Source organism: Cupressus sempervirens, chromosome 11, assembly GCF_028749045.1.
Source record: "Cupressus sempervirens isolate cs-2001-9-10 chromosome 11, ASM2874904v1, whole genome shotgun sequence".
Taxonomy (NCBI): domain Eukaryota; kingdom Viridiplantae; phylum Streptophyta; class Pinopsida; order Cupressales; family Cupressaceae; genus Cupressus; species Cupressus sempervirens.
In genome coordinates this window covers 107413905-107485993 of record NC_143128.1, presented here as the reverse complement: position 1 = coordinate 107485993, position 72089 = coordinate 107413905, and the positions used below count along the sequence as shown (strand labels likewise).

Below are 72089 nucleotides of genomic sequence, written 5' to 3'. Positions count from 1 at the left end.
TTAAGGCTGATGTTTTGTAGTATGTGCATGAGTGTCATGTTTGCCAACAGAATAAACAAGAGCACACTTATCCAACATGGCTCCTACACGCACTTCCTATTCTTGATAAGAAGTGGGAGTGCATCTCTATGTATTTTATCATGGGCTTGCCCAGGGCCTAGGGGCACAATTGTATTTATGTGGTGGTGGTAACTCAACAACTCAAGTGGTAAAGGTCTTCTTCAAGGAGGTTTTTAGATTACATGGTTTGCCTCAGAGCATTGTGAGTGACAGGGACAGCCACTTCATGAGTCACTTTTGACAGGAGATATTTTGGTTGTGTGGCACTGAGCTTACACCTAGTACCAATTATCACCCACAGACTGATGGTCAAACAGAGATTGTAAACAAATGGGTGGAAGGGTATTTGAGGAATTATGTGGTAGATCAACAACAGACTTGGGTTTGATGGATATATCTTTGTGAGTATTGTTACAATACTACATATCATATGACTATACAAATGACACCCTTCATGGCACTTTATGGTTATGAGGCTCCTAGTTTCTTAGATTTGTTTTTGGGAGATAGTAGAGTACCCTGTGCAAGTGAACTATTACAAGAAAGTAAGGATATAGTTGCTACTCTCAGAGACAACATTGCTAGAGCTCAGAACCAGCAAAAGCAGTATGCAGAAAAGAAGAGGACTAAGCATAGTTATGAGGTAAATGATATGGTTTACCTCATGTTGCAGCCATATAAGCAGTCCACTCTCAAGAAGAGTGGTGCAGAGAAACTCAAGCCACTCTATTATGGACCATTCAGGATCATCAGGCGAGTGGGTGAGGTGGCTTATGAGTTGGAGCTTCCCAAAGATAGTAGAGTGCATAATGTGTTTCATGTATCATGCCTCAAAAAGGTGTTGGGTCAAAATGTGATGCCTTATGCATTATTACCTCCCTTGGATGATGAAGGGAAATAGATCTTAGTGCCATAATCCATTCTGGATAGTAGAGAGAAGTAGCTTTGCAGGTGAGTAATCAGAGAGTATCTAGTTAAGTGGAAAGATTTACCTGTTGAAGATGCTACTTGGGAGGGAGAAGTGATTTTGTAGCATCTAGCATTAAGATTGCTTGAGGCCAAGAAATTTTAGGAGGGGCGGACTTGCAATGTCCCTATTTTTGGAGAAGTTAATTATTAACTTAATAAAGTGATATTCTTTATAAAGTCATTAAATAAAACAATCTTCTAGAGGTTGCTAGAAGAAGTAGAGAAAAGAATAAAAAGGAGGCCAACCTATCAAGAAAAAAAGAATAAATATGCATTGAGGGCTCATTGCCTATCATCGAGATTTATTATTGATTTTTTTTTATGTGTATTGTGGAGCCTAGGGTTTTTGCAAGTAGTCACAATTGGCCATTGAGAACAAAAACTCTCAATTGGTATGCAATTTTGAGGGTGTGAAAGATCACTTGAATTATTGCAGCTGTGGGAAGGATATTTTAGTCCTTTCACTTGTGCTTAATTACTGGTTTGGAGTTTCAAGTGGAGTTGCACTTTTACCATATCATCTTCAACAGTCAGTCTCCAATATTTGATCAATCTAGGTTCTTCATTTCAATTTGTAGTTGTAATAAGTTCTCAATTGTATACAACCAATTAGGGTTGTCTGTAATGTGCCATGTCATAATGTTTCAGTGCTGAAAATTGCCATATGATTTGCAAAAATATTTGGTTTTCATTGAATAAATATATTGGCACTATTATTTCTTTTATTCAGCAATACAATTTCAATAGTGTATTAAATTTAGGGTTTTTTTAGTGGCTTATTGGAAAGGGTTATTACAAATAGTTGGTGGGTTTTGGAAATTTGCATGTAATTGTTCATTCACGTTGACTAGTGTTCATGCCTTTCTATTTCCAACTAGGATTTCTTTTGTGCTCCCAAAAAAGGGTGGTAGTGTCTTAGATATATTGATAATCCATGTTTGTTGGTAGCAATGCCTTTATTAATTTTTTTGTGGCATCATGCCGAATGATGAATGTTTCATCATTCTCCCTCCTTGCACCCCCTCCTTCCTTCCACACAATTGATAATTACAAATTTTCATATTGATAAATGCAAAAACATCTAGGCAAACTATTCATTGATTGCACATAGTCAAATATAAATACATAGGTATTGATAAGTAGGAGATATTTTCCACAATTCAATTGTGACTTTGTTATGAGGGTTTAATAGTGTGGTTTTTTTGAGTCAAACTAATAGACCCATGTTTCATAAATATTGGTTCAGATGATTCATCTCTCATGAGGATGAATGGAACACTTAGCATTAATTACATCTAGGTGATGCTCACAGAGATGAAGCACGAAAAACCCTAGATGCAATGAGTACTATGTGTTTTGTGGTTCACCTTAGCATCACCTAGATGCAATGAGTACAGTCATATCAGCCCATAAAACCAACATAAAAAAATCTTGGTAAAAATGTAGGAAAAAAAAATGGCATCACAAACTACACAATTCGTTTCAAAAGTTCAATGTAATCACTTTGACAAGAAAAAAAAATCTCCATTCTTGATTATTCATTAATAATTTGATACCTATAATATAATATATATTGCTATGAGCATAACCATTGCACCTCATTTAAATGCAAGTGTAACAAGAGCTCTAGGAGAGCTTGAGTTGCTACCTTGCATGCATGAGGTTGTTGCATTGTCATTTTGTTAGATTATGAATTTTTTAATATATGTTCAAATTATATAGAAAATGAATTAGACAATTAGATTAAACAATTAAAATGAATAGTTTCATTTGAAAAACACTATAATTATTCTCCAAACTTATAGAATGAAACAAGCAACTATTATTATTATTATTTTGATGAATAGTCCTTTTCAATTAATAAAATTCAGTAAGATTACAATCCACAAAAAAGGGGCCAGGGGATACAGGATTACCCCGCGAATGAGTTCAGACGGCCGAAGCCGAAAAAAACAACATGGCCTCATCCAGAAACTATTAACTATTCATAAAAAAAAAAAACTTTTAAGCTGCCAAGGCAGTGCTAGCAGAGGGAGGATCATCTTTATCATGAAATCCCCATGCATCAGTGAGATTGTGGGGCGGATTGGGAACAGTCCAGCCGTCAGCAACATCAGCAGGATCTGGGGTAGTCGCAGTCTCCACATCCTTCGTGTCTGGCCACAGAGGAGAAATTGCCAAAGTCAGCCGAGGAAACTTGCCAGAGTGCTTCTGTCCAGGGGGAGGAGTCGGGAACGACCAGAAGCCTGCCCAAGGGGAGGAGCCGGGGACCAGCCAGAACCACCACGCAGTGGGGAAGCGGAGTGGTGCCTCCAGCCGCCATGTCCACCACTGGGAGAGCGATGGCGGGGACCCTGGGGGCGCGGCGCGTGTGAATGGCGGCCAGAGGACTAGCGTTAGGAACAATGACCGTGGGATGAAGAGGCATCGACCGAGACATCTGGAGGCACTCTGGCAATGGTGCATGGAGCATTGCCCCAATGATTTAACAATTCCTATAAGTGCGCAACTTCCAGGGAAACTTTATTAGGTTGCACCTATATCTGCATAATGAAATTGTTACAAATGCATGCCTTAGTGTACATTGCAATGTTAACATCCAAAAAACTATGAGTGAATAAAATTGCATTCCTATCTTTACATAGAGAAAACAAAATTTCCATCCTGAAGGTATGCCAAATTTGGGAGAACTTTCGAGGAATTCTGGGGGAATCACCCAGCAGGATCATGTGCCATGAAAAAGGTTCAGGCTTGAAAGGCTTGAAAAAATCATGAATCTACTGCCAATTATTTTGAGCACGCTTGCAAAACCAAAAAATATGCAAAAAGGACTCAGGTTGACCACAGAAGGGGCATTTGGGATTAGGAACCCAAATGTGCTTGAGTCGAGGCCCTAGGCGAAGACCTTGGAAGGCAAAGCCCCAAGCAAAGTGGGCAATCTTAGGTTCAGTAATGGCACTCCAAATGGTGTCGAAACATTTTCTCCATTGAGAAAGCGAAGATTGCAAATGCCACCGTTGATTAAGCGTGTCCACCATTGGAAGGTGGGGTGAAAGCCATCTATACCCCATGTTGGGCTTATAATTGGTAAATGGAGTGCCAGGATACCACTTCCAATCATGCCACCAAGGACGAACAGACTGAATCCCCACTTTATGAACTAAGTGCATAGGGATGGAAGACAACAAAAGGTCAAAAGTCTGGCGATCGGAACTAACAAGGCAGTACTAAATTTGCATATCCTCCCATGACCTAAAATTCATGGTGACTCTTGAAAAAATATCCTTAGTAGTGCAGATGCCACGTTTAAAGAAACGCAGAGCACTGACACCTTGAGTCTTGGCAAGAGGAGTGCCCTAGATGGCAAACGGGGGAGACCACCAAATGTTCTATTGATTTAAGGATAGCCCATTGTGAAACTCATCACCAGCCCAACGAAGCCAAGCTTTAATAGCTTTCCAGGCTTTCCAGATGCTCTTTATAACAAAAGAGCCTTGTATGACCACTGGTTCACGCATAGTGAGAAGGGTCTGAAAACCAATCCCCTTCCACGTCGGTCTGTTAACAGGGAAGCTGGAAGAAATGCAATGCCTTACTAGTATCTTCCAGGTTTTATCTCCAAAAATAGCTCTAATAATCCATTTCGCACAGAGGGAAAGGCCTTACTTTCGAGTGGAAAGTAGGTTGAGACCTCCAGATTCCTTTGGGAGACAACAGAAATCCCAAGAAACTCTGTGAAAACCATGATGGTCAGAACCAGAGGCCCAAAGAAAATCTCTGAGCGAACGTTCTAGCTTGAGATAGGAAGCTTTGGAGGGAGCCCAACAGGAAGAATAGTACACATGAGTGGCAGCTAGAATCTTAGAACAAATCTGGAATTTACTAGCAAGAGAAAGCACCTTAGTGATCCAATAATCAAGCTTTTTGTTAATCTTAGCAAGCACAACATTCCAAAGTTCCACAAGGGAAGCCTAGAAAGCAAAGGGAATGCCAAGAAAGTGGAAGATTTCTCCATGAGTAACCCATTTTCGTTGAAACTGGCTGAGTCAAGGTGGAGCTGGCAAGAAAGACTGGCGGTAACAGAGCGTTTTATGCCATTGAATGGCAGAGCAAGAGGCTTGACAAAAAGTGTCTAGACAATTTAAAGCATTTTTAATGTTTTCTTCATCTTCAAGAAGAGTAAGAAAAGAATCATCAGCAAAATGACCATTGACTAACTGGGAGGAAGAATCAGGCAAGGAAATTCCACAGACCAGTCCTGAAGACACAGAGTGAGCAAGTAAATAACCAAAACCTTCAGCAGCAAGGACATAAAGCGTTGGAGCTAGCAGACAACCTTGCCTGATGGAGCGAAAAAGACCAAAAGCTTCAGATTGCAAATTATTGATGGTGATGCAAGCATTAGCGTCACCAAAGAGCATCTCCACAGACTGAAGAAAATTGGGACCAAAATCCAGAGCCTGAAGCATAGCCAAAATGAAAGGCCATTCAATGCAATCATAGGCTTTAACAAAATCTATCTTTAAAAAGATAGCCTACTACTTGGACTTACAGGCCCATTCCATACCTTCCCAGATAGCAATGATGTTGTCAAGAATATATTTGGATTTGATGAAGCTAGTTTATTCAGGCCGCACAATTAAAGGTAGCATATGGCAGATTTTGAGAGAGAGCGCCTTGACAATGATCTTATAAGACACATTCAAGAGGGTGATGGGCCTCTAGTTGCATATGTCCTCAGGATCACTAGCTTTAGGTATGAATTTAATATTGCCTTTATTTATGACCACTCCTAGGCTTTTAGAATGATATGCTTCAAGATAGACTTTGTACAGATCAGGACTAATTTGCTCCCAAAGATGTTTGTAAAATTCGCAGAAAAATCCATCACACCCAAGGGATTTGTCATCCGCCATGGAGTAAACTACCTCTTTAAGGTCTCGGAGGGAAAGAAGTTGCTCACAAAAAGTGCGTTGCTCAACCGCGAGGTGGTTTGGAGTAACAACAATACACTTTCTGAGAGCCTCCTCCTGAGCAACCGAATTGCCCTGCGAAGCAAAGACGTTCTCATAGTGAAGAAAAAATGCTTGCAAGATGTCGGGCAGACTGGAAAGAACATCAGTTCCCTATTTTATCTTTTTAATCCCAACATTGGTATGATGGGCTCGGAGAGCCTAGAAGAATTCCTTCGAGGCTTTGTTGCCAACCTCCAACCAGTGGAGACAGGCTTTGATTTGGGCTCCTCGGGCAGCATAGTTATCAGCAATTTGATTATCATGGCGAAGCTTGGCAAGTTGAATTTGTAACTCCACATCAAAGGGGTTGAAGGTGAGAGCTTCAGAGGCTTTTTTGAGGGCAAGGGTGTTGGCTTCATAAGACCGTTTTTTGAAGATAGCCAGCTGACACCTGTAGATGCGCAAAAATCGAACAATTCTGGTAATGGCGTCATTCCACCATTGAATCCAACCTCAATGGGAATGCGGATGTGGCTCCAAGTTCCATACACGTTGGATGTGGGAGATGGTGGAAGCATGCAATAAAACAGACGTGTTAAGGAAGAATTGAGAGTTGGCCACCTTGGGGACAGCTGTTTGCTAAGAAATACCAAAATAAATGGGATAGTGGTCTGACAGCGTCACATCTATCAGGGGAATGATAGGCAAATCACGATCTTCAGAAAAGGAGAAAAAAGATTGCACTGAGATCATAGCACGATCAAGACATTTCAAAATGTGATCAGGACTGGCTCGAAAATTGGACCAAGTGTACCAGGCCCCACTACCATGGCTGTGGTTTGTATTGGGATATAAAAGGCCCAATTTATGTCGCATGTAAAACCAGACTTCTCTTTCCCCAGCTGTGCAATGGAAAGGCGGAATGCCATCTTTGTCAGAGGCCACTTCAACCATATTGAAGTCCCCACACAGGACCCAAGTACCTGGCGGCAAGTTGTCAGCAAGCCAAACCCACATTTGTGCCCTTTCCACAGCATCATTGGAGGCATAAACATTAATGATTCCAAAAGAATGATTGTTAATGGAGAGCAAAAGCCAAATAATACGATGTGTGGGGTCAGAACCATACAAGATGATAGCAGAATGAAGGCGAGGTGACAGGAGAGTAACTCAGGACCTCGGCCAGCTTCATGCTGAGAAGAAAACATAACGCTATCCTACCAAATGACGCAGCATGTAGCAGAAAGCATGAAACCAAAAATCTTAACTTCTTGCAGGCAAAAAAATCTAAATTCCCAAGTCTATGACGGGTATCTCGGACATAGAACTTTCTGGGGACGTCTGTAAGACCTCGAACATTCCATGAAAGGAAGTTCATGAGAACTCTTCCATATCATCCTCGTCCTCCAGAGAGGAGTAGCTATTCTGCAAAAAGGTAGAAACTGGGTGGAAGTCAGACGGGAAATCCTCTGGACTTACAGCTTGCCGTTTTACCCCTGATATCTCTACATGTCCAGGAGGACTACGAAAATGCCTTGTTGCTGGTGGTACTATGGAAGAAACTGCAAGAGGAGTACGAGCCCCAGCCAAGGGCGAGGCCCTGGCGGCCGCCTTGATCCCCTGCGAACTAGCAGGGTTTGAAACCTGCGAAACCCCCGGAACAAGTGCAATGGAAGCCACTGGCGGCTCCATGCTAGCAGGCGTTGATACTTATGTGGATGTAGGGGGAATCGCGGTAACTGCCGCATAGGATGGGTTAGGGGCCAAGTGATTCAAGGCAAGCTTGCCCTTGCGCCCAACAGTAACCCATTCTTCTTTTTTTCCTTGCGCCCAACAGTAACTATTATTTTTTATTGTATATGAATGTTAAATATTATTTTATTAATTTTATAATGATTAATTTTAAAAATTACTATATTTTAAAAAGTTATATAAGAAATAAATATTGAATAGAAAATTTTACAATAATTTTTTTTTTCTAATTAATATTTTACAATTAATTATTTTGTCCAAAAATTGATTTTCCCCATTTCTGAGACTGAAATCGTAATCAATTTTTGAAAATTTAAGTTATCCAAATAATAATAATAATAATAAATGCAGCTGAACACCATCTTCCGTCATGTAAACATTGACAACAAAAAACGTGAAATTGAATTAATAGTTGATAATTTTCCACTGAGCGGGCATTAAAATGACTTACACTTTGTTATGAAGCAAGAGTAATTCTGGTTCCTGTAAGGTCCGATATTGTAAAAAAGCAGCGATAAATTGAAACATCCAAAACTTATCTTTTACTTTTGTCCAAAAAATAACAAACACGGTAATTTTTTTATTGGATCTTAAAATTATCAGCGCAAATTACTGTAAAACGATAACGACATACCTGTTGTGTTCTCATGATTAGAAAAACAGTGGATGGGCCAATATCCAATACAGTCAATCTCATTTAGCCTGAAACCACCATAATTTATTAGTTTGTGTGAAACGGGCATGCGTTTTCTATTCCAAATCTAATCCAAAACTATGAAATTTACTTAGGCATTTGCGTCCAAATCAATACAATTCAGCTTATATAGTGTAATTTATTCGAAAATGGATCATTATTGCTTGGAGGATATGCTAACATTTTCTCTATTTCTGCGTACCCCAAACTCCGAGCTCTCAGCAGATGAGCACAAAACAATTTGAGTTAGACTTCTAGGGTTTGTTTGGCTGCGGAAATATAAAAATGGAAATAGGAATACTTATTCTTGAATAGAAAATGGGGTTATGTATTCCTATTCTTGTTTGTTTCACTCAAAATTTGATGAGGAATTCATGGACTGGAAAATTTATGTTTTCTAAAATAAAAAAAATTGGAATAGGAATACGTATTCTAATTTCACCTATTTAGGTGGAATAGCAAATGCTCATTTTGGGCCAAAATTGAAATACGTATTTCAATTTTATTTCTATTCCAATTCCGATTTGGTGCATCCAAACAGAGAATTCAAAATTTTAAGAATACACATATGCCTTTTACACTTGTATTCCCATTGCTAAACAAGTTCAATTCATCTTTTATCTTTTAGCATCTATTATTATTATTGAAATAAGATAAGCAAATATCAAATTTCTGTAAATTAGAACAGTCAATCAACAAGAAGACCAAATACCATGATATTGGACAAATCAAACAATGTATTGAATATTAATAAGACCTACAAATGTGTTGATTGTAAGTGTAGTGCATCCATCATGTGTGTTTGGAATTTATTATCTATAGGCTAATAATTTCTTTCTTTCTTTGGATTTCATGATGTTTTTAAAATCTAATTTCAAATAAATTCCAAGGTACTTAGCCATCACATTGTTGCACCAATTATCCTGAGAATTCACCAATTTCCAACCGATTTTGGTTAGGACGGCCTTATTCATATGCCCTATTCTTCTTATATTTAAGCCTCAGACTTTCTCCCAGCTCACCAAGCTCATCCTAGACTTCTCTTCGGTGTCAAACCATAAAAAATTACATTGGATTTTCTCAAGAATGTCTCTAAATCGGCCAAGGATTTTAGAGATGGAAAGGAAATAGACCGAGATGCCTTGCAAGGAGGCTGAGAGAAGATGAAGTTTCCCTACATTACTCAGGATTTTTCCTTTCCATCCCGTCAACTTTCTTTGGAAGCATTCAACTAGGACATTCTAATACTGATTGGGGACTTCTTTAATTGTGAGCAAGAGACCAAGATAAGTGTTAGAGATAGATGACTCCTAGCAACCAAGAATTTTGGACACCTTTTCTCTCAAACTGGCAATAGTGTTAAAGAAATACACTTTGTTGTTTTGCTAATTTATTCATTCTCCAAAGACCAACACATACTGATTCAGGTTGTCTTTCCACTCTCTAGCTTCATGGATAGAGGAGATACCAAAGGTGAAGGTATCATCCACAAACTATTGGATAATTTGCGGGGGGCACTAGGAAGCAGGTTTAATACCTTTAATTCTACTAGAGTTGGTCAAATAAACTAAATTTCTACTTAGAATCTCCGTCACAATGATGAATAGGTAAGGAGATAGGGGGTCACCTTGACACAAACATTGGGAAGAAGAGAAGAATTTACCAGGAGCCCCATTAATAAGCATCGAAAATGTAACCAAGGTCATCGCATTTTTGATAATTCTAGTAACATTCTCATTAAAGCCAAGCTTAGAAAGAATAGAAAAAAGAAATTCCCTCCTAACCTTATCATAAGCTTTGGAAATATCTAGTTTAAGGGCCATACTTGGGTTCTTTCTCCTTTCCATAGAATGGATTACCTCATGAATGGTTATTGACGTGTCAAGAATCTTTCTCCCTCACACAAAACCATTCTGGTAGGGGCCTATGAACTTGTCATTTTATGTCATGTTCATTGGTAAATAGATCGTCCTTTTGATTTAACTCTCAAATACCTAAATTTGTGAACAACATCTGGTTACAACAGTTGGAAATTTGTTTTGAAATGACTAACTTCCCTCTGAATTCCTAGGTATAGCTCCCTATTGCATTGTGATTTGCAATGAATTGTGTTTACTTCTAAATCTAAAATGAGGTGTGTTCTTAACCTGAGAATAGGAGAGGTAAACCAAGCTAGGCCTAAATAGGAACTTAGGCAAGAGTTGATATTTTGAGATTGGTTAAGTTTATGAATTCACACATCTTATGAACCTGTAAGGCTTAATGATTCAACAATGCATGCTAACTAAAACTAAACTAATATCAGTAGGAAACTAACCATAGAGATTGAAAGAATGACTTGAAAGAAAACATAAAAGGGACTTCTCTTGAACCTATGATAAAAATACTATTATCTTTGGCTTGTTGCTTTGAAACAAGGGGGTGAAACTCTGTTCATTCCTTGATTAAATTTAGATGAAAGAGAAAACATAAAACTAACATAAAGTAGAATGGAATAGAAAATAATTGACACAAAATACTATTCAATTGTCTCTGTAATATCTAGTATTTCACACCAAAAATTAGCCGACCCTTTATTAATCTTTCAATCATGGACATATAGGATTTTGAGATGACCGTTACAAAAGGAACTTAAATTGGTTCATCTTTGTAGAAATGACAAATGAAAAGGAGCCAATTTGTCCATTACAATCATTACATCAAAATATGAAAGGGGCAAAATATGAATCACTTTGCCTTCTTTTCCTTTTCTGACTTTGCCTTAAATAGGCCTTGGCGATGACAAAGATTGGAATTAATTCTTCATGCCTATGAACATGTACATTAGTGTATCTTAAGAGCCATTTAGAATGATCTCTAGCTAAATCTTTGACAAAATTTAACCAATCTTGTATCTCCTCCATGGCTATGTGTACACACCCGCCAAGTCTTTGGAGATTGAAAATTTGATTTCGATGATTAGAAGATATCCCTGTCAAAAAATCTATGTAATTGGAGAAGTTCTTTTGCATGACAGCTACTCCAATGATTCCCTTTCCTTGTCCACTAGTCTGGGAATTTGTATGTAGACCTCTTAAGAGTTCATAGTTTCTGTCTTGATCCTTTTTCATTTTGGCTTTTTTTTCTTTATGTCCTTCCTCTGCTGCCAAGGTCATCTTAGTCTTGAATGGCATGCTCTGAAGCCACTTAAATAAAGGCTCATCTCCCTTAGGAAAGATCTTTTCTTCCACAACTTCCTTAGCCTTCATTTGGATAATCATCTTTAGTAAGGAGACACAATCTTCACTCCTAACTTTCTCTACTGCCAAGGTTCTATAATGGTGAGTCTCTCTAACTTGAGTTTCCCATTCCAATCTCTACCAATTTTCTCGAAATTTTTATCTTCTTGGAGCTGAGAGATTCATCTAGTGCTTAGACATCTATAGTAGTAGGATCACTAGTGATTGACATTTCAGAGATGCTTGCCAACAGGTTGACCAACTACCTGATGAAGCTATTAAGTTCATGGATTACCACCTTCATTCTAATTTTTGATAATTTAAGGCTTTCAAGCTGTCCCTCTATTACATCATTTCTTGACTTCCATAAGCCAACCTTGGTGTCATGTCTGACCTCCCTGAGATCCACAGAATGTAGGGAAAAATTATCCATAGACATCTTTAATTCTTCCTTCTTTAGTGGGCTTGGCAATTTCCATTGTCAGATGTCTTGTTTCAGGATCTTGTCCGAGAATGGACAAGGTGTTCTATTTTTTGACTTTTCTCAGTGCTGATCTAGAGCCGATAGGTAGAGATAAAGTATCTTTGTTAGGAGCTCCTTCATCTATCCTCTTTTTTTTTTTGTGCAAGGTGTCCTCTAGTCATGAATCTATGTTGATCATCTTGGAAGTAGTCCCAGGAGCGTCTATACTAAACATCTTTCTCTTGACTGGGGTGAGTGTTTTCATGGCCAAAGAGAAAGGATTCTTTGGGGCCTATGAGATGAGCTTTGAAGAATCCAGGCCCTTTGCTACCTTTAAAGTCTTCACCTCATTAGATTCAATTGACTCACTCTCACTACTTCCACCATCTCCAAGATCTACTACTTGCACTTGGGGACTACTCAAAAGGAGTAGTGCAATACTTATAGATGAGATTGGACTGCTATGAGGTGAGAGGTCAAGAGTGACTACACCATCTTTTAATTCCTTTGCCTTCTTCTTCTCATCCTCTGCTAGAGTTTTGATTACCATAAGGGAGCTGTCCTGACAAGTTCTAGCTAGGGGAATGCTTTTGTCAGGAGGTTGATCACCTCCATCTTATGGTTGAGTTGGACTTTGGGTAATAGGAAAGGTTGCACCTGATGTGCCACCCTAGGAGGAAGAAGCCACTGCAACCTTTGGGGAAGCTTGTGCGAATGTGCTTTTGCTCCAACTCCTTCTAGTTGTGGTCCATTTGACCCATTTTCTAGTCCTTTTAAAGATTTGAGCCATCATTATATCTAGCTCTTCCTTTGAATCTTCATAAGGTTTTGAGCTTAATTTTGTGCCTCTTAGCTTGGTCAGGTAAGTATTGCTAGACATGTTCTAGCTATCATCCACTACTCCTTCCACATCAATATTGACTTTGTATATTTTCAACTGATCGACTGTTAGTCTAGTGAAGGTATGATCACCACTCAAACCCATTCTTGCAATTGGCCCAATAGTCCTCAATGGTGGTAATGTGTTTGATTACACTTACAATTTTGAAAACATCCCTTGTGTACCCATTCAGGTCAAACATGGACCTCAAGACTTCATACATCTCTAATTTATACTTCATCACCCTCAACATGTTCTTGGCATCCAAATGGGTTTCACAACTGAAAGACCCCACCTTCATGGGGAATTCATACCCTTTGTTCTTCAGACTCCCACTCAACACGTTCACATGAATGGCTTGCCACACGATCTTGATCAAAATGATCATGTCACTGGGATATCTTGGTAGCTTCAAGGGGAAACCACCGTAAGATACAGGACACAAATAAGAAAAGGATGAAATAACTCCCAAATTGGCTGATGGCTTCAGGGATAAATCTCCTTTATGGACATCCTTGTAGCTCCTTGCAAATCCTCATAGTGAATGCATTATTAACTTTTACATATTCTACATAGCTATTTTCCAACTATAAGCATGAACAAAACTCATAAGATTTAACATCATCAGGAAAATTTTCCACTCTTGGGAGGCTTGGCCATAGTTGTAATGAGGCCAACATATAGATGAGGAACGAGGACATATAGAATGTATTGTAAAAGTTTGCAACATAGAGAGCATTCGATAGAATTTCACTTATCTCATGAACCCAATCAATATATTGGGTGTCAGAGAAAATAACTTGCACTAAAAAAGAAATATTGCTCAACAAAATTCAAAGCTTCTACCTCACCTTTCAATTTGTGTAGGAGGACCAAGATATCAATAATCTCAGGTTTAAGATTAGTCCCAAACAAGGTCTTAGGAAACTTACTCTTAGCACTTTGTGGTTTCTAGAACCATGTTTTCATGATTTCTTTTCTCCAGATCATTTTCTTTGCACAAAACTCAGAAATGGCTCCTCTGAAGGTCAAGTCTGAGAATTCCTCTCATTCTAGTACTAGAAGGCAATTCATCATAGTTTGCCTATCGATTGAAATCAACATTGTGTTATCCATTAGTACAATCTGCCTTGTCTTTAGGTTGTAATGATGTATACATTTGTAGATCAACTCCGAAGCCTGAACTGCAACCGAAAAACCAACGACCTCAATCAACACACATCCTTGGAGCTTCTCAATAATGGGATGAATCTGTTCAAACTTCACTCTCTTTTGAAAATCCTCCATGTTGTAGAAATGAAGAGAGGTATCTGTGAAATTTTGCAATTGGGATTTTATTTTGTTCAACCCATCAAAACCCACAAATTTGGTTGCCATGGTTTTGAGAATGAGACTTGAATTAAGAAAACAAAGGGAATGGCTAACACAACAAATACTAGTTTTTTGAAAAAGTTATGCACATTAACATAATAGCATTTCAAATAAAAAGTAGTAGTTATTCAACTATTTATGTTTCCATACATATAGGAGCCTTGATTCATCCATTGATCTTCATAATTCACCACCACACGAATGAATTGAAGGAGACATCCATTGAAACAATAAATGCAAGGGTTTAACATATTTCTAGGGGTCTTTTCACTACTTTGTTGGCTCAATGGTAACTTTCTATCTCCCCATAACTTACTTTCCCATTTTCCTTTAATTTTTGGGAAGTTACTAATAGAGTACTTCATGAGAAAATGTCTGCTAAGTTGAATTCTGATCATTAACTCTTTTCCATAATGGTTAGATTCTTTCTATTATCATTATGAGACATTTTATGCACAAATTGTGGATCTAACTTGATCATCGACTTGATTTTCTTTGGAATTCAAGAAATTGTCTTCATGGGTTGAAAACCCGTTGAGGAGAAGACAATTTCCAGTTCTCTACCAATGTTTCCTTTCTTAATTAAACTTTAGATCATTGTCATTTTTGGGATAAAAAATGTCTAAGTGAGGTGCGAAGATTATGTAGGAGCCCACTTATCATTTCTTTTCACTCTAAACTACCTTTTGGAAAAACTAACTTCATGGGTTGAAAACTTGTTGAGGAGAAGTTTGTTCCAAGTTTTCCATTGGGGATGATTATGAGAGCCATGATGAATCTTAACATTTTCTGAAGTCATAGTCACAAAGTAAGATTTGATTCAACACATGATACCTTGTTATTTTCATATTTTTGATCCATGTGTGTCATTTAGTGCCTTTTGTAGGAAATCATCTTCATGGGTTGGAAACCCACTTACGAGAAGTTGATTTCCAAATTTTTGTAAGCTTCTGTTTGTATTGAAAAAGTGATAGACCAAAAGTAGATATAACTTGTAATTAATCACTAAATGAGTAAGATGAATCTCCATTAGACCAAACACTAACCTACTTGCAAGATCACTTGACAAAATGAAGAACCACCTAGCTAGGATTAAGGAGAAGGAGAAAAGGGAAAATTTGATGGAGACTCATCCAACCTAAGGGGGCTTAGACCTAGACTCAATCACAACTAGGAACTCACTCTTCTCACTATAACACAAGTATTCACTTTTGCTAATTGGTTAAAGGATGAAAAGTGGGGCAACATTTTGCCATCTGGATATGCCAACTTAAATGAGTTGTTTTTAAAGGCATGATGAATAGTGGATGGATCTTTCCACAGAGTATCAAATTTCTTGTGCATGCCCTTTGGTGCCCTTCGCTTATCCCATAGTAGTACACTATCTCCTGCCATGAACTTCTGTGGTCTCACCTTTTTATCGAATAAGCTCTTCACATGAATTTGATGTCATGTAATGTGATCTATGATCTCTTCTCTTTCTTCTTTGATTTTACTCAAGTACAAGATCCTCTTCTCTAGTCTATCTTTATAGATATCATCTTCAATTATCGTCCCTAGTTTTCTTGTAGCCAATTCGAGAGGTAGAAGAAGACTAGGTTCAGTCTCGTAGACCAATTCAAAAGGAGAGATGCCAATTGCCCTCTTAGGGGACACACTATCTACCCAAAGTGCCTCATGAATCTTTTTGTGCCAATTTTTTTGATTGTCTAACACTAATTTCTTAACAATATTCATTAAATTATTGTTACTAGATTTAGCTTGGCCATTTCCTTGTGGAAAATAGTCAGATGAGTGACTGATTGTGATGCCACACTAGAAACAAAACTCGATGATTTCAACTGAAGAAAAGTATGCCACATTATCCATTACCAGTTTGATGGGTACACCAAATCTAACTAGTATGTTCTCCTTGATGAATTTGCAAACTACTTCAGAAGTAGTTTTCTTGGTTGCTTTGGCCTGTACCCACTTGGTGAAGTAGTCGGTCGCAGTTACAACATACTGGTGACCAACACTAGATGTTGGATTGATAGGACCAATGAGAGACCGTATTGTTGGAAAGGACCTTCAATGATGACAAGTCTTAGAGGCAAAGCGATTAACTGAGGTCTACCTACGAACATATTACATTTTGCACATTTTGACACCTAGGAGTAGGCATCCTTAAACATGTCGAGCCAATAGTAACACTGTCATAGTATTTTGAAAGCCATGAATGAGGATGAGAAATGTCCACCGCATGCTTCATAATGGAATGTTCTCAACAAAATTTCCTATTGTTGTTCATCTACGCATTTGAGAAAAGTACCATCTACAACTTTCTTGAACAATTTGTCATCCCAAATCATGTATTTGGAAACTTTTAGCTTGAGATTTCTCCTTTGTTTTGTTGTCATGCCTTCAAGACATTCTCAATATGTCAATAGATAAGTAATGTTCTTGAACCAAGAGTCTTGTAGGCCTATTGCTAAAACTAACTGCTTGTCTCCCAACTCTTTTGATTCTTTAGTGATTCCATTTTTTGTAATTGCTTTGCATAAGGCATTACTTGTTACTAGCTTATTAGGCTTTATTTTTATGTCATACTCTTGCATTTTTTCTATCCATGTTCCTTTGGTATTGCACCCTACATCTTGTTGAGTTAACACACTTTTCACTGACACACATAAACCACAGAATGTGAGTGCAAGATATAAAACCTAAAATTCTTTAGTGCTTTGATCACCACAAAGGCATGCTTTTCAATTTGAGAATATTTCAACTCATAATATTTTAGAGATATACTCATAAAGGAAATAGGGGATTGTATTCCTTCTTTTTTATCTTGCATAAGGATGACTGATAAGGTGTGTTTAGATGCATAATAGTAGATCATGAAATCCAACTTGTAGTCTAGATGGCATAATACTAGAGCATTAGTGATAGTAGTTTTAATATTTTGGAAAGCCTATTTTACAACTTCATTCCATTTAAAACCTAAATTTCCCTTCATCATATCCAGTATACACTTAGTAGTTTCTACAAAGTTTGGTATGAACCTTTTGAGAAAATTCACTTGTCCAAAGAATGACTTAACTACTATGTTGTTTACCGGTAGGCTTAACCTTCAAATGGATTCAACTCACTTAGGGTTGATTGTAATACCTTCTTGAGATACCATATGACCAAGCAACTTTCCCTCTATCACATAGAAAATGGATTTCTTAGGATTTAGTGAGATTCTGTGTTCTTGACACCTCTATAACACCTTCAAATCTTCCATGTGATGTTTTCTCTTCTTTGAAAACATGGTGAGATCATCTAAGTATATAATAGTAATTTTCTCCTTTAGATCAGCAAAATATTTACTCATACAACTCTAAAACATGGCATCGACATTGATAAGATCAAAGGGCATTCTATGATATGCGAACATACCCTAAGGAGTGGTGAAGGTAATCTTATGTTGATCTTTCTCTTCCACTTCTATGTGATTGTATCTCGAGAATCTGTCGAGCATGGACATCATTTTAGCTATAGCCATGGTTTGTAGTAGGTAATCCATGTTAGGGAGAGTGAAATTATCTTTTAAAGGTGCCTGGTTCAAATTCCTTAAATCTACACAAATCCTTATTTCTCCATTCTTCTTCCTAACCGACACTATATTTTCTACCTAGGTGGAGTGATGAATGGGATAAATGATTCTTGCCTTCAACATCTTGTCAACTTCCTAGAATATAGCGTATGCTACCTTTAGATTATAATTCCTCTGCTTCTGCCAGAAAGGAATTGCATCAAGTTTTAAGGGGATCTGATGTTTCATTTTCCCACCTCTATAGCCTTTCAAATCCTCATAACTCTAGGCAAAAACATCTTGATATTCTATGAAAAGTTGTTTAGTGGCTTCCTTCTCTTCAGGTTAGCAACATTCTCTAATATTGATCATCTTAGGACTTTGTGTGTCTCTAATATTCACCCCTTCATATTCATCGGTAGTAGGACCCTTTTCTATCCTCTTTTTCTTTATGTAGGCATCATGCCAATTAAACAATTTTTCTAAAGATAGAAAGTATGGGGGAATGATATTACCTCACAGTTAGACTTCATTAGTTTGATCTTCATTTCGCTTCTAGTCAGGGCATTCTTGATTGCCTTTATTGGGTTGGTCTTTGCAGGTAGCTTTGTCATTTTCTATGAATAGCTGCAGACTCTTGTTGTCTTCAAAAACTTGCCAGAATTCTACATTGTTAGGAATAGAGGCTCGATACATAATTTCCACTTGATACTTCTTATCTTTGAATTCTGGGCTAGGGAGAAATAAGGAGGCAAAAACAACCAATGAATCTGATTTAGCATTCATCTCTCTTGGCACTGATTCAATTGTGAACACATCAAGCCCCTCTATTTCATCCAAAACCCTATTTCTGTAATTTTTTAACTTATGGTTCTTCACTGAGTACTATCCCTTAATTTGTCTCACAATGAGCTCTACATCACCTTGAGCTTTCAAGATCTTTATTCCCTTTTCCGTAGAGGCTATTATCTTGAGTAACAAAGCTTTGTATTTTGATGTGTTTTTCGTATTACCAAATTCTAGTTTGAAAGCCATGGGTTTGAATTCTCCTTTAGGAGGTATCAACACTATGCTCGCACCAGATCCTGATGAGGAGAAACTTCCATTGAACTCCAATGTCCATATAGATGATGACTCTTCTTCTTCACTAAGAATTTTCTTTCTTGGGTTTTTGATTTCTTTCTGATTTAGAGCATCTTCAGTAAACAACATGTAGTTGCCGAACTCCTAGAGAATCTGGGCTTTAGGACCATCTAACTTTAAACTAATAAATTTTTCTTTCTCTTCATGTTCCAACTTAACCTTCTTGCTTCCTATGGGCATGACTACTTGAAACCAATCTAATTTTATTTCTCCCCCTAGATCTCTATAAAAAATTCTACTTAAGAGCATGCCATCGCTTGCCAAGATATCAACAACTAGGATAGTTAACAATAGTTTATTTTTTGGATGAAAGACTAGGGCTACCCGAGCATCTTTTATTTGTCTAAGTAGTGGGACTTTTTTAGCATCCATGGAATAACACCTTCCATGAACTTTGGTGAGGGTGAGGCCTAAGGCTTTAGCTACAGAATAAGGCATCACATTGTTATATGCACCTGAATCAATTATACAATTACTTAATTTGCATCTGTTGATGTATAGTGATATGTAGAATGGGTAGGGTCTTTGCCCAGGAAAAGTCTCTAAGACAATGGAATGTTCTTGATAAAAAAGGTTAGATGTCAAAGGTTCATCTTCTTCTTTAGTGGTAACATTATGATTCAACTCCAAAGCGTGTCCTTTATAGTGATCGACTAATATTTTTAACTCAGAGGGATGATATTTTAGATAATCTATGGGAGGGATTTGGATCCTAGAATCTTTACAAAATTGGATGAAATTAAAAGGAGTCTTGTGCTTTCCCAGTTGAGATATTGAGGCTCCTTGATCAACGTGACTAGTACTTCAAGAAGGAGTGGAACTACTTCCTGGAATATGGTAGGAAGATTGATTCTTGTGCTTTTGGCTCCTGGTTAGCACTGTATATGATGTCTCATCAATAGTTGTGTAGCATTCTCCCTTTGGCTCAAAGTCTGACTCATACTCTAAAAATAAATTTCTAGAGTCACCATTTGAGTACAAATGTGACTTAGAGCAAGGAGTTGCAATATTCAACTCATTAGTGGATAACAACTACATCATACAAGTCATTTCAGGACAACTTTCACTATCATGATCTGTTATCAAATGAAACACACACATATTCCCCTTCTTAGGTGCTGCCTCAATTTCCAACCTTGGTTGTGAGCCTATAAGCTGCAGAAATTTTCTACTAGTATTCCTTCCTAATGGATTTTGGTAGTTCTGTTGGTAAGAGTGATCAAACCCAATCAATTTCCTCTTTATAGCCACCAACTCATTTGATAACTTTTGAATCATTTCGTTAGATGAAGTAGTATTGCTGGAACTTCCCTTGGTTTGAAGTTCTTGCTTCCGTTTTCCAATGGAGATCAAGTCATCTTCAAATTCGATCACATTCTTTTGTGCATCCACTAAGTCTGTGGGATGGGATCTTCTCAAATCATAGTTGATATTTGGTGGCATCGCACTTATGAAGAATGTTTTTAAATTGCTAGCAATGTGTCCATCAGCAGTGAGAATTCTACTATTGATCTTATTAAAAGTTGCAACAAAATCCCTCGTACTCATGGTAGGATGATTTTTAATCGACATCAACTGTGTTAATAGGACGTGCTCATCTTCTAACATTAATGCCATCCTCATGGTATCTCAGTTTATGTCTGAGCCATCATCTAAATGATAAAACCAATCCATTGTGTTCTTTGTTAGAGTTTCTACAAATAGCCTTATAGCTACATCTTCATGAGATACCCCTAAGATATGAGTGACAGCAAAAAAGGCCTTGATATGTTCATTAGTAGTAACTTTCCCATCACCCAATAACTTAGGGAAATTCTTCCTCAAACCAGATGGGAGTGGGAGATAAGTTTTTAGTGCTAACGGACCTATTGCCATGACCTAAGGAGGAGCCATGATTGTTCTAGCAAGGTATGGCAAAAAATTGACAACTAGGGGAGAAGCTACTCCATGTAAGGTCAATACCTGGCAAGTAGTATGTGAAGAATTTTGATTTTTGACTGGTGAGGGTGGCTTGCTCTAACTTTTCTTGTCACCCTTTTGTCTAGGTGTGTCTAGGATAGAGAAACCAAGTTCTGTAACCTTTTTAAAAATAGGATGTTGCCCACCTTTCTCTTTGGTACTTCTGAGGAACCTTGCTTGTTCCAAGATGTTAGATTAATTTTTCCTTTGGGCTTCACATTCTACTTGTCTTTCTGCTTTTCAGATATCTCTTCTCCTCTAAACAACTCTTTCTAAAACTTTAGCCCTAAATTCTTCTTCTTCCAATATCTAGCTAGCGTTTCTTTAGTGCTTTGCATTCCTCTAATTCCTCCAAACAAATGTGTTAAGGGATGAGATTACATCTTCTTGGTCATCTTGGAATCCAAGGTTAGGTTGGAGCATTGGGACTATGTTCTCATGAGGTAACACCATTTTCCCTCATGTTATAGATTTATTAGTCTAGCGACCGTTTGTCTCCCTAGTAGTCTCACCAAAAATCTTATCTTCGCCAAACTAACATTCGATCAAGTGAAAATGTACAAAGTCAATATTGATGTAGAAGGAGTAGAGGATGATGGCCACAACATGTATAGCAATATTTACCTGACCAAGCTAAGAGGCACTCCAATAACCTCTGAACCTTATGAATTTTTTGAGGAAGAACTAGATATAATGATGACTTGAATCTACAAAAGGACCAGAAAATGGGTTGAATGGACCACAACTAGGAGTCAGAGTAAAAGCACATCTGCTTAAGCTTCACCAAAGGTTACAGTGGCTTCTTCCTCCTAGGGTGGCACATCAGGTGCAACCTTGACCATTATCCAAGGTCCATCTCAACCATTAGATGGAGGTGATCAATTTCCCAAAAAAAGCATTCCCCTAGCTAGAACTTGTCAGGATGGCTCCCTTTTAGTGATTGAAACTCCAGCAAAGGCTGAGAAGAAGAAGGAAAAGGAATTAAAAAATGGTGTAGTCACTCTTTTCCTCTCACCTCATAGAAATCTAATCCCATTTGTAAGTGCTACACTACTTCTTCCAAGTAGTCCCCAACTAAAAGTAGTAGATCTTAGAGATGGTGGAAGCAGTGAGAGTGAGTCAACTGAATCTAATGAGGCAAAAAAGAAAACTTTAGAGGTAGAGAAGGGATTGTATTCTTAAAAGCTCATCTAGCAGGCCCCAAACAATCCTTTCTCTTTAGCCACAAAAACACTCACCCCAATCAAGAGAAAGATGTTTAGTATAGATGCTCTTGGGACTGCTTCCAAGGTGATGGACATAGATTCATGGTTGGAGGACACCTTGGATAGAGAAAGAAAGAGGAGAGATGAAGCTCTTAACAAAGAGACTTTATCTCTGGCTATCCACTCTAGATCAACACTGAGAAAACTCAAAAAGTAGAAGACCTTGTCCATTCTTGGATAAGATCCTAAAATAGGACATCTGACAATGGAAATTGCCAAGCCAACTAAAGAAGGAATAATCGAAGATATGTCTATAGATGATTTTTGTCTACATTCTATGGATCTTGGGGAGGTCATACATGACACCAAGGTTGGCTTATGGAAGTCAACAAATGATGTAATAGAGGGACAACTTGAAAGACTTAAATTATTAAAAGTTAGAATGAAGGTAGAAATCCATGATCTTAATGGTTTCATCAAGTAGTTGGTCACCCCATTGGAAAGTATCTCTAGAATGTCAATCACTAGTGATCCTACTACTACCAATGTCCAAGAACTCATCTTTCAGCTCTAAGAAGATAAAAATTTCTAGCAAATTGGTAGAGAGTAGAGTGGGAAACTCAAGTTAGAGGAACTTGCCATTATAGAACATATTAAAAATGTGATACTGAGGCCTGAAACAGACAAGGACAACATTTTAGCAAACAGAGCTACCCTAGTAGCAAAGAAAGTTAAGAGTGAAGATTGTGTCTCCTTACTAAAGATGATTATCCATATGAAGGCTAAGGAGGTTTTGGAAGCAAAGATCTTGCCTAAGGGAAATGAGCCTTTATTTGAGTGGCTTCAAAGCATGCAATTCAAGTCTGAGATGATCCTGTCGGCAGAGGAAGGACTTAAAGAAACAAAAGCCAAAGTGAAAAAGGATCAAGACAAAGACTATGAACTCTTAAGAGGTCTACATATGGATTCCCAGACTAGTGGACAAGGAAAGGGAATCATTGGAGTAGTTTTCATGCAAAAGAACTTCTCTAATTACATTTAAAGTTTGACGGTGATATCTTTTAATCATTGGAACAAAGTTTTTGAGCTCGAAAAACTTGGTGGGTGTGTACACGTGGCCATGGAGGAGATACAAGATTGGTTAAATGCTGTCAAAGATTTAGCTGGAGATCATTCTAAGTGGCTCTTAAGAGACACTAATGTACATGTTCATAGGCATGAAGAATTAATTCCAATCATTGTCACTGCCAAAGCCTATAATGCAAAGTTAGAAAAGGGAAAGAAGGTGAAGTGATCCATATTCTGCCCCTTTCATATTTTGATATAATGATTGTAATGGACAAATTGGCTCCTTTTCATTTGTCATTTTTGAGGAGATGAACTGATTTAAGTTCCTTTTGTAATGGTCATCTCAGAATCCTATATGTACTAGATTGAAAGATTAATAAAGGGTTAGATAATTTTTTCTGTGAAATAATAGATATTGCCGAGACAATTGAATGGTATTTTTTGTCAATTATTTTCTGTTCCATTCTCCTTAATGTTAGTTTTATGTTTTCTCTTTTGTTTGAATTTTTCCAAGGAATGAATAGAGTTTCACTCCCTTGTTTCGAAGCAGCAAGCCGAAGATAATAGTATTGTTATCATAGGTTCAAGAGAAATCCCTTTTGTGTTTTCTTTCAAGTTAGTCTTTCAATCTTTGTGGTTAGTTTCCTACTAATAATAGTTTAGTTTTAGTTACCATGCATTGTTGAATCATTAAGCCTTATGGGTTCATAAGATGTGTGAATTGATAGGCTTAACCAATCTTAAAATATCAACTCTTACCTAAGTTAGTTCCTATTTAGGCCTAGCTTGGTTTACCTCTCCTGTTCTAGGGTTAAGAACACACCTTGTTTTAGATTTAGAAGTAAACATAATTCGTTACAAATCACAATGCAATAGGGAGCTGTACCTAGGAATTCAGAGGGAAGTTAGTCATTTCAAAATAACTTTCTAACTGTTGTAACCAGATGTTGTTCACAAATTTGGGCGTTTGAGAGTTAAATCAAAAGGACAATATGCTTACCAATAGTGTTGTTTATTATTTGAGGGCTACAAAATTTATTTCAGCTTATATGAATTTGATCTATTGATTTTACTTTTATATTTTGATTGACACAAGTTTTGGATGATATTTGTTTGACTTATTAATAATTTTTCCCATCATTCAAGATATTATTGAAGGATATATCTTCCTATAAACATAACCATTACACCCTATTGAAATGAAATTTATAGCTAATAGGTGAGCATATGAAATAATAGAAAAATAAAATTTTATTTAATAAATTGAATATAGGGGAAACAACCCAATAACTGCCTGACCTATATTCATACACCTACAATTCCTAGTCCGTATGTCAAAATTAGCCAATTTTTTTGGTGAACCTCCATAGGTGAGTGGAGAGATTAAAGTTAACTTTTCAACTTTCCCTCATTTACAAAGCTCTTTGCAAAACTCGGAGAGTGTGAGGTGGTCTAAAAGTGTTATTTCAAATGTTCACCCAATACTCCACTAAGACCCCCCAATAGCTATTATAGTAATTTTTGGACAAATGGACCAATCAAAAATCAAGAAAACTAAAGATGAAAACAATGAACTACTATTGGTGTTCATGATGATTTTTTTGGCATGTTTGTGTGTAAGTATCAAGGTTTTTTTGGGTGGTAATTGGAGGGAAGCTAACAATTAACATGGTAACATTGTGTACATGGGTGACAACTTGCTTGTTTCCCCTAATATCATTTACAATTGTAAGAGGAGGAGAAAGCCAAAGGAAATATGGTGGATGCACCTTCCTCTTGGAAAAATATTCTCTATAGTGCATGCCCAACTCCAAGAAGATCATGTGGCTGAATGTTTAGCTTCATAAATCTTCACCACTTCCTTGTATGGCTAGCAATATGAATAAATTTGTTGAGTTCAATAGTTGTGATAGAGGAATTGATAGAATTGGAAATAATGCATCCTATCACATAAATGAATAGGATCTATTACTTTTGATGGAAAAATTAACATTGATGATGTTTATTTTTTATGGTCTGAAACATACTCTTTTGAGTGTTGGGAAATTAGTTGACAAGAGATATCAATTTTAGTTCATAGAAAAGACATGCATTATCGAAGATAAAGATGATAAACTGATAGGTACTAGTACAAGATCAAGAGGTAATATTTTTTAATAGAATCTTATTGAGATGACATGCTTAGTTTTTAAGGTTGATAACAATTGGTTATGGCATAAGTGGTTCCACGTAGGAGCTCCTGGACCAATCATTCCATGTGATAATCTTCAGAAGAGTTTCAGACTTACGATCTACTCCCTCCTTTCAATCCAGAGGCTCGAGCCCTCTTGGTTTCCCCTCACTTGACAATTACACTCGTTTAGGTCCTTTCCACTTTGCAAATAGAAAAGTATGAAGTGAATAGGCATGCAATTCACTAGTCACTAGTGAAAAAGGGTACCATTCATAGGTGAAAAAAACATTGTTCATGGGGTAAAATGTGAAGCATCCTTCCTCTACAGATTGTCATGCATGACAATCAATGTAAACTTGGAGTCCTCAAATTTCTCAGATTGCCCTTAGGTCAAGTATTAGATTCAACACAATAGATTTTTAGTTGGATCAATGCATTCAAATCCTCTCATTAACTTATTTATTTGGCTTATATATTCATAAGGAAAAATAAATTGTCATAAGCACATTCCTTCAAATATATTCAAATGTATATAGCATCTTTTAGTCATCTCATATTTTTTCCTATTATAATTCAAATAATTAAATTAATATGAATAATAATTTAATGATCAAATTCAAATGAATAATATTTAATGATCAAATTCATATATTAGCATTATTTTTTAATTCTAGGTTAATATTAACATATTAATTAAATAGAATTAGTATTAATAAAACAAAATAATTTTTATTTAAATATTAAGATATATTTTAATGAAATTATATATTTAACAATTTTTAGTTGTGTCAATTATGATACTCATTTGAATAGCTCTTTATATATTAAAAAAAACATTTACTTGCTAATTGAGTATATTTACTTGCTAATTGAATAAGATAATAAAATCTTATTGATTATTGATTTTAGACTTACTTTGAATAATATAATATTAAGATGATTTTGTTAATCTTGTCATTATTATCATTCATTTATGAATTTAAAACATGCTTTTATACTAACTCAACATTAGAAAAGTAGGTCAAGATGTCATACCTAAAGTCTAGTACTCTTTCTTAAAGAAGCTTGGATAGGATAAAAAGAAAGATGAAAATATTTAATCTTTGAATTAAATTAAATATTTGAGATTTTAAGCTTTGATGAAAAGTTACGAATTTTCATCATTAGTTTTCATCTAAAGTACATGGTTGTATTCTGCATTTTAAATTTGATTTATTTATTTTATAGATTTTATTTATCTTTCATATAACAAATGCTCTTTACATTTTCTTTGAAAAATAAATAGATATCTTAATTTCAACATTTATCTAAAAAATAAAATTTAGAACATGTAAATAAAATAAAATATATTTTTGCTAAATAAATTAAGTTTTAAATAAATAAAATAAAAATTTCAAACAAGAATAAAATAATTAGATTAAAATAATATTTACTTTATCTCTAATATTATAAAATAAATAACATTGTTATAAAAACCTTTGAAATAATTTTGCTCAAAAATTTAACATTCGGTGAGTGATAAATTTGTTGAAATTATTTTTGAAAATCTTTACGAAATTCAAAGAAGAGAAATAAATTATTAGCGTAGAACTAATAAATTATCCACACGCATGATGGATGCGTTACACTTACAGTCAACGCATTTGCAAGTCTTATTGTGATCAACATGGTGTTTGATTTGTTCAATATTATATCATAGTATTTGCTCTTCTTGTTGATTGACAGTTCAGTTTATAGAAATTCAATGTTTATATATCTGAATGATAATAACAATAACAATAATAGATTCTAAAAGATAAAAAGATGAATTTCAGTGGGAACCTTACTAACTCTAAACAGTTTTACAGAAAATGCTTACATATCCTCCTGCAAGCAGAAACAATCTATTTTAAGGCGAAGAATAAACTCACCAAAAGGTGCAATGTGTACACTGATAGTAACATATGCTGTACAATTTCTTCAATGTGATAGAAGGGCAATCCTTTTTGTTGTTACTTGTTGGGATGATGTCTTGTTTTATGTGCAATTGATTTGAACAATTTGTAACAAGTGCACACCTTGTAACACTATGTTGAATTTTTCCCTTTTGAAAATCATATCATATCATGTACAAGAGATTTGATACCATGAATGTTCATATCAACATGTCCCTCTTTAAAGTTTTCCAATGAATTGTTCATACTTGAACCTTGTTCTTGAACTATTTGTTGGCATTATTACATTCTTTAAAATAAGTATTTTTCGTTACATGTACATTAGTTTGATGACATACATATTAGTATAGAATAATAAATAAATAATAGGCTTGCATATCTTCATTGTTGAAAGGTAAAGTTCTTCTAAGCATGTTTCTTCTTTTGTTCTTATGGTTGTAAATGGATTGTTTTGCATTTTTGAATTTCATTAGAGATCAGCTTCTACGCTTACCCTCCAAACATGACATAACAAAGGAATTGCTTCCTAATGAGGGGTGACTGATTTTGGTGGCAACTCAATTGATTTTTTAAAAACATTTTGCCCAAAGTGCATCAACATAATCAAAAGCAACCAATGTTGTCTCATGCCCCATCTTGCACCCTGTTTTTCTTGGAGATGATATAGTCAGTTTTTAGCCCTTCTGTCGATCTGCTAGGTGGAATTAACATCATCGTACCTTGTGCTAAGACTACACAGAGGCAGATTTTTAAGCAACGTGTGAAGTCTCTGGAAAAGCATATATGTTGTGGAGCTTTTACAAGGGGGAATCATACACCAAATTAATGCATCTCTTGAAGAAATTCTAAAAAGACTCCTTCAGCTTTTTGCCTATATTAAATGCATTATGTCAACTTCCTCTCTCTGTTCAACCAAACATCCTTCAGAAGCCATTCTTGATGGGTTCCTTATATGGATGATGCATACCAAAGCATGTAACAGGTGGGAAATATAACAAAGCATTCTGTTCTTCTTTCAAGCTTGATTTACAAAAGGTTATTTTGGCCCTATACACATTATGAAGATATCTCTACATACATGACTATCTTCACAAGACTACAAACATCCATTTTCAAATAATTGTGGACTATATTCCACGATACACAATTTTATCATACTAACTAAACATTTTCCTAATAACTACGCTTCTTCGGTCAAGGACCCACTTACCATCCTCCATCAAACAGTCCTAAATTGATAAAAATCACGCATGCATACACAAATAAAGTATTGGCACCGATGTTAAAAGACAACACAACTGCTTACAAAATTGAAAAATAAAGATAACCAAACGAGCATCTGGGCAAAATGGAACAACATGGCCTTCACCCAGGTCTGTAAATTTATCATAGAAGTTATAGCTAGAATTTTTTCGTTTGCTTTCTCCTTCTCTATGCAAAGTAGATTTCCTTGAAGAACATAAACACTTGGTTTTAAATATCGTCTAGGTCTCCTTGTAGAATACAAAGGTGTGATTTGTCATTCCTCTACATTGCTGTCATAATTGTGGAGAATTAGTTTCTGCATGTAGGCGAGAACAAGGAAACCACCTGCATGCATTGTACTTGGTCCCTACGCATTCACATTGGAGGGGGAGGTGGATGGTAGTTGGTAAAAGATCATGTTCTACCATTATTTTTATAGTTTTAAGATATATTCTATGGATGAATGAGTCTATCATTAATATATTGTAAATTCACACAATACAAAAGAAAAATGAAAGAACTCTAAACAATAATAAAACAATATTTTAATTTTTAACTACAGCCTCATACTTTGATTAAAAGGAATTGGAAATGAATTCGCTTAAATATAAATGGAGAGTGATAAATTTTAATTTACTAAGGTTTGGCAATTTTCGCTGTTGGAGAATAAATTGCAATATCAGGCCACAGTATTATTTTTAATAATTGGTCTCATATCAATGTTGCAAATTTTGGTGCGGAAGATAATGTAGACGGGATTTTAATGCTTAAAAATTTAAATTTGTCCATCTTGGTGTGGAAAGCTTTATGACAACTTGTTGATTTATTATTTTTCACTAGTAAAGCGGAAATAACCAATGATTTAATGTTCTTTTCTTTTAATTTTTTAATAATTGTATTTCTTTTCTACCCAGGAAAAAGTATCTCATGTTTTGGTGTTCACTGAATATTTATATGTAGTATTTTAAATTAGTATATTTCCAGCCAACATCTGACAATTTTCAGATGTAAGACAATTTTCAGATCATTGTATGTCACAATAAAAAAAAGCCTACCAACTTAATTAAACTATATAACTGAATTTATTAATTTGGGGGTGAATGCCAAATATAAATAGAGGGTTACAGATTATATATTCCTAATGCCCCTTTGTGACAGAGCTTATTTATTTAATAGAGGAGCACATCTCCTCTTCAACAGCACAGCCTTAACTACTACAAGTAGTGCATGTGGAATATACGTTAAAATTATACTCTTGCACGTTAGAATTACTGATACTCTTACTTCCGACCAGTTTACTAATCTCCGTCCCAGCACGACTCAGGACCGCCGTCTGCTGCCCTTCCTGGAAGTCCATGCTCCACGTGGACACCCCCGCCGGAGCATCGAACGTCTGAGATGAACTCCCAGACTGCAATTGCACGCTGGCAGGCGCAGTCAGCATGCTCGTCACGTACACTTTGTCACTCAGCGCACTGAAATCGGACACCTGGCAAGAGCTCCCAGACACCACAACGGATTTGCTGTGCGTGTAATAAAACAAGTAGATGGAATCCTCTGTGATGGTGGGAGCGGTACCAGACTTGTACCAGCTGATGTAGTACTTCCCAAGCTCTAAGAAGGCACGGTGAGTGAAATCCGCCACGCTGGCAGCGCCCGTGCTGGAGCTGAGCGAGGGCGCCACGTAGGAGCTCTCGACCCAGTCGTTCCACGTCACGATCTCCAACAGAGGGGGGCTGAGCTTGATGAGCTGCTCCCATCTTGTAATCCAGAGAGTTGGGCCCTGGTAGTTGCCCTTGACGTCACACTCCTTGAAGAACCAGGGGCTGGGGCTCGCCATGTAGACCTTGCCCGCGTCGTTGGTGCCCTTCAGATAGTTGGAGTCGTCGGAGTCGGACGGGTTCTGCGAGTCAGAGTCAGAGTAGGGCCACGCTGACGTGTCCCACGCGTAGAGCCCGTCGATAACATCATTGAATTTGTTTAGCATCGTCTGAACTTCTCCATATGTTCCACCCGTGGGGAAGAAGGGAATGAAGAAGAAGTTATCTTTGCCGCCGGCTTTCTGAAATGAGAGGTCATAAACATTACATACTAGGAAGGTTTGACTTCTAACTTAAAAATGTTAAAATAATCAAATTTGACTTACTTGAAACACGTCTTTCCAGCCGTCTAGAGCGGAGGCGTACCCGTATTCCGCCCACCAGGAATCGTCGCTGCCGAGCCAGGAGGTGAAGAGGGTCTTGCCTTGGTATTTCATCTGGTTGGGATGGGAGGTGTAGTTTGAGCTGAGCATGGTGACCAGCTGGTCGGGAGTGAGGTTGCCGTTGGAGTCCTTGTGGATGTCGGCGGAGAAGAAGAGTTTGAAAGAGGAGCCCACTTGTTTCGCGGCCTCGTACATGTCGTCCGCTCGCGCCTCCCTCCACACGTTGCTGTTGAGGGCGAAGCCGTCGATTCCTTTGCTCTGCGCGAGTTGGATCTCCTTCTTTAGGGTTTCTACGGTGTCCGGCTGGAAGAGAAGGTAGTGAGCGAACACCATCCGCGGCTCCGCGGCCCTTGTGAACATAAAGCCGCAGCAGAGCAGGAGACACAGAAGAATTGCCTTCATCTCCATGATGATTGAATCTTACTAATCTGCTGCAAAGCACTTTGGATTATATAGGATTACAAATAGTGGTAGAGGCAATGTTCCGGGTCAAACAAGTGATCAGTTTCAGAGTCGTGGACAAGATTTAGTATTGAGTTTGACTGAATAGATAACGCATGCCCGTTTCACACAAACTAAGGACAAATAAGATTCGAGTATATTAGAAATTGGCTCTTTCACTTTTTCCCATTTCCCCTAATGAGAATAGGGTATGTGATCGTCTGTCATTTTACACTTGTAATTTGGCGTCATAACCGACTAGATTAAATGCTTGCGTTATCATCAATATACAGTCGTGCCCGGCACCTCTTTCTCTCAAAATATGTTGGAATATTAATACAGAACTACGCATACTTTTCGTTGGCGTGTGACAGGGAACAAGTTGATTTGTGGAGTACCTTGTTGACATAAGAGCCATTTCGAATGCAGCCATGACTCGCGGGAGTCATGACGGACCTCGTTTATTCAGTGCCATACTTGTTTGTCGTTGTCTATGCCGTATCCGAAAGCCTCATTTATTGTAAATATAAATGTATGACAGTCATAGTAGAGATACATTGGTCAATCTGTAACTATAAATAAATTATGAGCCACTCTTAAACATCACACATTAATGGAAAATTGAAGTATCAGATGTTCATGTAGCAAGTTTGTTAATTAGATGTTTCGTCTGTCTATGGTAAACCTTTAGAATATTGATATTAGTTTAACAACATCTACATTTATTTTAACCAACACTACAACATGAAGGGGGGTTGTAAGACAATATTTGCGCCAATTTTAAAATGAATTGTCTTAATTCGGGACAAAAATAAAGTTGTATATTGTAAGTATTGTCTTTAAGCAAGTGTCTTAAACTATTGTCTTGAATTATTGTCTGTATGAGACAATAAGCAACAATAGTATTAAACAATTATAATTTTGTCTTTATAAAAATAAAAATGTCTTTAATCTCACTAATATATCTGCAACCTCACTTCTTGTCTTTCTTAGAGGACTAGAGAGATGATTGTATAAAATAATATTATTAAATATAAACTACAATGTTATTAATCAATTCATATTAAGGCACGATGGATTCGAACCACCACCCCCTGTTTTTAATGCAAGTGCTCTCCCATTGAGCTAGCACCTTTTTAAATAAGAAAAACTAAAAGTCTAAGGTTTTACAAATATGAGCTACAAGAAGGGGACAAGACATATTGAGTCAATAAGTAGGAACATTGGTGCTGAGCTTAGACTTATATGGATATATACTGCTAGGTTTTGGCATGTCCAAATCTCAAACTCAAGGTTGGTAGCTCATCATACAAATGTTTGAAAAAATTAGATGGAACTTAAACTTGTTTTAATTACAATCTAACAAACATGATTTTAAACATTGATAAAACTCAACATAAACAAAGAAAAAAAATCACAAATCTAAATTCAACCTAAGTCCTTTATAAAAACAGACTAAACACACTCAAAAAGAACTATAAAATTATATATATTATCAAGAGATGCATGATGTCATATTTCTTGCTACTAGTGATTGGTGTAGTATTCTTTGAATGAAGATAAAGTCGGAAAATGTGAATTAGCCAAAGAGTATGCCATAAAATTATTTAGTTGTGTGAGAAATTTTTACACAATGAAGACTGAGAATATATCATGGAATACAATATAAAATTTTAAGGATATAACATATTCATTTACCATGGAATTAAGAAACATACAAGATATTCAAAAAATTTGATGAGCTACACTGTGTAAGAAGAGTTAGAGAAGCAGCCCTCAAAATCATGAGCAGAGGGGTTGTCAAAAACAACTCTAGAAAAGATGGGCTTTTTCTTATTTCCCACATCCATAACTAATAGAATATGAGAGGGGACAAGATTGAAAATACATGTGATAAGTGGCACACTTATTGTTGTTTGAGTACTTTATTTGACTGACAACTTCCATGTTGTCCAAACTGCAACCAACTGGAAAACTAATGAGAGGAAGCCAATAATGCATGTATTTAGAGTGTGTATCAGTATAAAGTAAACTATAATTCTTCATAAGACATAAGAAAAATAATGACTATTTGCAGCAACAAAAGAAATGGAAATCTCACGTAGAATCCATGAAAGTAATATATGGTGAGAGTGTCTAACTATTTTCTTTAATTGGAGATGTTGTCCTAACTTGAGTTTCCTTTGGAGGCTTGTAAGAAAAAGAAGAAGAAATTTGTTTGAACTTCGAATGCTATGACATTTCTTGGAATGTAAATATATAAGTCAAACGAAATGTGTGTCTGTTCAAGAATTGTACTTTGTTGCGTTTGGCATGCAATAGAAGAGATGTGAAAGACAACTTTGGAAAAGATGGGCTTATTCTTGAGTATAAGATCCAGATTTGATAAAAAATGAGGGAACATGACTGACAATAATAAGTGACATACTTGTTCCTATTTGAGCACTTTAATCGACTCACGACTTCCATGTTATTTGAATTGTTGCCAGTTTCAAAAATGATTAGAGAAAGCTAATAATGCATTATATTAGAGTATATGTCAATATACTAGAAAATGACAATTTGCAGCAACAAAAAGAGCTAGAAATTTCACCTGGGACCAATGAGAAGCAATGTATGGTGGGAGTGTTTTGACTGTCTTGTTGAAGTTATGATTTTGTGCTAACTTTAGTTTCCTTTGAAGACTTGTAAAGAAATAAAGAAGAAATTAGTTTGATCTCCAATTGCTATGGGATTTATAGTATTTTATGAAATGTAAATATATAAGCTCCAAAGAAATGTGTACTTGTGGAGAGCATTGTACTTGTTACATGTATCGTGCACTAGAAGAGCCCAAGTTAAGTGGAAGTGAAAGAGTAGTATACACAAGGGACCTTGCCAAGTAGAAGCTGTTGTGACTTTTGCAAATTTATGAAAGAAGTTTACTATGAATGATGTTATTATCTCCTATAGCAGAAAACAAATAATATTGCTATACTATTTTTGAAAAGCTAATTTATTTTAAGTTTATGCAATTCATGAAACAATTCTAGAGCATTATGTTTTGGAGCAAGAAAGAACTTAATGGAAGAATATATGTCATTCAAAGAATACCTTGTTTTCCAAGCTATACTAATTTCTTTTGCATGCTCCTTGAATATAGATTCAGTTAATGTGGACTACAAAGCAAACACATAATAAAGTTCATCAAAGCAAATACCTAATGGTTGGTTTATTTTCATAAGTTCATCAGGAATCAATTTCAGATCTCTCAAGCAATTGACTTTGTTATCAAGCTCAAATTACTTTCAAACCAAGTACACCATCTCTTTTTTTAAGCTTTTCTTCCACTAACTTTATTCCTGAACAATCTTTCTTTTCTAGTCAATCATCCTTTTCTAATCATGAGGAATTTTCCCAAAAAAGAGTTATTCATTGATCTCCAAAGAAAGACACATATATGTAGGGGCATCTAAAAAGAAATTTGAGTCCTCCAAATTTGATTCGCCTCACCTAGAATGAATCAAAGATAGTTTTAGTTCTTTGCAATATTGTTGATGCCATCTACACTTTCATCAGTAAACTGAGAATGCAATTGTTGAACTTTCCAAAGAAAATGATAACGAGTGTTTAGATTCCATTTAGCCCTAATTATCATGAGGGTTTATTCCCCAAATTTAAGATTTCTGAAATATGCCACTCAAGGTCACCTTCAAAGCCACTATTTGGCCATACAGGGGGCAATTCCTATGAAATCCCCAACCAATACCAACAGTGGTTAAAGCCTGCAGAATTGGACTTTTATACTTAGAAACAGAACATCTTGATGACAGATGAGAAGTATGAAGTGAACAAGAGGAAGCTTCTCTTATATTCAAGCTGAATGAGCCTCTCTACCTCCTAAATCTCTTCTTTGAGTCAACTCATTCAACAACTTGAGTAACACTTCAATGCTCAATTTCAAATCTTATAGACTAATCTGCATTATGATTGCCATCATGCCAAAAAATACCATGAAGCATGGTGGAAGAAAACAACATGCTATATTTAGGTTGTTACATCAGATCTTTCTAAGCTCACAGTTTAGCTCAACACAAACAAGGAGAAGATTTTTGAAGTACACAAGACCACAAGAACCATTGAAGGCTATAGTACTTCACTAGAATCTGGGTGTAACGCTATCAACATAGACCCAAGTACTATTAATAATCAGATTATGGAAGTATTAGAAACAAAATTTTGGTACTTCACTAGAACTGGGTGTAACACTATCAACATAGACCCAAGTACTTATAGTAATCAGACTATGAAAGTATTAGAAACAGAAAAGAGAATTGAATTTTTTTGTGAAGGTCAAAAGGTTTAGTCTCCCTTTTTCCTGACTTTCTTAAAAGCTTGTTCAGTTGGCATCACATCTGCTAAAAACCAACCAATGAAATGTAGGAGTTGACTCATTCACAAACATTGCTAAAACCTCTTAAGAGAAAAAATCCATAATAAAGAAACTATTACCTTTGAGGTAAGAATGGCTAAGACAAAGTATAATGTGAAGAAATGGATGCAAACTCTTAAGAGATTCCTAGGAACTAATATATAGAGCCAAAATCCATATTCATTAGTAATTTTTTTGTTTAATTGTATATACCAAGTTTCAATTCTTGTAAAGATTGTGGGATGTAAATTTCAACATTCAAGTTTTGCCTATAGGATAATTAATGACCTCACGTAATATAATTAGCCTCCATTAATGTGATAATATTGTGCTACATAATTTATGTGGATATTATGTAGAGAATCAGAGTAAAACTAGTAGAGGAATCAAGTACTTCAAAGTATTTTTTTTACCTCAAGTATTTGTATTGTATGTCTGGAAAAATCCCATGCCAAATGGACTGTGGAAAGCTGATGATACAAAAGTCATTTATTGATTCACTATTTAACACTTGTCTAAATACCTTAAAATTATAGGATATAAGTGTTTTCAATATTATATTTAAGTAGTGGCCTTTATTTATTGGTTTTGTAGGATGGAGATAGCATTGTGCAGACATGTTCCCTTTCTCAACAATTTTATAAGGGTGTCAATATTCCACTGTAATCAATAGCAAGATTTGTGGGAAATTACCACAGTACTACAAAGTAAGGGCTAACCAATGAGGTTACCACAGTACCATCATAACATTTCTTAGAGATGAGAGATTAATTCATGTTAATGACCATTGATGTAAAATTAAAAAACTTGTACAGATACAGTGTAACAAGTATTCCACAACATAGATGGTAGGGATTGACAAAGATCTTTTAATCCTTATCAAATATCATAAGTTCCCACATAAGCCAGTAGAGATGCAAGATATTCATTTGTTGAGGAATCTAAATGAAATCATGAAGAGACAAATATATGTATTCTAACATAAAAGGTTACTATTTCAATATAATAGGATTGAAGAAGTTTGAAGCCCTAGATCTTAGCAGCACCAACAAGATGGGATAAATCCTCACATAAGAGGGATTCATCAATATCTCAATAACCTCCCAAAAGAAACCCCAGATTCTTTCATATATCACATCCACACAAATATAATCTACGACTACATAGGTTTCTAAGTACAAACAAACAATAAAACAAAACTAGTCTAGTAATGACCTTTAGAATCCAACTATTAGATACCAACAAACCAAAAAAGAAAAAATGAAAGTGGCAATGGCTTCCCAAACACACCAGAAAGCCTTATGAATAAGTACCCTTAAATCAGTAGTAAATTTGAAGTAAAGTAAATCATAACTTAATCACAATATGTAATAACAATTGAATAATATTGCTTTTAGACGTACTTCATGGTTTCCAGAAGCATTTTTTGTCACCTTATCAAGTTAGTTGGCACCCATGAAATATAAATATCTAAAATTTAGCAAGAAAAATAAAATACCCAATCACACTATGTTATCAAGTTTAAATATAAAGCCATACATTCTTCACATGTAATATATCATCTATATTTAGATGCCTACTAACCTCAAAAATTTATAAAACAAAGCATTGCATATCATTTAGTTCAAAATGAACTCTTTGAAATTAGAACCGGATCAAAGCTAACACCTACTTCCTGCATCAATAAAAGCTAACACCAACTTGTTGTATCAATCAAAACCTAAAAACACTTGAAAAACTAAATTTAAACAGAAAAAATCATAGATTCAGATATATATACCTAGCTCTTCATAACAAAGTCATTACCATTGGTGGAAGGGAACAATAGAGAGCTACTAGCCTGCATCTGATACAATCTGTGCACCCCTGTAGTGGTTTCCTCAAATGCACCAACCAACCTTTCCTTTATTTTGTGATATTTTAGGGGATCTTCCTTGAGACTATCCTTCATCAATCCCTAAATAATCTGAAACTCAGGATTCGTAGTTGAAGTAGAATTAGAAATCTTGCTAGTTTTAGCAAACTCTTCCTTAACCTTGACCCCTTATGAATTAGATGGGTGGCATCCCATCCATCATCAACAATCAGATTTGGGCCACCACTAGTACCCCAATCCAAAGCTCTCTCTATACACCACCAACATTCAAGGAGTGTCTGTACCTTCTAGCCAAACACAATTGCATCATCATAGGCACTAGCTGCTGCAACATGGGGTCCTATAGATGATTTTTCAAATCAAATCACAATTATAATAATCTAAATTAAAGTAAGACAATTCTCCATTGGCCTAATTTTGGTGCTAAAAATAATTGACCAAGAGCTCAAACTGAAATTCTAAAGCTATGTGTTCTAATGTTAGTAATAAATGGAATTATTTAAGCGTGGAAAGATGAAGTTTAATAGCATTTGGTGTATAATTATTTTACATTTTATAATCTCTATTTTTTCATTTGAAAACAAATCTATCATATATCCTTAACACACATCTGAAATTTGTCATTTGATTCTTTCAAAATCCATCTTTCCCTTATAGCTCGCATTTACAGAACTCCAACCCTTCAAGAAATCAGATGTCGCTGAGGAGTTACTCATATAGCAGATCTAGATATGTTGCTGATAAATATGATATATTAGATTTTCCTAAATTTTCTATAGGGTGTCCAAATATGTTGCAGCAAGCCCTCAATACATATCAGGGCTCTACCAAGTACGCTACTAGATAGCAACCAAAAAATTTTGAGCTACCATATCATCACTTCCAACTCTACTCGGAGCCTAAAACCCCATATAACCCATCGCTTGTTACTAATTAACTATCATTGAAATATTCTAGAAATCTTACGTTCGGGTGCACCTAAAATTGTAACCAAAAGTGAAGACATCCACTCTTTCTTGATATTACAAGACTATGGACATCCAAGACAATGCCATTTGAGTTTCATTCATCATCGACGCTAATCATTTTTCAAAATAGAATAGAGTTTTTTTAGAGGACAATCTATCAAAGAGACATTTATTGAGCATTTCATGGCCCATGGAGGGATTTACAAATTTGCACAAATTATAACTCCCCATCTACGAAGATAAAATATATTTAAAAAACTACTCAAGTAATGAATTCATTATCAGTAAGTACATATGTATATCATTAAGGAAAGGAAAACTATATATTCAAAAAATACTAAAATGGCAGAACAAAGGAATACCAAAGTTTCAAACTCCAAACAATTGGGTTCTCAGCAGAAAGATAATGCCTAGAAGGAGCTATTTAGTATAAACTGGTGAGAGGATTTAGAGTCAAGCATTTTTTCTAAAGTAGGACTTGATTTAATACCAAATGAAGAACTTCTGTAAATATACTTGTAGCCTGATAAATTGTACCAACTGTATTGAAATGTCTATCCCCATAAGAAGAAATGGGGACTCCAATACTGACCTAGCAATATGTTGAGAAAAAAGTCACATCTTGGTTTGTTAGTATGACAAATCACAACCATCATGTAGATTGCAACTAGCACTGAAAATGGTTAAATTAAGAATTTTTTAAGTTACATGGAAATTACATGGAATAAAATACAAATTTTAGAAAGAGTTGTAACATAAGATAAATACATCATAAGAGCTTTCTGTATTTGAATAAAGGCCACCTAAACATGAAAATATGCACTATTGCCAAACTTCCAAAGAGTGTAGAATAAATACAAAATCTATTAAAATGTGTGCTTAGGGTATGTGCAAGATCATGGTGTGCCAAAAAGTGGTGATGTGAAAAAAATAGAGTTTGAACACGTCTAAAAGTGCTTCAAAATTCGCTTTGACTTTTTTCCACCTTGGAAGGAAAGGCCGAGCCTTATCAAATATCCGATAATCATATGACATTATTATTATTATTATATTATAATAATATAAAAACATTATATTATAATAGTATAATACATTATAATATAATATAATAATAATAATAATTATACTATAATATAATAATATTATTATTATATTGTAATCATATTATATTATACTATAATAATAATATTATATTATAATAATATAATATAATATTTAATATTATAATATATAGTAATGTAATATTATATATATATATATATATATAATAATAATAAAGTATAATATATTATAAACTATAATAATAATAATATAATATGATATAATACATTACAATAATATAATATATATAAAATATAATATAAAAATATATAAAATATAATATAATATAATATTTCAAAGCTATATGTTATATGTTATATATAAAATATAAGATATGCGGGTGATCGGATATCCGATACAATATCGGATATTCGATACCTGTAGCATTACATTAAAAAAAAAGAACAGACCTGCGGGCCCTTATTTCTCACATTTTGGGGGCTAGTATTAGTGCGCGACTAGATATCAAATATAAGATTAGATATCAGATATTAGGGTTTTTTGTTTTGTTTTTTAAACTAATTTTTAATCTAAATTCAATAGATTTTAGCATGAGTTTGTTTGTTTTAGTTGAATCTAGGGTTTTTTTTATTAAAAAAATGTTAAAATTAAGGTTTTTTAAAATATATATTATGTTTTGCAATTTAATAGGAATGGCTGATCAAAATGATGAAACTGAGGCAAGGAATAATATTCTTCGTAACCCCCCACCAAACAATCCAATACCCCCACAAAACTGTCCACCAAACGATCCTCTACCCCCTCAAAACCCTCTTCGAATTGAGGATTTGAAAAATGAAAATCTCACCGAGTTGAGAGGTTTGCATAGAACATATAATAATGTACCCACATTGGCTCCTATGTTATCCACGTTAAACACCATAGTGGATAACATTGAAACTCTTACAAACCAACAAAATGCCGCTCTTCATTGGCATGATCAAATGCATGAGATGTTTGATGATGGTTTGGATTATGATGAGGTTGTAGCCCTCAACATAAGAAAAGAAAATTTGGCTAGGCTTTTTGCAAACTTGAAAATGGGTTTACCAATTGACCCAAAAAAATTCAAACTATTGATTAAATGGTGCACAAATGACACCATATGTGCAAACTTTTGGGATCGTTGGTGGATAGTTTTTGATATCCCTTGACATGGCAATTTAGACATATGATTTTATTTCCTTAGAAAATTATATGCTGAATTTATGTTGAAACTTAAAGTGAACTATTTGAGCATGAAGCCCAACATGGGCTTAGGACTAGGAGCTCCTCAGGATAGACTCTCTTCCCAACAGAAGAAAGTTGACACTTTTGTCCCCACCACCGATATCTTCCCTCCTCCTCAAGTGCAGCATCCAAATATTATGATAGAGGCTAGCTCTTAGACTATCAGAGCCATTCATAGGCTAAGTAGCCTAATGATATATCAGGCTAGGTCAATCCTGCCTCCTCGTGTTGATGATGCTGGTGCCAGTTCATCATCGGCTAGCTCATCACATGTTTGTGTGCCTCACACTTGCATTACGTGCAAGAATATTTCCTTGGGTCCCATAGGTGATCTTCCTAAGTATCATTTTGTATTAGACGAGGATACACCAGACACACACACAAAGGCTACAGACCCTGATGCGAGAGAGGAGGGGAATGTAGAGGCATGGACTCCTTTGGTGTCAGTACCTGTATATATATTTTTGTTATGACATATGTGATTTAAAGTTAATTTTTATAATAGAGTAATTTTAATTTTTAAGCCATATTGACTTTTATATGTATGTGATCTTCATTCACGTTTAGTTGATGATCGAGGAGGAGCTCAGACAGATTGATGATGCCACGCTCTCGGCCATTTCATTTGGCCTTGAGACATCTACGATACATTATGTTGTATTCGCATTTTTTTTTCTATTTGATATTGTAGCATATATATGGTTGCTAATCTTTCTTTTATCTTGCAGGTAGCACCTGTCCTAGAGGGACAAAATGCGGAGGGTGAGCCAACACGCATTGACAAAGGAAAGGTAATTAGGCGCTTTCTATTTGATTAAATATCGATGCATTCTTGTAAAATGTTTGTGGTAATCCCATTTAATTACATTATTTATTGTATATAGGGTGTCGCTACTGGTGATGAGCCTGTACAGATTTCGCGTTGTAGACCATCAGGGATTTCCATTCGCACTAAGAGCCCCATTGTATGTATAAGTATCATTTATTTTTTATTATCCTTATCTTCATAAATAAATTCAAAACTAATTTTTGTGATATTAACAACTACTATTTTGTATCTCATAGGAGACTCCTAGTGCACATGAGGTCCGACGGGAGAGTTATGTAGATTTGATGACGCAGCCACTCACTCCTGAGGAGGAGCCTACAATAGTAAGTTGTAGTTTGAATTCATGATTAAATATGTTATAAATTTAGCATGCTATGAATTATAATGTTATAGTTTAAATTGTAGATTCATCTGACAAATGTATTTGAACATATACAACCCACAATTAGAGAGGTACTAGCACTGCCGAGGGCATACAAGAGGACTCCTGACCAGTGCAGGAGGTCGATGAGAGAGGTATTTATTATGAAATTTTGATAGTATTAATCTTCATTACAAAAAAGATCATTATGCATTTGAGTAATTCAATGTTAGATACATAGAATCATATAAATTTAGTAGTCTAACTTTGGTTTTTCCTTTTTTGTTTATGTAGGAGGCATCTGATCCACCTAGTGCAGCGAAGAGGCTGCATTTTGATCATCTACCAACACCCTAGGATAGTATAGTTGTCGTAGGATGCATCATGAGACATTTTGAGATGGCATATGCTACATTGTATACATAAACATTGATATTATACACATTCTGATGGCATGATCAACCACATTTTGTATATGGATCTATGTATTTTGATATATATTTGAGTACTTTGTCTATGGATACATGATCTTTGATATATATTTGTGTAAAATTTTGTCTATGGATACATGTATTTTGATATATATTTTTGTCATTTATGTGCACAATGACATACATATTGATTTAGTATCTAGTATTGTTCAATTTATTGTGGATCATGTGTCATGCCCTAAATTTTACTAGTAAAAACACAACAATTTTTTTTTTTTTTTGGGTATCTTATGAAGTCGCATAATAAATTACATATTGTAAAACAAGGTTATCATTGAATAGGAGTTCAAGACTCATGTGGATAGTGTCATCCAGTTGTAACATTTTAATCACAGGTGGTTTTCAAATAGATTGGATGACAATCTAGTTCAAGTTAGCATCACGAGTCAAAAGAGAAATTCAAGATACAACACTCATAAATTAGTGAGGTAATTCATATCCTAACAAGCCTCTAATACTAATATTCTATTAGGGTCTGTCGGTTGTATCATATGGACTAGGTTGTGATTCTATCATGTAAGAGAAGGGGATCAGAATTACTTATTATCCTCATTACCAATGTACACACATTCATTAATCATTACAATATATATTAATGTGACAATTACTATATGGTGTGGAAGTGTAGTATATCTTAATCGATTAAACACACGTATCTAGAGAATTTAGATTTAGTACTCATCACATGAGCACCCTTAGTCAAATTATAAAATGTACACTTATCTACCACACTATATCGGATCTAACCATTGGAAATTAGAAAAGATATGCCCCAAAGGTAGCTTCGAAGTCTACAAGATGGAGAAGGGGCCACTTATATTGATAGTATCCACCATTCAACACATACTATACACAACTTATCGAATAAAAAATTTGTTTTATGTGCCAAACATGTATCATGTGCTTGCATCCATATCTTACTGGTTACAGGTCCTCTTGAAGATTGGACCAAGACTGAGTCATTTTCTCCCTCTTTACTCTATTTAGTCATCCTTATGCATTCTATCAACATTGCTTCCTCACCAAACTAGCACTCACTGCAGTTTCCTAAACACAAAAAATACTATTTCAATACATAAATTAAACTCACTCTAACAAAAGACAATTACTAACTATCTAGCTCATCAACTACTAACTAATCTAGCTACATTGCCATGCTTTTACATTTACTATTTTAATTACTATAATTACTATATTATTACATTTACTTTTTACATTATTACATCTAATTATTCACCATAAGCTTACTTTCTCACTATCAATATTATTATTATCAAAGCATGTTAAGATTCAAAGTAGTTTCATAGTACAAATTAGTAAGCACATAAAATGAGGAACTCTTAGTAAGTCTAAGGGCCAATTCAAAGTACTTAACTCAATAATAATTCACGATCAATATTTAAACACATCCTACTACATCATCGTATTGAGTGTGTCAATTTAAATTTGTTAGATGAATTGTTTATGCAAGGATTAGGTGCAAGCGTATAAATAAGGTTTGTATATAACATACCTTGTCGTTTTGACATATATGTATTCATCATTTCATGCAACTAATGTAGTAAAATGTGGTGTACATGAATCATATTATCATTAATTATACATAGGGTACATGAGCTGACGAGCTACCTCTAATGACATGCCTATTGACCCTTATTACATACTAGCTAACTAATGCTTTATTCCTACACTACATTTTCAAATTGGTACATATATATTATCAACTTTGATATTCTACTAATATCTTCAATTGAATCCACAACATTCATTATCTAACTAACATTCCCTCAAGCCAAATATAAAATTCACTTGACATTAAATCCAACATCTACATAGGTTTTCCATGCATTCAATTCTATCTAGTAACTCTTATCTATCAATGTGCTTTATTGACTAGATAAAACTAGATTTGAGTTATTATTTTTATCCACCATCCATCCTTATCCTTGATTCTCCAATCCCATCATCTCGACAACTTGCTTCATATTAACCCTATTATATCTACATCCAACTATCCTAATTTATAGTCTTAACACTAATTTAATTAAACCCTCCATACTTAACATCATGTTCAATTATATATGCATTCTCGTAAACTTATTTATTTCATTTAATTTAGTTTCCTATATTGAGCTTTTCCATTACCATATGGTTTAATTGTTACATGTTTCTAAATGAGCCCCTTGATATAAACATTACCCTTAAACTAAGCTCAAATACACTAAGTGTCATTATCCTCTACTCAAGACTTGAAATGATTAAATAATTATCTGATAAAAATAAAAACAAATCTAAAGGGTGAATCTCCTATCTATCTTAAATCCTCATCATTCCCTAACTCTTACCAAGGTCACATTTCTTCCTACACGTGGTCCCCACTAGGTCCCACGTGGGTCATGTGCAAAATTTTGACTAATCCAAGCCTTAGGACATCTTTTTCCCATCCCTCCAATCAACAATCCTAATGTGAAGAAGTCATATTAAATGTCAACTTGACATTCTCCTTAGTAAAAACCCCTTGGGATTGCTATGATCCCACTCCCCCTTAATTTCAAGTCGAGTACCTATGCTTGGGACCATGTGACCATTGCTGTAAGAAATTTCAAGTTGACTACCTATGCTTGGGAACACATGACCACTGTTGCAAGGAGGGGACGACTAGTGCATAAGACAAGGATGTGACATAAACCCTTTCTCCTATGCACCCAAGTATATTAATGGGGTTGAAACCCCTTTTCAAGGAGGCAAGCTCAAGGATAAAAGTTTTGACATGACATGTCAGAATGAATGTCAGATTTAATAATACGCCTTGGGGAGTGGAGAAAACTTTTTGCATTATGATGGCTTAGGAAATGTTGGGGGTTAATCTTGTGACTTAGAGGTCACAAGATTGTAATGTGTACCATTCTGTCACTTAGAAAATATATTAGTCTAGGACACTCATTAGTCTCTATATAATATTATTATTATTATTTTTATTGGATAATAGTCTAGAATCTGGGAATATTCTTTAAAATTTTATTGCTCTGTATTAAGGAAGGGATTTATTTGCCTTTACCGTACATTTTCTAGAGAGGAAAATGCAGGCCTACAACAATGTATCTCATAGATTTTATTATGTCTTCTCTTACAACAAACTTCATTTTATTATATCATGAAATTAATTTGATGATTTCCTTGCTTAGAATTGCATTAAGCTTGGTAATTAAAATCAATGTTATCAATGCATGTGATATGAACATAAAATTTTCCTTCCAAATTATTGAGTGCACAACAAGATTGTAAGCAATCTACTAAGTTTTAAATTTATACAATCAATGGTATCACATAACATCTATGGATTTTTATTATCAACTAGTCATTTACAATACCACAAGGAGAAAACTTTCTTTCACATTTTCAAATGATAACAATGATGTCAAAGTAAATCTGCGACTCATAGCAATGCTTTCATAACAATATAAACTCCAAATGAAACATGCATATACAACCTTATCAATTATTTCCTCTACACGTACATTAGGTAACAATGATACAATCTCCTTCCATCACAATGGGGCAACATAAGGGACTTTTCAAAATCATAAGGAACATGAACATTGAAAGATATGGACAATGAGTAGCATGAACATTGTCCAACATGATCGTTGAGGACATGAACAAGCTGGTGAATCCTCCTTCACAAATGAGGACACAATGTCAAGTTTTCTCATCCAACATCAATCTGCAAGATGATCATTCCAAGCCATTTTCATTGCTCCCTTGGACACAAATCTGCATATGGAACACAACAAAATAACAAGGACCACGGGTGCTTTCCACCCAACCATAGGCCTCAAAGAGACCACCCCCACGCTAGGGAACAAGGCTCAAACTGGGATACACATACAATCTTTTAATGCGTAAACATTACATTTCAAACTTGAACAATTTCCCCCCAAGGCTATTTCACAATGGCTTCACAGATGGAACCATAAACATAGGGTGAAGGTGTGTTCTAAAATGGAGACTTGCCATACCAAACCATATCTGCAATAAACAATTTTCATGCCCTCTCGAGGCTATCATAAATCAACAATTTAATGCCCTCTCGAGGCCTCCACATTTCCTCCTCCAAACCCACTACCATCAACTGTAACTCCTCAAACTTCCTTTCTACACCATACTTTCCTTATCACCCCCAGCAAGATATGAATGGTTATGGCATACAATGGAGCCCATACTCCAAGGTTCTCAATACATTTTTCAAACCCAACTTAAGCCCTTCACCCTAGACTTCTCTTCCCTTCCCACAAGGGTGAGTGTAAGTCCCACGCCCATAACAACACTCAAGCACAAAACAAGAAAACAAAACCAAGTAGAAATTAAAAAAATAAAATTCAAGAGCACATCACATTTTCACAACACAATATCAACACCCATAATACAAAAAGGAAATAGAGGAAATCCAAACCTCATACTCACAATACTCCACACAATACAACAAGATGCACAATGGTGTCACACTAATCTACATGGAATGAACACCATTCAAGCACTCACATGAATGCTACTCCACAATGCAATGCATACTCCATTGATAAACTCCACACTTGCATATTTGCTTAACCATGCTAAAAGAAAGAAATGGAAAAAAAACAAGTTTGAGATACCAACCTTGGTCCAAGCTAGGGTAAGGATAGTTGTATAAGAGTTCCCCTAATCTCCCTCCAAAACCTAATTGTCTCTAAAATTAGAGAGTGGGTAGACACCTCACTAGTTTGGCCAAGACCCTCTAATAAAGCCTTCCCACTAACTTATTTTAGCAAAAACACTAAGCCACTACTTCTTACAAACTTGTCTCCTCTAACAGTTCATTGATAGCCCTCACGAGCTCTAAGTTATGACCCTCAAAATGCACTTAGAGCACCTTGGAGACTCATCAGTATGGGGTGGTCATGGACGATTGATGGTCTCTGTGGCCAGATCAAGGGTGTCACTAAGGTTCACCTGCCCACCCGAAGCTAATGGCACTGACAATTCGATGCCAAGATCAACGGTTTCAAAGTTACATTGTGGTGCACCTATGAACTGAGGCACACTGCGAGTTTTGGCATCGAGCAAGATCGTTGTGTCGAATCCAAATGGAATGTGATCTCTAAAAAATGAGATAGATTATTTTAGGTCTCAGCATCATCGTCCTGTAGCATTTGATAGTTCATCGATAGCCTTCATGAGATCTGAGTTATGACTGTCAAAAGATCAACCTCAAAATGCACTTAGAGCACCTTGGAGACTCCTCAATATGGGGTGGCCGCAAATGACGGATGGTCTCTGTGGCTGGAACAAGGGTGTGACTAGGGTTCACCCACCCATCTGGAGCTAATGGCACTGACAATTCGATATCAAGATCAACGGTTTCAAAGTTACGCTGTGGTGCACCTATGAACTGAGGCACACTGCAAGTTTTGGCATCGAGGGAGATCGTTGTGCCAAATCCAAACGGAATGTGATCTCTCAAAAATGAGATAGGTTATTAGACCTCAGTATCACTGTCCTATAGCATTTGACAGTTCATCGATAGCCCTCACGAGCTTCGAGTTATGACCCTCGGAAGATTGACCTCGAAATGCACTTAGAGCACCTTGGAGACTCCTCGGTACGGGGTGGCCGCAAATGATGGATGGTCTCTGTGGCCATAACAAGGGTGTGAATAGGGTTCACCCGCCCATCCGGAGCTAATGGCGTTGACGATTCAATGCCAAGATCAGGGGTTTCAAAGTTACATTGTGGTGCACCTATGAACTGAGGCACACTGCGAGTTTTGGCATCGAGTGAAATCACTATGCCGAATCCAAACAGAATGTGATCTCTCAAAAATGAGATACGTTATTTTAGGCCTCAGTATCACCATCTTGTAGCATTTGATAGTTCATCGATAGCCCTCACGAGCTTCGAGTTATGACCCTCAAAATGCACTTAGAGCACCTTGGAGACTCCTCGGTAGGGGATGGCCACAAATGATGGATGGTCTCTGTGGCCGAAACAAGGGTGTGACTAGGGTTCACCTACCCATCCGGAGCTAATGGCGTTGATGATTTGATGTCACGATCAGCGGTTTCAAAGTTACGCTTTGGTGCACCTATGAACTGAGGCACATTGTGAGTTGTGGCATCAAGCGAGATCGCTGTGCCGAATCCAAACGGAATGTGATCTCTCGAAAATGAGATAGGTTATTTTAGGCCTCAGTATCACTGTCCTATAGCATTTGACAGTTCATTGATAGCCCTCACGAGCTTCGAGTTATGACCCTCGAAAGATCGACCTCAAAATGCACTTAGAGCACCTTGGAGACTCCTCGGTACGGGGTGGCCACAAATGATGGATGGTCTCCGTGGCCAGAACAAGGGTGTGACTAGGGTTCACTCGCCCATTCGGAGCTAATGGCGCTGACGATTCGATGCCACGATTAGCGGTTTCAAAGTTACACTGTGGTGCACCTATGAACTGAGGCACACTGCGAGTTTTGGCATCGAGCGAGATCGCTGTGCCGAATCCAAACATAATGTGATCTCTCAAAAATGAGATAGGTTATTTTAGGCCTCAACATCACCGTCTTGTAGCATTCGATAGTTTATCAATAGTCCTCACGAACTCTGAGTTATGACCCTCAGAAGATCAAACTCAAAACGCACTTAGAGAACCTTAGGGACTCCTCAGTATGGGGTGGCCATGGACGATAGAGGGTCTCCGTGGTTGGAACAAGGGTGTCACTAGGGTTCACCCATCCACCCGGACCTAATGGCACTGACGATTCAAATAGTTCTAGCTGTTAGGAGTTAGATTTTGAAAAGTTGTCAAGAAAATTGCAAAAGTTGCTAAGCAACTTTTTGCAATTTTTGCACTAAGACAAATTTTATTGCAAATTTAATTACAAATAGACTCTACAAACTCCTAGGGACCCTAATAATGTTCTAAACATCTAGACTAACCTAAAAAACATGGAATTTACCAAAAATCTACTTTATTGGACCAATTAATGGCCAAGGTTTATAGTTGCACCATGGGGTCTTGTGTCCATTACAAATGTGGATGGTCACAGGGAGATCATTAGATCTATCCCTAGACCTTATTACATCAAGAAAAGAAAAATGATTAGGTGCTTTGCACTAGTGTTCCCTGTATTTCATAAAATTTAAACTATAGAGTTTCCTTCCAAAATGCTCATGTAGCCGTTACATTCAAGATTTGAATTTTCTAAAGCAATAAGCTAAATTTTAAGTGACTTATTGAATGTTTCAACTTATGAAATGACTTGAGATTATTATGAGACCTTATTAGGACCTATGTAATGACTCACTTACCCTATGCAAACCTAAACATTACTAAAGTTCAAATCTCAGTGTCCTTTACAACTTTTCAATATGAAAATCTTTCAAAACATTATACAATATTATGACTATGCTTTCTAATGCCATGATTGGTTGCAAAATGGAAGAAATCAAGTATTCTAATTGTTCATCCATACATTCTAGATTTTTTAAATTTGATTAGTTTGATAAAAATAGTTTTAATAATCATAATCTTAGCTTTATGTCAAATAAGGAAAAAACCAAATTTGTAATAAGATATCTACAAGCAACTATCTTTCATATAGTTATAAATGCTCTTAAAATTATCCTTATAGCCTTGTATCACATGCAAATATGATTTGCAAGAACTTGTTCAATATCTTCCTCTTATAATTCTTTACAAAGAACCTACCAAAATACAAATTAGAATGTGCAACTAATTTAACCTGTATTTTTCATAATTACAAAAACCATATACAAAAAAAGTTCAATTTTACATCGTAATACATCATAAATCTTAGGAATTCTCCCCAATACCACCGCCCCAAACTCTTCATGATGTACCTACATTCCAATATCATAAAAAAATTAGTAACTTATTGTATTAAACAAGATAATCATCAGTCTATTGAATCATTATGAAAAAAATAACATAAGAAGTAAATATACCTAGTTGAGTGTTCCAATAGGGTCCTCTCTCTATTTTAGGGTCTCCAACAGGGCTTCATGATCAACATTAGCAATAGTAAAAGGTTCTTTTACTTTTGGTCTTCCTTGATGCTTCAACAACTTTACATTTGTTGCTATAATAAGATGCGAATATATGAGAATTATTTTGTGCTTCTGATAGTCTTTGAATGCAGGAATTCCGTTCCTTCTAAGCATGTATGTCCGCAGCCATGTTCCAGTGACAACCACTGAACCAGTAAGATATGTGAATCCATCATCATCTGTGATTGGTTGTGCAAGTTTTTGTTTACCTCTTACACAACGTGCTAACCAATAATCAGATTTCTCATCATTCCCTTGTGGTGCACCAATGCAAAGACATGTCCTGGCTGAAGTAGATCTGATAGATGGTTATGCTCAAGTGAACTTTCCATGTCATCATTTCTGATAGAGGATATGATAGACAATGGAGTAAGATAATGTGGAGCCCATGTGTCCACCCACTCACTTGACTCATAGTGATCCCAATCACACTGAAAACAACTAGGACAAAAGCAAAGCTAGCTGTCGTGTCCAAATGGTCCATGTACTAGAATCAGAGCTCCGAAATGAATGCATTTTTGATGAGTCTCTCATTGTAGCACAATCTAATCTATTAGCTACAAACCCTTCCTCAACCAACCAAAAGAACCTATGTACCACTGAATCAAGAGTCCCCCCTTGTGATAATGCTAAACTACACCAATCAACAATGCTATGAGCATCAAGAAGCTCTACTGCTGAAATCTTCAGTTTCTCCTTGACTAGAGCTCTCTTCACACATGCCCCCACTCCATCATGTTCCCCTTTTCCATGGCCGGACTTAAAAAAACTAAAAATATGAGGCACCCCTCTCTCTACGTGCATCCTACACAACCAATAAAACATGCGAGCATTCTTGAATTGACCTGTACAATTATTTGACCAAATGATATATCTATCCATAGCAATTGCATTCTCATGTAAGAAATCAAAATAATTTTTGAAACAATGTTGCACAAACTCGTGAGAGTGAGATCTATCATCACTTATAAAAATGATACTCTCTAATAATCTTCCAATTATCTTCCGCACTATCAGGGGCATGTCTATATGTTATGTGAACAAAAATAGCAATCTGAATAGAGTTGTAATACTGAGATTATGTCTCATTTTATGGTTGCAATGTGTAGTTCTCAGCAAAATCAACAATTGATATAATAGTGCTAATGGGAAAAGTCTCCTTGCACATTCTAAATTGTTCATCCAACCATTGAGACCTATGACTATGTCTTGCATACTTGTAAAAAAGATTTGCCTTGATATCTGAAATAAAACTAGCCACACTGATATCTTTTCCAACCAATTCACATCTAGAGCTCTCACCTCCACTCTTCAATGTGTATTTCACTATTTCATGTACCTTTTTTTTCACTATTGTCTTTCCAAGATCTTGTTCGCACTCCTCATGGAAAGATGTGTCAAACTTGGATAAGTCACCACATTTTGAACACTTCTCGTTTAAGCAAGCATTTCTATAAAAGAAACAACCATCAACTCTACGACATAAAAGTTGATCTAGCAAGTCTCTTGATGATTTTGGAAGCTCACTAGCACCACAATCCTCCAATATTTCTTTACTATGCAAAGTAGAACAAATGGAGCGTAATAGTTCATAGTGCATAGAAAACTCAACATGATATTTGCAACATGTATTTCGAATTTTGAGTGGCACACAATAAAATGGCTTCAAAGATTCAAAAGCCCTTTGTGATATATGAAGACTTGGATGACTCTCTAAATTGTTTGAACAACATAGTTTGACTTACCTCCAAACAGTGTTTAGGATGTTGCGTGCAGTCTTTGATGCCAATTCTCCACTTTAACACGTCTTTAGCATTGGGTGATACTCGTGAGTTAGAGTGCCAAAATTGTGTAATTTTTTCCTTCACATCATCGGATAGCTTTTTATCAAAACGTGGAAGTCTCACACCAAATGCCCATGTTTCATTTTGAAGAGGATCATCAATTTTCTCTCGTCGACTAAGTGCTCTGTTCAAAGTAGTAGGATTTAGATTCAAATCAATAAAAGTTTGTCTCATATATCTATCCTTTCTCAAATGATGATTTACCGAAGAGGTTGTAATAACCCTTCAAGTAGCTCTGTTATCCTTCTCCCTGTTATTTTTCTCAATGCTATTGAGAGCACTGACAAGATTCTTCACAATAATGGCATTTCTTTCCAACTTTTTATTGACACGAATCTTCAATTTGGAAAGCATGGGTCTCATCTTTTGCATCTTTAATAAGTGCATGAAAAGCTAACATTGCTCTACCACTGTCTTGTTGCCGAAAAATATCTGATATAGTCTAGAAGGCTATAACCGAATGGTTCTTTATGACTTTTTCCCTTCCAAACTAGTAATAATCATTTCATCAATTTCAATTATCCATTTTGGTGTTTTAGAACCTTCATGTCGATTATAATTAGGAGATATGTAACGTTCTTGTGCATTAGGATCCTGTGCATTGTCATGTTCGACATGGTCAATTATGCAATTTGGATTATGACTTGGTAGCATTTCATCTTCAAAATTTTCATTCTCTAAATTTTCAATTTCGGCATTATCATTTTAAATAGGTACATTTTCATTCCCCAACTATACATATTCATTATCTGACTCTATGATTTCACCTTCGACTAATTCATCGTCAACTTGATTGATATTTAGCATACCTTGTCTTTTTCTTCGGTGTTCCATTTTGTCTCTTTCCCTATATGTCACAATGTCTTCATTAGATATCTTCTTTTTGTGTTTATCCTTTCGACGATTGCTACTCCCCATTGAGATGGAAAATTCGAACACCTAAGGTTATATTTTTAAATTTTTTTCGATTGGTTGGGCCGCAAAACGCACTTTTTAAAAAAATTCGTGAAAAAAAACTGAAAAAGTGATGTTGGGTCTACAGGTACATGGATATGTTGGAAACTGATGCCGAGAAAAATTGGATATCCGATTTCAAATGGGATATCCAATTCGAAATCGAATATTCAATTTTCTCTAATGACATTTGGAGGCAAAACAACATTTGTTATAATAGTATTAATATTAAAATAATTATTGGAGGGAAACCGACTTTGGTTTATTAGTATTAATATATAGTATCCATATTATTATTATACTTATAATAGTATTATTATTATTACTATAGATATAATAGTATTAATATTTAATGTTTATTTATATTATTATTATTATTATTATTATGCTACAATAGTATTAATATATATATATTAATACTATGCCATAATAGTATTAATATATATATTATTATTATAGCTATAATAGTATTATTATTATTACTATTCATATAATAGTATTAATATTTAGTGTTTATTTATATTATTATTATTATTATTATGCTACAATAGTATTAATAGTATATAAATATGTCGTCATTTAATGTGTCAAAGGGGGTGATAAGTTCACCATATGAACAATTCTAATATGTCCCTAGGGGTCCTGGGACCCCTAGGGACATATGTCATCATTTAATGGGTCAAGGGGGGTCATAAGGTGACCTATGACCACCTTTGACCCATTAAATGATGACATATGTCCCTAGGGTCACCCTATGACCCCCTTTGATCCATATTAACCATTCTAATATGTCCCTAGAGGTCCTAGGACCCCTAGTGACATATGTCGTCATTTAATAGGTCAAAGGGGGTCATAGGTCACCTTATGACCCCCTATGACCCATATGAACAATTTTCATATGTCCCTAGGGGTCCTAGGGACATGTCGTCATTTAATGGGTCAAAGGGGGTCATAGGTCACCTTATGACCCCCTTTGACCCATATGAACAATTCTAATATGTCCTTAGGGGTCCTAGAACCCCTAGGGACATATGTCGTCATTTAATGGGTCAAAGGGAGTCATAGGTCACCCTATGACCCCCTTTGACCCATATAAAAAATTCTAACATGTCCCTAGGGATCCTAAGATTCCTAGGGACATATGTAGTGATTTAATGGGTCAAATGAGGTCATAGATCACCCTATGACCCTCTTTGACCCATATGAACAATTCTAATATGTCCCTAGAGGTCTTAGGACCCCTAGAGACATATGTCATCATTTAATGGGTCAAAAGACCTATGACCCCCTTTGACCCATATGAACAATTCTAATATGTCCCTAAGGGTCCTTGGACCCCTAGGGACATCTATCATCATTTAATGGGTCATAAGAGGTCATAGGTCACCCTATGACCCCCTTTGACCCATATTAACCAATCTAATATGTCCCTAAGACCCCTAGGGACATATGTCATCATTTAATGGGTCAAAGGGGGTCATAGGTCACCCTATGACCCCTTTTGACCCATATTAACAATTTTAATATGTCCCTAGGGGTCTTAAGATAGCTAGGGACATATGTTATCAATTGATGGGTCAAAAGGGGTCATAGGGTGAACCTATCACCCCCTTCACCAATATTAAACAATTCTAATATGTCACTAGGGGTCCTAGGACCCCTAGGGACATGTTGTAATTTAATGGGTCAAAGGGGGTCATAGGTCACCCTATGAACCCCCTTTGACCCATATGAACAATTCTAATATGTCTCTAAGAGTCCTTGGACCCCTAGGGACATATGTCATCATTTAATAGGTCAAAGGGCGTCAGAGGTCACCCTATGAACCCCTTTGACCCATGTTAACCATTCTAATATGTCCCTAGGGGTCCTAAGACCCCTAAAGACATATGTTATCATTTAATGGGTTAAATGGGGTCATCGATCACTCCATGACCCCCTGTGATCCATATGAAGAATTCTAAAATGTCAAATATCGTCATTTAATGGGTGACCTATGACCCCCTTTGACCCATATGAACAATTCTAATATGTCTCTAGGAGTCCTTGGACCCCTAGGGACATATGTCATCATTTAATGGGTCAAAGGGCGTCAGAGGTCACCCTATGAACCCCTTTGACCCATACTAACCATTCTAATATGTCCCTAGGGGTCCTAAGACCCCTAAAGACATGTGTTATCATTTAATGGGTTAAAGGGGGTCATCGGTCAACTCTATGACCCCTTGTGACCCATATGAACAATTCTAAAATGTCAAATGTCGTCATTTAATGAGTCAAAGGCCCTATGACCTCCTTTGACCCATATGAACAATTCTAATATGTCCCTAGGGACATGTAGTAATTTAATGGGTCAAAGGAGGTCGTAGGTCACCCTATGACCCCCTTTGACCCATATGAACAATTCTAATATTTAGGGACATATGTCGTCATTTAATGAGTCAAATGGGGTCATAGGTCACCCTATGACCATTTTTAACCCATATGAACAATTCTAAAATGTCCCTAGGGGTTTAAGGACCCCTAGGAATATATATCGTCATTTAATGGATCAAAGGGGGTCATAGGTCACCCTATGACCCCTTTGACCCATATTAACCATTCTAATATGTCTCTAGGGATCCTAGGACCCCTAGGGACATATGTCGTCATTTAATGGGTCAAAAGGGGTTATAGGCTGAACCTATCACCCCCTTTCATCAATATGAACAATTTTAATATGTCGCTAGGGGTCCTAGGACCCCTAGGGACATATGTCATCATTTAATGGGTCAAAAGGGGTCATAGGTCACCTTATGACCCCCTTTGACCCATATGAACAATTCTAATATGTCCCTAGGGGTCCTTGGACCCTTAGGGATATATGTCGTCATTTAATGGGTGAAAGGGCATCATAGGTCACCCTATGACCCCCTTTGACCCATATTAACCATTTTAATATGTCCCTAGGGGTCCTTGGACCCCTAGGGACATATGTCATCATTTAATGGGTTAAACGGGGTCATATGTCACCCTATGACCCCTTTTGATCTATATGAACAATTTTAATGTCCCTAGGGGTCCTAGGACTCATAAGGACATATGACATCATTTAATGGGTCAAAAGGGGTCATATGTCACCTTATGACCTCTTTTGACCCATATTAACCATTCTAATATGTCCCTAGGGGTCTTAGAACCCCTAAGGACATATGTCATCATTTAATCCCTATGACCCTCTTTGACCCATATGAACAATTCTAATATGTACCTAGAGTTCCTTGGATGGGCATATCTCGTCATTTAATGGGTCAAAGCGGGTCATAGGTCACCATATGACCCCCTTTCACCCATATGAAGAATTCTAATATGTCCTACTACCCCTAGGAACATATGTCGTCATTTAATGGGTCAAAGGGTGAACTTATGACCCTTTTTGACCATATAAACAATTCTAATGTCTCTAGAGGACTCTTAGGGACATGTCGTCATTAAATACATCAAAGGGGGTCATAAGGGGTCATAGTTCACCCTATGACCCCCTTTGACCCATTAAATGACAACACATGTCCCTAGGGATCCAAGGAACCCTAGGGACAAATGACAACATATGTCCCTAGGGATCCAAGGAACCCTAGGGACATATTAGAATTGTTCATATGGGTCAAAGGGGGTCATAGGTCACCCTATGACCCCCTTTGACCCATATGAACAATTCTGATATGTCCCAAGGGGTACTTGGACCCCTAGGGACATATGTCATCATTTAATAGGTTAAAGGGAGTCATAGGTCACTCTATTACCCCCTTTGACCTATCTGAACAATTCTAATATGTCTTTAGGGGTCCTAGGACCCCTAGGGACATATGTCATCATTTAATGGGTCAAAACGGGTCATAGGTCACCCTATGACCCCTTTTGACCCATATCAATTATTCTAATATGTCCCTAGGGGTCCTTGGACCCGTAGGGACATATGTCATCATTTAATAGGTCAAAGGGAGTCATAGGTCACCCTATGACCCCCTTTGACCCATATGAACAATTCTAATGTCCCTAGGAGTCGTAGGATTCTAATATGTCCCTAGGGGTCCTAGAACCCCTAGGGACATATTAGAATGGTTAATATGATTCAAAGTGGGTCATAGGTCACCCCTATGACCCCATCTGACCATTTAAATGACGACATATGTCCCTACGTGTCCTAAGACCCCTAGGGACATTAAAATTGTTCATATGTGATCAAAGAGGGTCATAGGGTGACCTATGACCTCTTTTGACCCATTAAATGACGACATATGTCTTTAGGGGTCCAAGGACCCATAAGGACATATTAGAATTGTTCATATGGGTCAAAAGGGGTCATAGGGTAACCTATGACCCCCTTTGACCCATTAAATGACGACATACGTCCCTAGGGGTCCAAGGAGGGACATATTAGAATTGTTCATATGGGTCAAAGGGGGTCATAGGTCACCCTATGACCCCCTTTGACCTATTAAATGACGACATATGTCCCTAGGGGTCCTAGGACCCCTAAGGACATTAAAATTTTTCACATAATCAAAGGGACCCTATGACCCCCTTTGATCCATTAAATGACGACATATGTCCTTAGGGATCCAAGGACCACTAGGGACATATTAGAATTGTTAATATGAGTCAAAGGGGGTCATAGGGTGACCTATGACCTCTTTTGACCCATTAAATGATGACATATGTTCCTAGGGGTCTAAGGACCCCTATGGACCCTGTGACCCCCTTTGACCCATTAAATGACGACATATGTCCCTATGGGTCCTAGGACCCTTAGGGACATATTAAAATTGTTAATATGAGTCAAAGGGGGTCATAGGGTGACCTATGACCCACTTTGACCCATTAAATGATGACATATGTCTCCAGGCATCCAAAGACCCCTAGGGACATATTAGAATTGTTGATATGGGTCAAAAGGGGTCATAGGGTGACCTATGACCCCTTTTGACCAATTAAATGATGACACATGTCGGTAGGGGTCCTAGGACCCCTAGGGACATATTAGAATTGTTCATATGGTCAAAGGGGGTCATAGGTTCACCCTATGACCCCCTTTGACCCATTAAATGATGACATATGTTCCTAGGGGTCCTAGGACCCTTAGAAACATATTAGAATTGTTTAAATGGGTCAAAGGAGGTCATAGGGTGACCTATGACCCCCTGTGACACATTAAATGATGACATATGTCCCTCGGGATCCTAGGAACCATAGGGACATATTTTAATTGTTCATATGGTCAAAAGGGGTCATAGGTTCAACCTATGACCCTCTTTGAGCCATGCAATGACGACATGTCTCTAAGGGTCCTAGGACCCCTAGGGACATATTAGAATTGTTCATATGGATCAAAGGGGGTCATAGGGTGACCTATTACACCTTTTAACTGATTAAATGATGACATATGTCCCTAGGGGTCTTAGGATGCCTACGGACATATAAGAATGGTTAATATGGGTCAAAGGGGGTCATAGGGTGGCCTATGACCCTCTTTGATCCATTAAATGACGACATATGTCCCTAGGGGTCCAAGGACCCCTAAGGACATATTAAAATTGTTCATATGGTCAAAATAGGTCATAGGTTTACCCTATGACCGCCTTTGACCTATTAAATGATGACATATGTCCCTACGAGACCTAGGACCCCTACATATTAGAATTGTTCATATGGGTCAAAGGGGGTCATAGGGTGACCTATTACTCTTTTTAACCAATTAAATGATGACATATGTCCCTAGGAGTCCTAGGACAACTAGGGACATATTAGAATGATTAATATGGGTCAAAAGGGGTCATAGGATGACCTATAACCCCCTTTGACCCATTAAATGACGACATATGTTCCTAGGAGTCCAAAGACCCTTATGGACATATTAGAATTGTTCATATTGGTCAAAGGGGGTCATAGGGTGACTTATGACCCCCTTTGACTCATTAAATGAACACATATGTCCCTAGGGGTCCTGGAAACCCTAGGGACATATTAGAATGGTTAATATGGGTCAAAGGGGGTCATAGGGTGACCTATGACCCTCTTTGACCCATTAAATAATTGTTCATATTATAATTGTTCATATGGGTCAAAGGGGTTCACATGGTGACCTATGACCCCCTCCGACCCATTAAACGACGACATATGTCCCTAAGGGTCCAAAGACATATAGGGACATTATAATTGTTCATATGAGTCAGAGGTGGTCATAGATCACCCTTTGACATATTTAATGATGACATATGTCTCTAGGGGTCCTAGGACCCATAGGGACATATTAGAATTGTTCATATGGGTCAAAGGGGGTCTTAGGTCCCTTTGAACCATTAAACGATGACATATGTCCCTAGGAGACCAAGGACCCCTAGGAACATATTAGAATGGTTAATCTGAGTCAAAGGGGGTCATAGGTCACCCTATGACCCCTTTTGACCCATTAAATGACAACATATGTCCCTAGGGGTTCAAGCACCCCTAGGGACATATTAGAATTGTTCATATGGGTCAAAGGGGGTCATAGGGTGACCTATGGCACTCTCTGACCCATTAAATGATGACATATGTCCCTAGGGGTCCTAGGACCACTAGCGACATATTAGAATTGTTCATATTGGTGAAAGGGGGTCATAGGTTCACCCTATGACCCTTTTTGACCCATTAAATGACGACATTTGTCCCTAGGGTCTTAAGACCCCAAGGAAAATATTAGAATTGTTCATATGGGTGAAAGGGGGTCATAGTGTGACCTACAACCCCCTTTGCCCATTAAATGACAACATATGTCCTTAAGAGTCCAAGAACATATAGGGACGTATTACAATTGTTCATATGGGTCAAAGGGAGTCATAGGGTGACCTATGACCCCCTTTGACCCATTAAATGATGACATATGTCCCTAGGGGTCCTTGGACCCCTAGGGACATATTAGAATTGTTCATAAGGGTCAAAGGGGGTCATAGGGTGACCTATGACCCCCCATATTACAATTGTTCATATGGGTCAAAGGGAGTCATAGGGTGACCTATGACCCCCTTTCACCCATTAAATGACGACATATGTCCCTATGGGTCTTAGGATCCTTAGGAACATATTAGAATTGTTCATATTGTCAAAGGGGGTCACAGGTTCACCCTATGACCTCCTTTCACCTGTTAAATGATGACATATGTCCCTAGGGGTCCTAAGACCCCTAGGGACATATTATAATTGTTTATATGAATCAAAAGGAGTCATAGGGTGACCTATTACCCTCTTTGACCCATTAAATGACGACATATGTCCATAGGGGTCCAAGGACCCCCAGGGAGATATTAGAATTTTTTATATGGGTCAAAGATATTATCCCATTAAATGACGACATATGTTTAGAATTGTTCGTATGGTCAAAGGGGATCATAGGTTCACCCTATGACCTGCTTTGACCCATTAAATGATGACATATGTCTTTAGGGGTTCTAGGACCCCTAGGGACATATTAGAATTGTTCATATGGGTCAAAGGGGGTCATAGGATGACCTATGACCCCCTTTGACCCATATTAACCATTCTAATATGCCCCTAGGGGTCCTAGGACCCTTAGGGACACATATTAAATGATGACATGTGTCCCTAAGGGTCCTAGGACCCCTAGGGGCATATTAGAATGGTTAATATGGGTCAAAGGGGGTCATAGGTCATGCTATGACCCCCTTTGACCCATTAAATGATGACATATGTCCCTAGGAGTCCAAAGACCCCTAGGGACATATTAGAATTGTTCATATGAGTCAAAGGGGGTCATAGGGTGACAAATGACCCTCTTTGACCCATTAAATGACGACATATGTTCCTAGGGGTCCTAGAACCCCTAGCTACATATTAGAATTTTTCATATTGGTGAAAGGGGGTCATAGGTTTACCCTATGACCCCCTTTGACCCAATAAATGATGACATATGTCCCTAAGGGTCTTAGGACCCCTAGGGACATATTAGAATTGTTCATATGGGTCAAAGAGGGTCATAGGGTGACCTACAACTCCCTTTGACCCATTAAATGATAACATATGTCCCTAGGGGTCCTAGAACCCCTAGGGACATACTAGAATGGTTAATATGGGTCAAAGTGGATCATAGGACGACTTATGATCCCCTTTGACCCATTAAATGACGACATGTCCCTGGGGGTCCAAGAACCCTTAGGGACATATTAGAATTGTTCATATGGGTCATAGGTCATAGGGTGACCTATGACCCCCTTTGATCCATTAAATGATGACATATGTCCCTAGGGGTCCTAAGACCCCTAGGGACATATTAGAATTGTTCATATAGTCAAAAGGGGTCATAGGTTCATCTTATGACCTCATTTGACCCATTAAATGACGACATACGTCCATAGAGCTCCTAGGACCCTTAGAGACATATTAGAATTGTTCATATGGGTCATAGGGGGTCATGGGTCTTTTTTATCCATTAAATGATGACATATATCCCTATGGGTCCCTTGGACCCCTAGGGACATATTAGAATTGTTCATATGGGTCAAAGGGGATCATAGGGTGACCTATGACCCCCTTTGACTCATTAAATGATGACATGCCCCTAGGGGTCCTAGGACCTCTAGGGGCATATTAGAATTGTTCATATGGTCAAATGGAGTCATAGGTTCACCCTATGACCCCCTTTGACCCATTAAATGACGACATATGTCTGGTCCTAGGACCCCTATGGACATATTAGAATTGTTCATATGGGTCAAAAGGAGTCATAGGTCCCTTTGACCCATTAAATGATGAAATATGTTCCTAGGGGTCCAAAGACCCCTAGGGACATATTAGAATTGTTTATATGGGTCCAAGGGGGTCATATTGTGACCTGTGACTCCCTTTGACTCATTAAATGACAACATATGTCTTATGACTCCCTTTGACTCATTAAATGATGACATATGTCCCTAGGGGTCCTAGCTATTAGAATTGTTCATATGGTCAACTGGTCTCATAGATTCACCCTATGACCCCCTTTGACCCATTAAATCACGACATATGTCCCTAGGGGTCCTAGGACCCCTAGGGACGTATTAGAATTGTTCATATGGGTCAAAGTGGGTCATTGGTCCCTTTGACCTAGTAAATGATGACATATGTCCCTTCTTGGACCCTTAGGGACATATTAGAATTGTTTATATGACCCCCTTTGACCCATATTGTTGGGCTCATATGGTGACCTATGACCCCCTTTGACCCATTAAATGATGACATATGTCCCTAGGGTCTCTAGGACCCCTACGGACATATTAGAATTGTTAATATGGGTCAAAGGGGATCATAGGGTGACCTATGACCCCCCACGACCCATTAAATGACGACATATGTCCCTAGAAGTCCTAAGACCCCTAGGGACATATTAGAATTGTTCATATGGATCAAAAGGGGTCATAGGTTGACCTATCACCCCCTTTGACCCATTACATGACGACATATGTCCCTAGAACCCCTAGGGACATATAAGAATCGCTCTTATTATATATGTTAATATGTATGTTATTAATATATATATTTATATATAAAATAACGTAATATTTTCATTAAATATAATATATGTATAATAACGTAACATATTATATAATAATATATATTAATAACACACACACACAATATTTTACGTTATTATACATATATTATATTTAATGAAAATATTACGTTATTATATATATATATATATAATAACGTAATATTTTCATTAAATATAATATATGTATAATAACGTAAAATATTGTGTGTGTGTGTGTTATTAATATATATTATTATATAATATGTTACGTTATTATACATATATTATATTTAATGAAAATATTACGTTATTTTATATATATATATATATATATATATTACGTTATTATATTTAGTAATAATAATAATAATATAAATTATATTTATAGATTATAATAAGAATAATGTAATATATTATTATATATTAATAGATTATATCTTATATCTTTACATTACGTTAGTATATATATAATATATTAAAATACATCTTTACATAGTAATATAACTGAAATAATTTATAAATAATAAGCTATAACTTTTAAACCCGATTTTCCATTCAAAATGGGTTGGAATTTCAAATTTCCTAACAAAATTTGCCGAGCCATATCGGATATCCGATTAGGCTTGGTATTTACCAACCCTTCCCAATCAACCCAAAAGACGTGTTTGAAGAAGGTTTTAGTGATACTCAAACTTTGGGTAGCCGTCTGACAATGTTATTTTGATCGAAATTGAATGAAACGAAAAGGGTTCTTTAATATCGTTCTCGAGATTCCATCAATATAGTTTCTGTCAAATTCTAAGTTCGATAAGTATTTATTAGTTAATTATCAATGAAGATTATTGTAAAGTGCTGATTGACATACTGATTGAAAAATAGTTATAACTTTCAAATGATATAACATTTTTTAAATCTAAAAGTTGTATCACATTCTATGCTTCGCCTAGTATAAGAAAAAAAATTAAATTAAATTTGATAAAATTTCCTATTAGTTAAGGTGGTCAGACACAAGACTTTTTTTTTCTGAAAAAGTTTTGGTAGAAAATTCATATTTAATTATTTATTTAGAATAAAAATACCGAAAAATATGCATCACATCCGGGCATGAGTCTACTTTTCATATCTATAATTATATTAAAAAAATATTATCATTTAATTTTGATTAAGGTGGTCAGACATACACCTACTTTTTATTTTTGCCTTGAAATTTTCGTAGTACTGCATTCAAATTCAAACTTTTGACCAATCAATTATTTTTTTCTCCTGCTAAGGCCTAGTAGTTTAGAAACTACATTCAATTTTGTATAGATTATTTTCTTACAATTTTTTGATATAAAGTCCATAACCACTTTAAAATTATATGTCAAGTTGACATAACCCTGATTTGTTGATTTTTCACTGCCACTTAAAGCCATAGTTTGATTGACCATGATCCTGCACATACCCCTTAATAATTATTCAAATATCCATTAGATGAATGTGGAGACTTTTCAAATACTGCAGTCTACATCTCTCAAACCAATACAACTATTACCCACAATAACAATTTACTATGAAACTGAGACAGTTATAAGTATTGAATTTATATATATATGAGTAAATGAAAAACTACTTTTCTCTAATGTTGCCAGCATTGTCCAAGTTTGTTAAAATTTGGTTTTGTGAATTTTTTTCTAGTTGCAAGATTTAAACCACAAATGTGGATAGGAGTTAAGCCTATTTAAAACAGCCACTGGAACCTATAGATAAATTCCAAAATAAAATTTCATTGTTTTTACAGTTAAGAGGATATTAGGAAATACACATTATGCTCCCTATATTGTTCTCATAAAAATAGGTGACATGTAGATTATTTTAGTAAATCTGTCAAAGATATGTATTCTCAAAGAATAGATGAAGTAATCACATAGTGCATAGTAGGGCAATTTACAAGAATACCTCAAAAGACATGTCGCCTCACAAAATGTATTAGAATCTTTAGTAACATCCCAAGAAAATGTGATTAGCAGGTGTAGAAATCAATTCCCATAGCTTTAACTGCAACCTCATTGCATGGGTTATGATGGCAGTTATGAGGCATCATATGGACATGTATTGACATATATTGATTTAGAGATGTGGGACATGTTTCACAGGAAACCATCAAACTTACTGATTTTTTTATGATAGCATAAACAGTCTCTATGAAGAGGTCATAACTCGAAAGTTTATGGTTGGATCTTATTGAGATTTGGATATGTTGTTGGAAACCTAGTTGGTGATATTCTCACCAGAGCGATCTTTGAAATATTCTTGCTTTTGTCTTTTTTTTTGCTTGCATAGGCTATAGTCTAATATTTCTAACAATATTTCTCACCATTCTCTTCTCTCTCATAGAGTATGGTATGGAATCTTTTATAGTACCATTTCCAAACATTCTCTTCACTAATCAGTTCTAAGGACATTTGAAATCATTCATATGGCATTAACCTAATCAGATGAAATATAGTATACAACATTACATTCATACACAGGATATTTACAAGATCAAATCAAAAAACTAAGAAGCTAACAAAAGTCAAGTACCTATCCAATATTACCATAAAAGGAAAATCATTCATATCTAGCAATAACAAATCCACACACCCACAAGCTCAGTTCCAATACAGCTTACAAGCACACTGTAATCTATGTGCAGATGAAAAGCTACAAGTTGGACTACAATTCTCTCCTCTCTTGATAGAGTATAGTCAACTTGGAAGTGGAATTGCAAACCAGTCCCTAGAAAGCAAACAAAACAAGGGAAATGGTAATCCTAACCTTAAATAGGAAGTTGGGCACGTTCTTTATTATGAATTGAATTGCATGAGCGTTACTTGTGGAAGAAAAATAAGCATAAAGTAAAATTCCATGGGTTAGCATTGGAAGAGAGAAGAGATATTTATGCTTTTAATGCACTACATGCATGTGAGGTAGTCACAATATGAGCCCAACCACTTGAATAAGACAAGGCAAGGGTTCGTACTTTTCCATGGTCCCTCACCCTGCAATTACCTATGATTTACATAACAACCATTATTGTGCACCTACTACCAACAATTTTCAATAGCTATATTTTCACAAATTTAACAATCTTCAATAGCTATACTTTCAACTTCCTCTATTTGACAAAGGGATGCAAAGATTTTCTATTAAAAGAGTTTTGAAACTCCATCCTTGGTAGACCTAATGAAACAATTTTTGCTTACAATATGCTACAAATATTCGGAATAAAAGGCACTGCCAAAGCACTTGGATCTTTCTTTCTCTAATTTGCAAAATGGGTAAGTGATTATGAAGTCTTAAGGATGTGCTAATGTATAAATTATAATATAAACAAGTAATTTATGCATTTGCACATGTTTAGGACTAGATAGCCATTTCTGCAAACTGAATTGTTGATCACTGTTTCAATTAAAAGATCTGATTCAACTCAAACTCATCTAGCATTAGGGATTTCATGCCAAGGAAGTGGAAAACAATACTTCAGGTTCATGCAACAGTGAGTAAATATTGGTAATATGTAACTAGTATTATAGTTTATTTTTTTCTTTTACTTGTAGTGGCTCAAGATAATGACTAGCCCTCCATCTTTCAATTAATCCCACTTCAATTTTATTACTAATGCATATTCCATTCTTTTTGTTCATATGTACCCACAAAAAATATTTGTTAACCAACGCATCTTGTTCTCTTGTTCGTTAGGAAAAAGAATTGTCATCCTGTTATACATCATGACAACATCAAAATTTATAATACCATAGCCAAAGAGATCTTTGGGCTCCACAAGAAGTTCAAATAAAATTGGTAGTTGGAGAGAATTTTCAAATCGGTATAATAGATAAATGATTTCCAACATATTCTTATGGGGTTTAGAGTTCAGGGAAGAAGACTAAAGGAATATAATAATATTCTGAAAGAAAGATTTGATGTATATTAAAATGAATTGGTAAACGCTGCTGGTATCACAAGTTTCTACAAGAAACATGGATGTGGATAACTTTATTATATAGCTGCAGCAAGGCTAGTGGCTATCCTATTGCTTTACTTTTTATTTTAATATTTCCTGTAGAAGTTCGTCCTTTTGCATGGTCAGTTAATGGCCATACCCAGTAGTAAATCCATTTGAAAGTGCATTGTGCAATAAGGCTTGTGTTAAAATAGTGTTTTGTATGATTTTGTCAGGGATTGATCAAAATGTAGGGGTTGTAAGAATAAGAGAAGAGATTCTACATGTTTTATTGGACTATTTTAAAATAACCTCTATAGGTGTGCAGTCTAAATGAGTTATTTGGGTGCACAATTTTGTTGTTGTTGATTTCTTCATGGTAGAAAATCTAGAATCTGGAACTTAGAGATTGGAGAATGCTTTAACAAAACCAACCTATGTCTCATCTGTTTCTTTTGTGCAGAACGTAATAGATATAACCAAGCCAACTATTAGTTTCTTCCCTCATTGAAAATAGATATCATACTTCAGTAAAAGGTGGACTCGAAGATAAAGGAACATATGCGGTTTCTTAATCAAAACTGATCATAAGTTTGTGTGTAGAACAATGACATGATATGGAAATAGATGGACAATGGTGAGGGCAGGACCATGGAACGATGAATGGTAAGATGATTGTTGCAGGAATTAGGCTTGGGATAGGAATGTGATCTCAAGAGTCAAGACATAATAGGTTGTGGAACTTGATTCTAAATGTGAGTATTAGAAGATTGAAGGAATGTACTCTTACGATGACATGTTGTTTCTATTTTGTAAAAATGTCTATATTGTTTCTGAATTCATCAAAATTCAGGTATGTTTTAACAGAAAATAAATAAAGACATTTAAAATTATTCATAACTATGGAATGAATGCATTCAAAATTTATAATAAAGGAGCAGAAATTGAGAAATAAACTTTTTAAATGGAAAGAATTTTGCCATATTAAAAAGGAAATGAACACTTTAAAAATGGATACCACAATCACACAGAAAGGTGATCAATAGAAATAAATTGAAGCAAAGAGACGCACAATAAATTTCAAAAAAGAAACATTTAAACTTTCAAGCACAAAAATGTAAGAGAAGGGAATGTATAAGGTAAAAAAGAGATTACAGAAGATATGTGAAGAAAAGATAAAATATGTGATATGTTAAAGATAGGCGATTTAAATAGGAAGACAAATAGATTGATTGAAAACATATGAATGATATTTAATAATAAAAATATACTAGAGCCTCATTTATAATGTACTACGTCTTATGAATGCCTTATGTTTCATTATCTTATTTACAAGTTAAAGCATTGCCCTGATTAAATCCTTGCTCGCTTTGTATAAGTGAGTTTGGGCTATAATTACAACATGCAAAAACTACTTGGGGCCTGTGAAACCTTGGTCTATGTCCCCCATTTTTCTTGTCAATATTGGTTCCACTGTCAAGACCCTAGTTAGGTTGTATGAAGGGTAGTAAGGATAGACTCACATTTCAAAAATATGAACTAGATAAAGGAAAGAGAATGAATGTTTTTTAAAAAGCTTGTGTCTGTATAAAGTTGAAAATTCTTGGTATGTTGAAGTTTTGTTGGAGAGCAGCAATTGAAATAACAAAAATCTAAATTGCTAAACAGAACACAAAACATCTGAAGTCAAATAAGCACATATGATAATTTATGCAATCTTATGATCCCACACAACTTTAAGATCATCCCTAGTAGACAACCTCACCCAGGTTGTCCATGACTTCTGGAGCTACGCATCAACCTCAACAAATAACACTACAAAAACTCCTCGATTTGAAAATAATGTGAGAAAGTAGAAAACCTCCATTCCAATCCTTTTGGGTAATAAACCACTTGTGTGATGCATCTCTAGTATATAACAGGGGATTCGAACACAATAGCTACCCAATGGATCAAAACAGTCATTCTCTTGAAGATCAGGACTGAAAATCATAACAGAAAGCGTTTTAATCCAAAATCACCATACGCTTAAACAACAAAACAAAATTTGCAATACTTGCCAGAATAAATATCCCTCATACTCTACAGATTTTACAATTCTACTGAAAATTCCTTCCAACAGGTCTCTCTCCTCTCAGGGAACTTTCAGTTTGTACCAACATGACAACAAAGATGCATTTTTTTGTTAAAAAAAGTAGAAATACCTTGAAACCTCTTCCGGGAGGAGAGCTGTGAAGATTGAATCATGGAAAGCTTCGTCCATTTGACATCGAATAGTTAGAAGCGAGAGGGTTATAGACCCACTTGTCAATATACGAATAGGATCTATTTATGAAATACCCTAATTAGATTGAGAAATTCCTTTCCTGTTTCCACTGCACCACATCTAGACTTCTCTTGAAGAATTCGCAGGTAGAATAGTAGAAGAAGGCATTTAGGGCAAGATTGATATTGCAACATTCAGATTAACCTTGTTGAAAGCAATAATCATGCAACACGGGCGATGCAACCATCTAGCCATGACAGATGATGCTTGATGTTCTACATGCTGAACCAATACCAAAAGTCAACTCAATCTGCACACATTTTTTAGGGCGAACAAATGAACAGGGGGATACTCCAAATGGGTTTTGCTATTGTGCTCCCAATTAATAGGATTTCACTTTCACAAGAGCTGTTTGATAGACCAGATGAACCATAAAAATCATGGGCGTGTAAATGTTGATAATCACCTACCAGAACACCCTAGAGCCCTGATCCAAGCTTTTCCCGTGAGCCCTGTCCTTAGCCGAATGTGAAGTGGTTGCTCCCGAAGCACAAAGGCTTATGAGAAAAATGTGAGCTATTGATTCACGGCCATATACAAGAGCCAACGATGTTTCACCATATATAAACAGCGAACGATCACTTCCCGCTATGCTCTGCATGACTATTGCTGCCTCCGTTAGATCCGTTTCGGTGATTTCGCAGTTTGCAATGGAGGAAACGATGAGTTGAATCCTTGGGAGGAGGTAATTAAAGAAAAGTTATCTTTAAAACCTACTTTCGGCAAATATCTGAACTTGAGGCGCTTAAAAATTAAAAATATATTTTTAATTATAAAACATTTTATTAAGACAAAATTACAATTTTATCTATACGCCCTATTATGTTTATGTAGTAGTGCAACGTGCATAATCTAATTTTTTTTGGGTCTTTTGATCACTTATGTTCTCTCTTTTATGTCTTTATTCCCTTGTTAATAATTAACATATCTAAGGGATCAAAAACATTTAATATGTGCAACTACACTATTGGACATGTTCTTCATAATTGTACTAAGCTAAAAAAATCTTCAACCTAAGACCTCTTAGAAGAGCCTGGTAACTTACCACTGCATCACATAAAGATATGAACTAGTGGGGTCATAAATGAGGCCCTCATTCCCAATGGAATTTGGACCTTAATGTCGATAACAACACATTAACTTAACCATCACAACATATTGATAAATAAAATATTACTCATTTATAGGAATATTTCAAATATTTAAATATGTGTATAAATTTTTAAAAAGTCATATAATTATTGTTATGTAATTAACATATTTTAGATATTTATCAAAAACTGTGATATTTATTTTGTTGTGATTCAAGAAAAATATAATTATTACTATTGAAAAAAACTATTCTTCTAATCAATGAAATTTTGTTCCTTTCTTATACAAATTTGAACTTTCTATACTTATCAAAATAATATAATTATTCATGACATATTTTCTCCATCAAATTTACCTACATATTTTTACGAAGTATTAAATGTCTCCTTCACCACGAAGAAGAAGTTAGCTTTGCTACCAGAATAAGAGGCAAAAGAGTATTTGTAGGGCTGCTAGGTTAGTCAGATTTTACTCAAATACTACTTACAAAATATCAATGCATTATAAAATAAATGAGCAACTCTACAATTCAAGTCTGCACACAATATCTTTTATATCCCTTGTAGGTACAATAGTAATAATTTAAAATGGTGAGAGATCGTCTAGAGAAGCATTGATGAGATGTCCATGGGACAGACACATGAAAGCATTTTTGCGTAACTCATTTCTACAATTGAGCATGAGGGGTGGGACTATTTTTTATAAAAATATCATTGAAGCAATATTTTCCTATGAGTATTACTTTTAACTATGAAGAAATCAAAATATCAATGAACATAATAAGTAAAATGGTATTGCTTTCCTTTTGTGAATAATGGACCATTGATATCAAAAGATAGAGCATTCTTCTCATATATAGTAAACACCCCTTTGACCAAACATAAATATCTTGCACAATGCATATTGGGAAAAATTCTTAGATGTATACAGTTGGTGGTTTATTAGACATTTTGTAGGAAGGAAAAAATAAAATAAAATATGCAAAAGAAGCTTTCAACAATAATCTTGAAATTTTCCCTAAAAACAAGTAAAAAAAATATGCAAGTGAATCTCTTAACCCTGCTTGAGCACTTTACCTTTTCAACACTACAAGCAACACATTCATTAAACTTTCTGGAAAATGGAATTAGATTTTTCAAGTTCACATGTCAGAGAATTTATTTTTGCCTTACATTAGGAATCTTAGTCTTCTAAAATTCCTAATATTGGATAATCAAATTTTAGTCTATATTAGGTATTGATTTGTATGATTTCAAACATGAATTTGTGACCTCTATAGTATACATAGTTCAAGCCTTTAATCTCAAAAAATATAGATTTTGTCTAATTTGAACATATGAATCTATGACCTCTAAGATAAATAGAAACCAAACCTGTAATCTCTAAAAATGTAGATTCTTCTCTTTAATTTTAGGGATATTGAGATATACAAAGAAATATATGGTTTTGGTAGAGAATCAACAGATGGATGGTATTTTCTATTATTTTGGGGTACTATTAGATTAAGGTGCAAATTTCCTGACATATATAGTTTCTCATTTTAAATTGGAAGTTTTCAGAACAGAAAAAATAAATTCTCTAGTAGGTGATCTCACACTAAATGCATTTTAGCTAAAATTAGATTAGCATAAAATAAAAAATTAGACATATAGTTGTTCCTCAAGTACATTTCTTTTTGATGAATAGTCCATTTTCTATTGATTC

At 35.9% G+C, this 72089-nt stretch overlaps 1 protein-coding gene and 1 long non-coding RNA gene across 5 annotated transcripts; both read right to left on the bottom strand.

The window, feature by feature from the left end:
* Positions 1–29704: 29704 nt before the first annotated feature.
* On the bottom strand, positions 29705–31270 carry LOC149528440 (glucan endo-1,3-alpha-glucosidase agn1-like). The gene is made up of 2 exons (XM_089810691.1): positions 30792–31270; positions 29705–30707 (listed from the first exon to the last, which is right to left on the bottom strand). The coding sequence occupies exons 1-2, from the start codon at positions 31254–31256 to the stop codon at positions 29853–29855; spliced, it is 1320 nt and encodes a 439-aa protein (XP_089666817.1). The 5' UTR covers positions 31257–31270; the 3' UTR covers positions 29705–29852.
* An 18986-nt stretch (positions 31271–50256) lies between these two features.
* LOC149528439 (uncharacterized) lies at positions 50257–70000 on the bottom strand. 4 transcript variants are annotated; one of them, XR_016358939.1, is made up of 3 exons: positions 69704–70000; positions 69172–69543; positions 68649–68949 (listed from the first exon to the last, which is right to left on the bottom strand). It is a non-coding gene; the product is annotated as an uncharacterized LOC149528439 (long non-coding RNA). The 4 variants fall into 4 exon arrangements; XR_016358941.1 differs by lacking the exon at positions 68649–68949 and adding an exon at positions 50257–50451 and having other exon boundaries at positions 69172–70000; XR_016358940.1 differs by lacking the exon at positions 68649–68949 and adding an exon at positions 64130–64434 and having other exon boundaries at positions 69172–70000.
* Positions 70001–72089: the final 2089 nt, after the last annotated feature.

Excerpts from the sequence above, each read along its gene's own strand:
- LOC149528440 (XM_089810691.1), bottom strand. The coding sequence starts at position 31,256 with ATGGAGATGAAGGCAATTCTTCTGTGTCTCCTGCTCTGCTGCGGCTTT. Across the intron at positions 30,708-30,791 it reads GCTGGAAAGACGTGTTTCAA|AAAGCCGGCGGCAAAGATAA; the intron begins GTAAGTCAAATT and ends CTCTCATTTCAG.